The sequence below is a fragment of the Stegostoma tigrinum genome, chromosome 21 (assembly GCF_030684315.1).
Source record: "Stegostoma tigrinum isolate sSteTig4 chromosome 21, sSteTig4.hap1, whole genome shotgun sequence".
NCBI lineage: Eukaryota > Metazoa > Chordata > Chondrichthyes > Orectolobiformes > Stegostomatidae > Stegostoma > Stegostoma tigrinum.
In genome coordinates this window covers 39,105,998-39,178,086 of record NC_081374.1, presented here as the reverse complement: position 1 = coordinate 39,178,086, position 72,089 = coordinate 39,105,998, and the positions used below count along the sequence as shown (strand labels likewise).

Sequence of the window (72,089 nt, the reverse complement as noted above, 5' to 3'; positions counted from 1 at the left end):
TTCCAGTCATTGAAGTCTTCAAACTTACATCAGTTTTTCTAAGTCTCCCTTTCATGGATGTGTGAATAACTGAGTGGTTCTGATAGAGTTCAAACTGAGGGCCAATAATTGGTTGTTGGTGGCACTTGGTCCCTCCATTGGTTACCCCTTCCACCATTTTGCTGATCATTGTGAGCTGGCTAATAGGTCTGAGTAGTTTTATGCTTTTAGTTGTAAAAGAACTTTTTCCACAATGGGTGAGTAATGACTAGCGTTACCTGGAAACCTTGATAATGGAGATGTTTAGTTAAATAACTCATCAGCACTACAGCTAGTTGATGTCAAGACCCATAGTCTTCATTGTCACTGGTTTTAGGACCAAGGTCAAAGATGCCCATCTGCTCTAGCAGCAGATCCCTAATTCACTTTCCCCTTGCTTTGTAAGTATCATAACTGATTGAGGTCAATGCTCCGATCTTCCCAGTCTCTCATTTGTGGTTTTGAATTACTATAATTCATTGATATTTTCCAATACTCATCAATGCCTTGTCTCTCAATTTGGGGATACAATGATTAAAATGTGCCCAGAGTTGATATGTTTTCATTAGTGCTTCCTCTGTGCATTAGGTATTGCAATGATGAGGGCATTGTTTTGCCTTTGGAACACCTAGGCTGTACTGATAAACAATTTGCTTTAAGTGGAAGTTTCTATCAGCCCACTCACTCTACGTGTCATTAGTCAATGGTGTGCGTAGGTGTTCGATTCTCAGTGGTTTTATCTACTGCTCTCTGAGGATTTAAACAGTAATGTTATAATTTACGGAGAGATTGAGGACAGTTAACCTTTCAATTAGCCATTGTTTTCACGGCAGGTAATTGGAAACTGTTGGTGAGAAACAATTGAAAAGCAGAAATCCCATCTCAGCTTTAACCCAGTGCAGGAATTAGGAGCAAACAAAGGGGTTTGGGTTCAAGCATTTTCATAAAGCAGGATATTTTGCCATCTGAAGTTGGCAGGAGCATAGAACATAGAACCGTACAGCAGGTGAAAGTCTTGTAAGAGGATAATTTTGAATGGCAGGAGATTGCTAAATGGTACCAAAAAAATGGTCACAGACGCAATGTAAATACCCCCACAGGGAAAGACATTGGAGCCCAGGACTTAGGTGGCAAAAACTTTCCTTGTGGGAGTCTGGAGAAGCATTTCATCTTCTGGTTCCCACAAAGGAAGTTTAATTAAAAATAAAACACCCTCTTGAGCTTCTTCTGGCCTTCAGCAATCTTCCTGCTCCCCTCACCTGCCTGCTCAGACTGCCATTCAGGGCTCCTCATTCAGAGATGGCACTCCATTGACAGCAGGATCCCTGGCTGCTCAAAAACCCGGGTTAAAATTCAAGATAACGCGATTTCCTTCCTTTACATATAAATAGGGTGGTTCTCCAGTGAAATTGTGGAGGAAGAAACCACTCACAGTGTGCCTGTGACATTTAACTCAGTTCATACCACTGTTACCTCTGAACCTATAAACTGTGATTTATGGACTACATAAAGATTGGGCTTTAAAGGCTAAATTAATGCTTTAATACAAAACTGCAGTAGTGGCGCATTGCCTGAGATGATGCCCTTCAGCTAAAATATCAACCTAACATCATACATGCCTGGTCCATTAGATCAAGTGAAAATTATGAATGCTGTATTAACAACAGCAGGAAGGCTTCCTCCCCAGACCATTATCACCACTAAACAGATTACCTTCTGATTCACTTTATTACAGCTATGAGCCATCAATGTGCACGAGAAAATGTCTTATCATCATCAGTGCATTTCCAAGGAACTCATCGTATCTGTGGGATGCAATGAGATGCTCCATTTAGCCCAAACTTTCTTACTATTTATCTCACTGGTACACGGGCAAAGGCCAAGCAGGAGATCAAAGTTGCAGTTCATCAAACCTCAGATTCGGGCCATGAGTTGTGCCTTGGTAGATTCGCAGATCTCACCCTGTCTTCAAGTACCTCACTGTAAATCGATCAACTCCCCATGCTGCCTCTTCAAGACAGCAGCCAACCCCCTCACTCATACAAACCTCACACATAGCCTGCCTATTTACTATTCCTACCCAAGAATTGCTCCCAAGCTTCTCCTGACAATCAGATCTTTGATATGGCAGATCACCCGAGTGGTTTTGAATGTAAGATTACAAAGCGTGAAGCTGGATGAACACAGCAGGCCAAGCAGCATCTCAGGAGCACAAAAGCTGACGTTTCAGGCCTAGAAGGGTCTAGGCCCGAAAAGTCAGCTTTTGTGCTCCTGAGACATCAGTTTGTAGCTGCTCAGACTTTGTCAAATGCTTTCCTTTTTCTTTTGACTACCCTTACAATTTCCCTTGCCATCCATGGTCCCTGAATCCTGCTGCTTGGCCTGCTGTGTTCATCCAGCTTCACACTTTGTTATCTTGGATTCTCCAGCATCTGCAATTCCCATTATCTCTGGTTTTGGATGTAGTCTTGTTTCTTGATATTGAAAAGAGGATCATACTCAAGGTTCTGTTTGACCAGAGCATTGACACTTAGATCGCGTTTCCTCTGTTCTGTGTTCTGGTGTCTTGGCCATACTGTTTGATGCTTCTTTCTTTATAAACGCTGCTGTGCAGTGACTGAGCATCTTGTTCGTCAAATCTGCTAAAACACCTCGGTTTCTTGTAGCTTCATTCTGAGATATTGGAAAAAATATGCAAAAACATTTGATGGTAGAGGGATAATGGCTCATATTTACAGAAATACTACACTGTCTGCAAAAGAAATGCATTATCCTTGGGCACAAACATCCAAAGGAAAAGGTAAATCAGCCAGGATTAGCAAAGACATTAGAGTGCATTAGTCCAGAAGTAGTGGTTCACAAGGATTCCAAAAAAGTGGAAAGCCGAAGGCTTGGGAGTAATTTAGAAACCAGTCAAGGAGGATCAAGGAACTGATAAAAAAAAAGTGGGAGCAGAGAATGTAAATGCAAACAGACCAGCAGTAAAAAAAACTTCTCCAGGTGTTGAAAAAAGAGAATATTAATTAAGACAAATGTTGATCCATGGCAGATGGAGGCAGGAGAATCCTAAATGGAGATTGGCAAAATTGCTGAAAATCTAACAAGTTGCTTTGTGTCTGTCCTCACAGAGGAAGATATAGAAAATATCCTGGAATTATTTGATGTCCAAGGGGCTTGTGAAATTAAACATCTAAAAATATTAATAAAGAGGGGTACTTAACAATTATTTAAATTAACAATTAATAGATCTCCCGGACTGGATCAGATTCACCTCACAGCGTTTAAGGAGGTTAGAGAGATTATGGATCCACTGGTGGCTATCATAGAACATGGAACATAGAACAATACAGCGCAGAATAGGCCCTTCGACCCTCAATATTGCGCTGACCGGTGAACTAATCTAAGCCCCTCCCCTACACTATCCCATCATTATCCATATGCTTATCCAATGGCAGAAGTAACACATTTTTACTGTACTTATTTGTTTAATACAAGTGACAATAAATCATACAATTTAATTCTAAAAAGTATAGATGAAAAGGGGGAAAGGAGAACTAAGGACCTGTTAGTTTGTTGTCAGCATTACAGAAAATGCAAGAATCTATTATTAAGGTTGTGGTAACTGGATATTTAGAAGGAAATCTCAAAACTGGGCAGCATCAACATGGATTTATGAAAAGGAAATCATATTTTACAAACTTGCTTGCTTTCTTTTGAGGATATTACTCATAACATTGACAAGGGAGAGCCAGTTGATGTGGTATATTTAGATTTTTAGATGATTTTATTAAAGCCCCACACAGAGGTTCACAAATGACATTTGAGAATGTGGGACTGAGGGAAATTTACCAGTATGGATTGAGAATTGGGAAGCAGACAGAAAGGAATAAACAAGCTATTTCAGGTTTGCAGGCTATTTCTAATGGGGAACAGCAAAGAACAGTGTTTGGTCTGTAACTATTCACAGTATTTAAAAATGATCCCAATGTGGAGATTATTTATATATATTTCCAAATTTACTGATGACACCAAACTAAGTAGATTTAGAAATGTTGAGGGTGATTGAAGAAGGCTTGACCAGGAAAAGTGGATGGACTAGAACACTGTGGGTGCAAGATAATATATCCTAGAATCCCTACAGTGTAGAAACAGGCCTCTCAGCCCAGCAAGTCCACACCAACCATCAGAAATCCCTTCCAGACCCATTCCCCTACTTTGCCACTTTGTTTGCATCTTTTCCTGTGCTTAATTTTTCCAATATCTCCAAACCCTTAGCTTCAGCATTCACCTGCACTTCTGAACAACAATGTCGCTATTTTATCTTGGTCCTCAGCATCTCTGTTGCTGGCCTGTAGCATTAATCTAGCCTTCTAACTGATTTGCAATTGCATAGTATTGAGTCAAATACTATCCTCTGAGCTTCATAAATCTTCTCACTTTTCTCTGCCTTAGTTAATATCCCATACCGTGCTCACACTTTTTTTTTGCGTAAATTACTGGTCTCTTCATCTCTCCACACTCTTTAAGCATCAAAGCCACACTTTTGAGCTAATGGGAACTGCAGATGCTGGAGAGTCCGATATAGAGCCCTAGACCCTTCATCAGAGAGGGGGATGGGGTGAGGGTTCTGGAATAAATAGGGAGAGAGGGGGAGGCGGACCGAAGATGGAGAGAAAAGAAGATAGGTTTCGGTCCAAAAACTTGAATGTGTGCTGTGTCTGAGTCCATTTTACACTATGACACACTGAATAAAATACTGCAGTCACAGAATCCCTACAGTGTGGAACCAGGCCATTCAGTCCATTATAACAGAGTGTGAAGCTGGATGAACACAGCAGGCCAAGCAGCATCTCAGGAGCACAAAAGCTGACGTTTTGGGCCTAGACCTTTCATCCTTTTCTGATGAAGGGTCTAGGCCCGAAACGTCAGCTTTTGTGCTCCTTTGATGCTGTTTGGCCTGCTGTGTTCATCCAGCCTCACACTTTGTTATCTTACACTTCTGAGCTGCCAGCTTAATTTTACTTTTCTTCAATTCTAGTCCTTTACACTTAGTCCTCCCATGTGTGTTCTTTTCAACTCTTTATTATTTCAGTTGCGCTTTGTTTTTATTTTACTGCTTCCTGACATCCCCTTGTAGCAGTTTGACTCTCTTTATCTGCTTTTTGTTTTTTAATTTACCTTGTTTTGACTGTTTTCCCTGCACTACCTGTTTTACACAGATGTTCTCTTGAATTTCCTCAGCACCGCCTCCCTTTAGTCTCAACCACATTCTTTGCAAAGTTATTTCTACGTTGCCAACTTGAGTACAAAAATACCTGTAGGCTTAACCCTTTAATTCTCTCAAGCGCCTTCCTTCTATCTGCCTTGAATCTCCAGACGACATCTGGCATTTTGAACAATGCAGCCTCTCAAGGTGAAACATTTTACCATTTTGCACCAGTTGCACCATTCTTCTAGTTAGATATTGGTGGGTCCCATGGGGTCTGTGATTCACTATAATCATTTCTTGGCAATGGTGAATTAACAGGAAAGTGGCTTTGGAATAATCGTTGGAAGAGAGCGACCATCCAACTCTTCAACTTTGTTCCAACATTCAGTTAGACAATGGCTGGTCAGCAACATAACTCCATGAAGCTGCCTTCAGTTATATCATTGAATCCCTATAGAGTGGAAGCAGGCCATTCAGCCCATCAAATCTTCTGGCCCTCTGAAAAGCATCCCACCCAGATCCATCCTGTCCCCTTAACCCTGCTTTCCCATAACTAATCCACCTAACCTACACACCCCGAGCAATTTAGCACAGCCAATCCAATGAACCTGCACATCTTTAGAATGGAAGAAGCCGGAGCACGCAGAGGAAACCCACACAGACATGCGGACAATGTGCAAACTCCTCACACATAGTTGGCTGAGGGTGGAATTGAACCCAGGATCCTGACGCTGTGAGGCAGCATTGCGAACCAATGAGTTGCCATGCTGCCTGCGTTTAACTGTATAATTACAGTGATACACTTCAATTGCCTCTGTTACAAAAATCTGCCCAGTCCAGTTTTGAAAGTTTCAACTAACCTTGTTTTAATAGTTTATTTGCAGGGAATGTTTCAGATTGTCCCCTGTCAATCAATCATGATATTGTTTGCACTAACGTTAACAACACTGAGGTATGACACGCTAATGTGTGATATCCCGATATGTGATAGCCTGATGCGTGATATCCTAGCTGTGACATACAGAGGTCGGATATCCAGAAGTGTGATATCCAGAACTGTGATATGCAGAGGTGTGATGCCCTAATGTGTGATAGCTAGATGTATCATATCCTGATGTGTGACAGCCAGCTGTGTGATATCCTGAAATGGTGATATCATGATGTGTTATACCCTGGTGTGTGATATTCTGGTGTATGATATCCTGAGGTGTAATATCCTGAGGTGTAATATCCTGAGGGGTGGCAGCTAAATGGGTGATATCTCTGAGGCCATACTTTCAGTTGTGCCCACGTGCTAAAGTACTGATTCTGTGTGGGCGTTAGGGATATGACTTCAATTCCATGGATTGCAAACACAGGATAACACTTGGTCATAAACCCCTATCTTTATTCCACTGAAAAGATAGCCATGTTGCTGAAATATTTCATCTTGCAGTAATCAGGACAAATGTGAGAAAAACAAATTTCAATCAGTCAAACCAACTTATACAATTAGAGGTAAGGGCACTGATTGTCTGAGAAGATCAATGTGGCTTGTTTACCTTTCCTGGAAACAATATCCATAAACAGGGATAGTAGGGACTGCAGATGCTGGAGAATCTGAGATAACAAGGTGTAGAGCTGGACGGACACAGCCGGCCAAGCAGCATCAAAGGAACAGGAAAGGTGACGTTTCAGGCCTAGACCCGTCTTCAGAAATTTTCCTGCTCCTCTGATGCTGCTCAGCCTGCTGTGTTCATCCAGCTCTACAGCTTGTTATCCCCAGAAACAGGGATCTGCTTTCTACAAAAAGAAGGAATGCAGTCAACCCTTGAAGTTTTTATGAATTAACCAGAACCTTGGAGATCCTTTGGCCTCCTGTGGTTTTCTCCATGGCAATGCTTGGGCCAATCAAAGTTCAATTACCAAAGAACCAGCATCTTTTTTTCCCTGCAGTATAAATTGTTTGAATTGTTTAAAATTTGGTATTCTTGAATATTGAGCTGATGAGCACAAGGGAAAAAGAGTTGGCGCCAGGTCTCTCCTTTCAGGAATATTCGAGTTTTGTGCATCCAAAGGACTATGGTCATTTCAGAAAGTAATAGTGCCTTCACTGGTCATTGAGTATAAAAGTTGGGATGTCATGTTCCAGCTGTACAGGACATTGGCGAGGCCACGTTTGGTATACCGTGTACAATTCTGCTCGCAATTCAATAGGAAGGATGTTGTTAAACTCGAGAGGGTGTAGAAAAGATTTACAAAGGTGTTGTAAGGACTGGAGGGTTTGAGTTATAGGGAGGGGTTGAATAGGTATGGCTTTGTTTCTCTTGAGTTTCAGAGACTGGGGTTTGAGAGTAATTAGCGGGTTCTAAAATCATGAGGGGCATGGATAGGTGAATAGCCAAGGTCTTTCTTCTAATCCGAAACTATAGGGCACAGGTTAAGGTGAGAGGGGATAGGTTTAGAAAGGACCTGAAGGGTAACATTTTCACGCAGAGGGTGGTATCTGAATAGAACAAGCTGCAAGAGGAAGTGGTGGAGGCGAGTACAATGACAACATTCACAAAGACATCTGGATGGGTACATGTTAGAGGGATATGGGCTAATTGCTGGTAAATGGGACTAGGTCAGATTGGAATGCCTGGTCAACATGGACGAGGTGGGCTCAAGGATCTGTTCCCGTGCTGCGTGAAACAATGACTCAATGGTGCTGCTGTTAACCTTCATCCTGCCTGGGGCACACCATTTCAGTTCCATTCACTTGTTTTATAGTCCTTGTTTGATTCACCCTGAGTAATGGTTATCATTATCACAGCGCATCACATGTGTGTTTACCATTGTCCAATCAATGATTCCATGTTTACAGAACATGATCCATTTAAATTAATTGTCAACTCAAAACAAAGGAAACCTTGAATCCACTTACAGTAATGTGGATTTCATGGAGAGGCAGCCCGGATATTAATCTAAGATTACAAACATGAAAAGGACTGATGCCTGTTACAATGGTACACTTATTATACGCCCTTGTTCCTAGGAAACAACTCCGTTTATTTTCTTTATTTTAATAGGCTTCACTTGTTATTAATTCAGTGGAAGTTAAAACGAGTCCACCTTGCCCTTTCGAATCATGGACCTGGGAACCTAATGCCAAAATCTTTCCACAATCACCCCATCAAAAAGAAAGCAATAAATTTACTTTGCTTGACAAGTCAATATTTTAGATGAGTGCAAGGGTATGGTACCTGAAACATTATCTTGAAGTCATCATCACAGTCTGTTTCATAAGTAGTGCCCCAAGGTAGATTAACATTAATGCTTCAAAAAGATCGTCAATACTTCCATGAAACTTATTAAAAACGATTATCATCTCTCTGAAGACAATTTGACTAGCCTCACTCCAATGTAACTGAGGCCAATCTAGGTAAAGTAACACAGTCAAAGCACCTGGCTGAAGCTTGACAGTAAATCAAAGATATTGTCTAGTGAAATAAAAACAGAAGTTGGAAATCTGAAAAAAAAACAGTCCTGCTGAGTTTCTCCAAAAATTTCTGTTTTCGATATCGTTTAGTGAAGTAAGCTTTAAAATGGGCAACACATGCTGCTTTTACATGTTGGATAGTGATCATCGCTTCCCAATATGTGATCAAAGACTTTATTCATGATGGTCCGTGAGTGGGTTAGTCAAAATCTACTTTTAGGGCAGCAATAGTCCCCCTCCCATTCTCCAAACATGTGGCATCTGTTAGAGGTCAGTGATTTCTACCTGCGCCATGCTGTGCTACATGTGATGTATTCAAATTCTTGAATGAAAAACCATTGTAATCATTTAAGCCGATTTATTCCACCGTAAAACAAAACATAAAACCACGCACAGGTTCTGACCACTGAACTGCAGAAGGAAGTGCCTCAAATATCCTCTGAAACAGCACCACCCCCACTGTTTTCTTTAGGCTCAGGTAGATTATGGAGCAGTTACGCTGGATGCCTGAATGGGAACACAGTCTATGGGCCATTTCTCTGTAGGAAGTTTTTCTGTTTTATCATGTGACATTTAGCGTACTAGGACTTCTCAGGGCAGGTCCATTTGTCCCTCCTTACAGCAGGTAAGATTCAGGGGCTGTAATAAGGGATATTCAAATTCATAAAGTGTTTGACAGAGAAAATAAGGAGAAAGTATTTCCTGTGGCAGAATGATTGGTCATTTGAGGACACAGATTTAAAGCAATTGGCAAAAGAACCAGACGTGACATGAGGTAAAAAATTTGATTCTGTGGTTGCCGTCTTCAGGAATGGCCTGCCATGGGTAGAATTGGAATTTCCAAATATCAGCCAGATTAATACTGGGAGAGAAAATGAAATAACTGCATAGAGGCCATTTTCCCATCGCCAAGCTATCCTTTATGTACTCCTGCACAGTACACTCATTGTAACCAGCCAGCTCGGAGTCAGTTCCCTGAGCTGAGAAGATTCTAAAACCCCTGTTAAAATTGGTCAGACAGGGCTTCCCAATTGGCCCGGATTAACAGCCCCAATCAAGGACCTCATAGTCAATGAGATCTGCCTGGTCCCAATCACCACAGAAAACATTGCAGGAATATTGGAAAAGACTTGGGACTCCTTTTGGGGGTCACTGTTTACAAGAGCTGACACAGATACAGTGGGCTGAATGCCTCTGACTGTGCTGTCGAGTAAAATTACACCAGACTCAGAACACGCATGGGAATCACAATGTGGGATTACCCCATGACCATAATCTGTAATACCGGACTGTGTGCTTCCTGCTTATGTAGATGTTTGTGGTGCGCCGTCAAGATTGAATGCACTGACGAATGGTTTCACACCTCAGCAATGGACAGAAAATCCAATGTGAATTGGAACTTGCATCCCCACCATTCCCACTGGAGAAGGTAGCGCTCGCCATCAATGGAAGACAATGATTTAAGGCTTCGCTCTTGCATCCCAAACCCCAATCAAGCCTTGTACCTTTCTCTCTGCAAATACACAGGGACTGAAAACTGGGAGCAGGCAATGGTGGAAGAAGAAGAACAGCTTGGAAACATAGGAGCACAATGAGAAATGCAGAACAATTCACTCTCACACTCTCTGCTGCTGGTATAGACAGTTTAGCTAATTTAGAGTGTAATTTTGAACCTTGATCTGCATGAAGATACTTGGTACAAAGGCCTGAGGCCGGGCAGGGGAACAAGGTTAGCACTGGTAAGAACTTGGGCAAGGCCACACATCAGTCTGCTGGAGACAACTCAGACAATGGGGCTGTGTACTGAAGAAGGCTTTTCGATATGAACAACAAAGTGTTTGGTGCTTTCACAGGACTACAAAAAGCTGGCAGTCATTCTCAAAGAGCAAGGAGGAGTCTTGGTAACACTTTGGAACTGGGAATTGTACAGAGTTTGAAGCCAGTATGGGGAAAGAAAGCCCACACCAGAAGCTAATTTGATGACCCCTAAAACAATGAGGAATTCTGTTGTAAGATAATAAAATGTGAGGCTGGATAAACACAGCAGGCCCAGCAGCATCTCAGGAGCACAAAAGCTGACGTTTCGGGCCGAGACCCTTCATCAGAGAGAGGGATGGGGCGAGGGTTCTGGAATAAATAGGGAGAGAGGGGGAGGCGGACCGAAGATGGAGAGAAAAGAAGGTAGGTGGAGAGAGTATAGGTGGGGAGGTAGGGAGGGGATAGGTCAGTCCAGGGAAGACGGACAGGTCAAGGAGGTGGGATGAGGTTAGTAGGTAGGAGATGGAGGTGCGGCTTGGGGTGGGAGGAAGGGATGGGTGAGAGGAAGAACAGGTTAGGGAGGCAGAGACAGGTTGGACTGGTTTTGAGATGCAGTGGGTAGAGGGGAAGAGCTGGGCTGGTTGTGTGGTGCAGTGGGGGGAGGGGACGAACTGGGCTGGTTTAGGGATGCGGTGGGGGAAGGGGAGATTTTGAAGCTGGTGAGGTCCACATTGATACCATTGGGCTGCAGGGTTCCCAAGCGGAATATGAGTTGCTGTTCCTGCAACCTTCGGGTGGCATCATTGTGGCAGTGCAGGAGGCCCATGATGGGCATGTCATCTAAACAATGGGAGGGGGAGTGGAAATGGTTTGCGACTGGGAGGTGCAGTTGTTTATTGCGAACCGAGCGGAGGTGTTCTGCAAAGCGGTCCCCAAGCCTCCGCTTGGTTTCCCCAATGTAGAGGAAGCCACACCGGGTACAGTGGATGCAGTATACCACATTGGCAGATGTGCAGGTGAACCTCTGCTTAATGTGGAAAGTCATCTTGGGGCCTGGGATAGGGGTGAGGGAGGAGGTGTGGGGGCAAGTGCGAATTCTGTTGTGTTTACTTGTATCACAGTCAGATAAACTAGTCACAGACAGTCCATTCAGAAAGTGTTGCTTTCTTCCTCCCTAACTAATCACCACAAAACTGGATAAAAAGGAGAGATAGTACAGCAAACCACCAGAAATCTTGATTGATACCAGGTCACTTATTTCAGAGTTTCTCTAGTGTCAACCTTCAATGGAAATTAAAATCCAGAGAGATTTGCCATTTTGTCAGACTTGTCTTGATGTCTGCTTCTATGTTCCTGACATGTCCATCCTGGGCCTCCTGCATTGCCACAATGATGCCACCTGTAAGATGCAGGAACAGCATCTCATATTTTGCTTAGTTACCCTGCAGCCCAAGGGTATCAATGTGGACTTGACAAGCTTCAAAATCTTCCCTCCCCAGACCACATTCCAAAACCAGCCCAGCTAATCTCCGCCTCCCTAACCATTCCTCCCACCTCAAGCCCCACCCCCATCTCCTACCCACCAACCTCATCCTGCCTCCTTGACCTATCTGTCCTCCCTGGACCAACCTATCTCCTCCCTAACTCCCCACCTATGTTCACATTTACTGGCTCCATCCCCTCCTCTTTGACCTGTCTATCTCATCTCCACCTATCTTCTACTTTACCCATCTTCTATCCGCTTCCCCCTCTCTCCCTATTTATTTCAAAATCCCATTCCCCTCCTCCATTTCTGAGGAAGGGTCTAGGCCTGAAACGTCAGATTTCCTGCTCCTCTGATGCTGCTTGGCCTGCTGTCTTCATCCAGCTCTACACCTTGTTATCTACGTTCCTAACTGTTTATTTTATATATACCACTATATCCACTCCACTTGTGGAGCCTAACCTATCAGATGCCATTCTGACAGCCCATTCCTAATTGCATTCAAATCGACCTTTTCTCTTCACTGATGGAAACTGACAAATGCCTGAAGCCTGAATGGATGTTCATAGATTTTTTTTAAACTAATCCAAGGTCAAACGCAAATTTTCTGCTAAGAATAAGTCATTTTTGCTAACTACTGGCAAAATGTGGACCACAGGCATGAGTTCCTGTGACAGAATTTCGTATGTATCCCAGCTGGTATGCTAACTTGCTCACCTTTCATTAAGGTCTATCTGCGGACTGTGTTCTGTCCTTGGGATTGGCCTGAACTCAGTCTCTTACCTGAACTCAGCAACGTAGTAACCCTCAAGGCTGTTCTGACATTCAATGAGATCATAACTGATCTGTGTCCCTTATCCCTTCATATCTTTAATTGACATAAATCTATCAATCTCAGGTATATAATAAGCTATTGATCTAACTCACTTTTTGTTTACAAATGTTTCAAATTTCAATCCTGAAATATCTTGTTCCAATTTTTAGATTGTGTTTCCTCATCCTGGACACCCTTTGTGATTGCAGAGATCATGTATTAAAGTACCCAACACTAACTATTTTCATCAAAGGTTCTTCATCCTGACTAACGTCTTGGTAAATCTCTGCTTTGCCTTAGCAATTTATTCGCATCATTCCTGAACTGTGTCACCCAGAATTGTCCACAATGCTCAATTGATGTCAAACCAGTGATTCATGAACAGCATAATCTCTTAACTTTTATTTTCAACTCCTCTATTTTTATGAAAAAAAGTAACTCACATGCTATGGTAGCCAGGTTGTCAAAATGCTCTGCCAGCATTGTATACTAAGGTTTCTTGGTGTTTATGTACACAGGTCAAACAAACCAGATTTTAAATTCTGTTTCTGCTTAGTTAAATTATCTCACACTAGTTAGCAATGGAGGTGCTATGCCCAAGGAGAACCGTACGGCTGGAGGAAAGCTGAATTAAAACCAAAAATGGAGTAATTATCCATTCCAAGATGGCCACCGCGGGGACTCGGAGAGGCCTGTGATGTCACCTGCAGCGTCAGGACAGGCCGCAGTTTTCAGTGCGTGTGCCAGAAAACTTTGGATATATTTAGCAGGTCATGCAAACAGACAGAGTTCACAGGCTGGATTTTATTCATCAGGTGCAAATGGTTGGGAGGCAGCAAGGCTCAGAAAATGCTGGCAGACATCATCAGAAGAACCAGAGATCACTCCCTGGCCAGCTGGCATGTTTTGGGGCTGTCCGTTAGGAAGACCACTAGGTAAACCATGGCAGCATTACATTACCCTACCTGGAGGCCATACGTTACAGCTATGCTTTGGCCCACTGAGGGGTCCTCTGGAAGTAATGGCCACACCCACCTTTTGGTGCCATTACTGGAGTGTTCACTCACCCCATCACGGATGACACCTTGCCTGATTGTGGCACCATAAGGAAACATCATGCCAATTCTTCCATGGTGGCTCAACATGCAGCCTTCATTAGCTCTCACCTCCATTGGTGGTGTGGCCAAGGATACCAAGCAGCTGGCCCTCTGATTGGGCAGCCAGGTCTGATCACTACCTTCATTTGAGTAGCCTTGCCAGGGTTAGGGCATGAGCTGACGCAACATAGTTCAGAGAACCAGGTAATGTTCTGGAATCCAGTGTTCGAATTTTATTACAGCAGATGGTAGAATTGAATTCAGTAAAATCTGGAATTAAAATTCTAATGTCGATCATGAACATATTGTATATTGTCAGCAAACTCCATTTGAATCTGTAGCCCAACTTACAAGTGACTCCAGGTCCACAATAATCTTATTGGCCCATAACTGGACCAGCAAGTCACTCAGTTGTATCAACCACTGAAAAGTCTCAAAAACAGAGTAAAACTGGATTGATGATCTGATTGCACAACATTCAGCATCATTCACAACTTCTCATATACTGAAGCAATCCATGTCCAAATACAGTAAGCTGAAAAATGGCATGTAACAGTCATGCCACACAGATGCCAGGCATTTCCGATAAGAGACAATCTAACCACAACCCCTTGACATTCAATAGTGCTACCATCACTGAATCCCTCACTATCAATATCCTGGGGTTTGATATTAACCAGAAACTCAGTGACTACTAGACCAAGTCAGACTCTAGGATTATTGTGGCAAGCAACTCACGTTCTGACTCCCCAAAGCTGTCTCCAACGTACAAGTCAGGAATGTGATGGAATACTCCCCACTTGCCTGGATGGGTGCAGCACCTGCAACACTCTAGGGCAAAGAAGCCTGATTCATTGGTACCACTTCCACAAATATCCCACTCGCTCCAACACCAATGCTTAGTAGCAGCAGTGAGTACTATCTACAAGATGCACTGCAGAAATTCACCAAATATCCTTGGACAGCATCTTCCAAACTCATGGCTGTTTCCAACTACAAGGACAAGGGGGCCAGATACATGGAAACACCATCACCTTCAAGTTCCTCTCCTAACCACTCATCATCCTGACTTAAATATATCACCGTTCCTTCTCTGTCACTGGAATTCCCTCCCTAAAGGATTGTGGGTCAACTTTCAACATTTGGACTGTAGCGGTTCAAGAAAGCAATTCACCATCACCTTCTCAAGGGAAACTAGGGATGTGCAATGAATACTGGCCCATGTCCACATTTCCATGAGTGAATCAAGGAAAAGACAGATGATCCAAAAGTTGGTAACAAGGAGAAGAATCTTAAAGGAAGAGAAAGAGAGTGCTGAGAGATGCAGTTGGGTTTAGGAAAGGAATTTCATGGCTTAAGGTCTTAGCACCTGAAGGTACTAATGTCAATGGTGATTTTGAATTTGGAGCTGTGCAGAGGTTGGATGGTCATAGGTTCAGTGCAGGAGGAAATGTTAAAATAACTGATCCCTTCTTCAATTTCTATCTCTTGGAGTGAGAATGGTGGCTAATGGGTAAATGGCTGCTTTATTAGTCAGATTAGCCACCCTCAGATTTGCTTTCCTCTTCAGCCTGACCCACTGGTGTTGGGCTTTGCAGATTTGGGAGAACAGAGTCACAGAAACATTTTTACCTTACTTGATTTTCACGGGAGTTTGAGCCTACTGGCGCTTAGCAAAGGCAATTGATCCACAATGTTAATTTATGCTCTGACAGCTCGTTATAATCTATTCCAAAAAAATCCCAGAGAATGATTGAGAAAGCTAGTTGCATTTTATACATGCCTTATAAAGTGGTAAGTATGGAGTGTTACAAATATTATAAGCGCCAGGCCTGTATCAATTAAGGTACAGTGTATTCTTTAAGAACAGACATGCAACATATTTGTTATACCATCTCGATGAGTGGACCTATGCCACATACTGCATTGATGCAGGTGAAAATCAGAAATTGCATTTGAGCTGTGAGCAATCCACGATTTCCAGTAGCTCTCCATAAAATGGGTAGCTATGCTTTCTTGTCCCAGGATGTAAACTGTCAGAACATTTTTGTAATTCTAACAGTAATCAATGATTCAAGCAAACATGCTTCAATCTATATTTTATGTTTAGTTAGAGTGAGAGTGTCTAAGATTTCTTTTCTTCCCCTTGTTGCTGATCTCTATATGCCATGGGCCAGCACTGGCTCATAAATTATATTTATTCTCATGCTCATAACAAACTTAAACACTGGAGTTGCGGCAGCTTTCTTTGGAAATAACATGAGTCATACAGGCTCCAAAACCTCTAGAGACTTCTCACGTCACATTTATTTGTTCAAAGTTATGAAAGACTGTGATGTATTAAAAAGGGATGTGTGGGGGGTAGAAAACTGTTTTCATTGCCAGGAGGATAAATAATTAACCAAAAAAGTGCTCAAGGGGAAAGGAGAAGAAATTATTTTTATGGAATGAATTGTATGTTCTGGAATGCACTGCCTGAGAAGGGGATAGAAGTAAATTAAACAACACCTTTCCAAAAGGAAATGGATAAATACTTGAAAGGGGAATTTTTCAGGGCTCTCAAAAAGAAGGGGGCAGGGATATGGGATAAAATAGCTCCATCAAAGAGGCTGAAGGGGCAAGAGAGAGAAATTGTCCCCTCCTAAGTTACTCAATTTTATGATTCTATGATTCATAGAAATAAAGAAACATGAAAATAGGTGCAGGAGTTGAACATTCAGCCTTTTGATCCTGCACCACCATTCAGTATGATCATGGCTGATCATGGAATTTAAGTATCCCACTCCCACTTTCTGTCTATACACCTCAATTGCTTCAGCTGTATGGGCCATGTCCAGCTCCCCCGTGAATGTATCTCACAAACTGGCCCCAGTAGTTTCCTCTGGGAGAGAATTCCACAGATTCATAACCCTCTGGGTGAAGAAATTCTTCCCCATCTCAGTCCTGAATGGCTGACCCCTTATTCTTAGACCGTGGCCCCTAGTTCTGGACTTCCACAGTATTGGAAACAGACTTCCTGCATCTAGCCTGTCCAGTTCCATCAGGATTTTGTATGTTCCTATGAGACTTCCCCCATCATTCTTGTAAATTTCAGTGAGTATAAGCCCAGTCAATCCAGCCTTTCCTCATATGTCAGTCCTGCCATCCTGGGAATCAGTCTGGTGAACCTTTGCTTGACTCCCTCAATAGCAAGAATGTCCTTCCTCAGACTAGGAGACTAAAACTGCACACAATACTCAAGGTGTGGCCTTGCCAAGGCCCTGTATAACTGCAGCATGATTCTATTAGAACTGATTCTTCCACATTTTTTATTCTGGTATGTAGCTGCAATTGCTGTCTACTGGAAAAATCATCCTGCATCCAGCATCCTTTCACGGTTGTCATGGGCCACAATAAAGTTTTTTTTCTGAAAGCAACTTCTGTATTATCTACTACTTTAACCGTATTCACTAGTTGAATAGTAATCACATCATTTAAAATATTCCACTGTGATCTCTTAAATTTGAGACTGCAATTTATTGTCTAGGACATGAAATACATTTAAGAAAGATTACTTACAGAATACTCCAGTGGTTGATTTGCAGATGACTTTAAAAAAGACAGAACCAATATGAGTTATTTCCCATTCCTCTGAGCCATCCTTTATCCATGAACATCGTAGAATTTCTTTCTTTCTGTACTTATTTATTTTTAAAGCACTCAAAAACATTTAATCTCATCCTGGTGCTTTGAAATCACACCAAGTCATAAGTAAAATGAAGGTCAACATTCCCCACCCTAGTTCATTCAGGCAAAACAGAAAAAGAACAAATGCCATCTTTCAACAGCAGTGAGAGGGAGTGCATGCTGGAGGTTTGTTGAAGCATTATTCCTACTGAACGCCTACATACCTCTCTGTCCTCCTCCCTCTCACTGTTGCCGGGGTAAGGGCGCAGGGAAATTGCTCCTTAGTTCTCGTGGCAGAGCCTATGGCTGTTTCTGAAACATTTCCAAGCTTTCTTGCCTTCCCACGGTTGAGCCAACTACTCTCTCCACAGTGGCATCACCCCTTTTGTATGTTATAATAACTTCCAAAAATTAATGCCAACTGTTCAAGGTTTTGCAACATTGCCACCTCCCACTCTACCTCACGATTTTTACCTTCAAAATCTCACCTGCATGCTAATATTCAGGGATCTATGGAAACTTCCTGAGAATCCCTTTTGTTTAGCTAGAATGTGATTATTCTACTCTTGTCACCTCTTCTGTTTGCCCCTCTGGTTGCCCTCTCTGATTTCATGTTGTATTGAAGTGAGCACAGAGACTATTTGTAAGGTATAGAGCTGCCACTGAACCCAATGCCTTGGATTTTCCATTTGTTAAATTAGGCTGGAATTACGCATGTATATTAAGTGAGTGGGGAAGAAAACAATGAAAGAGGCTTTGGCTAATTGCAAACAATATGCTTTCTGTTTGCACTTTCTCTAACTAGAAGGTGATTGTACTGCATTCTTTCTGGTAATAGCTCAGCTCCGCTCGACCCCAAGAGCTGAGGCTCAGTTTGGCAAAGCTACTCTAGTATATTTGTGATTATTGCTTGGCAGACAGGTGTGTCTGGGTCAATGCCAGAGGTCAATTCATTCACGCAACTTCTGTAACTGGACCTGCTCTCAACTGTAAACACAGCAGTGGAGATAGGAGAATACAATGAGCTCATAGGTAAACAGCTTGGGAGCTCATTTCCAGCAACATTTCACATGAGTTCACCCAGGCTAAATATATCTGTTCATTTCATAAGTGATTTATTTGAAGTTGCTGCTCCTTTTAAATTGCTGTTTGATCAGTGAGGCAGCATTAAGTATTCAAATGATGTGGGCTTCATTGTTAGGAATTCAGATGATTAAAATATTATTTACCTTGAGTGGTACACAATGGTATTATTTCTTCCTTTATTTCATTAAATAAAAGCCTTTATTTCTGCTTTTCTCTCCTTTTTTTGTGAAGAATTTTGCCAAAAGGAGATAGGTTCGTCCTGAGAGAATGAAAATTTTCCATTTAAGGTTAATCAACTTCAAACAGATCCAGGACAATTATTCCCGTTATTAGCTGCAGATTAAAGCTTCCTCTCCCATGCCTGAGCCTTAGATCTATGTCACTCACGTCACTGATGCGAGCATTTCCATGTTCTGGTGATCTGAGGTTACAAGTTCCATGCTAGATAATGGTGAGCCAGGATGGGTTTTTACTTCACTGAGGCCAAAGCCCAGAGGAAATATTAAGACTGATTTTCACCCCATTGTTCCAGGCTGGTTTTGAAAAATGATTGGAAGTGTGACCGTGCCTGTGCTGATCAACTGATTATTGTTTCCCAGCCTTATATTGCCTATGTCTGATGTGACCATCACCCAGTTCCCATTGAACCCCAGAATATGAAATTCCTCTTCTTGGAAATCAAAACAGCTAGATCATGGGTTAAAAGTCATAGAATTGGATTCTGCCTATGAAAAACAAATCAGATCGATCAAAAATTCAACAATTCACAACTTGGTTTTCAAATGCTACAAGCTACAGCGAGCGTGGGCCAGGGCTCCTAGTTCAGGAGGGCAGTGAGGAAGGGGCTGGGGAAGGCCTTTGCAGGTCATGGAAGCATCCTCCATCCTCTCCTAGAACAAGGTCATGAAACTTAACCTTTGGCCTGGCCAAGTGTTTGAGCTTCCCCTGCCACTGATAAAATACCAGGTACGACAAGAGAAGGCCCTAATTGGTCATTAACTAGACACAAAAGGGCCTCAATTTGGAATAGTAGACAACCCAAAGTGTTCTGCCTCTGTTGGGTTTCCGTCATTGCCTTCAGCTGTTCTACAGGACAGCGGAAGAGGTTTCCTTTGGAGTTTACCATTCTACTTTTCCTGAGCACGATAACCTGAGGTTATGGTACTGGGCTAATCCAGAGGTTGAGTTCAGTGCTCGTGCTAGTCATTTGTTGATTAGCACCAGAGTCAGTGAGTGTGAAAGCTGATGAATTGTTGTCAAAAAGCAAACTGGCTCATTAATATCTTATGGGAAGAGAACCTGTCATCCTTAACTTATGTGACGGAAATTATACATTAAGTGTTTGACACTCTTTATGATTTGGCTGAGCCAACAATTCAGTTTTAAAACTAGCCTCCAGATGCTGGCACTAGGTGAGCTAGCCGGACTTTATCAACCAGAAATCAAATTTACTGCCTCTATCCTCCTTTTAAATTGTTACAAAGACAATGAGGAGAATGAACCGGTCGACCCATTTCCTACGAGATACAGAGGTGCTCTAACTGTCCCACCCAATTCCTTATGAAATCATCAAATTTTGTGAAACTTAGAGCTGGCTTCAGCAATAGCTGTTTCAGAACCATTACCTTATTAAACAGTGTATAGTACAAGGATGAAAAGCACTTGGGCTTTCAATTGATCAAGTTTTGAAAAAGCTTAGGGACAAAGCCAATCTCTAAGCACAGCTAAAATAAGGGCTCTACAATTTGACCATTTCTCCGGTATGACAACTCATATTTGCAAATTTTGTGTGAGCTTCTGATCATCCCAGAATGAATTTTCGGCACCCAAATAAATAATATTCAAGCTCTGAAGGTACCATCATAAATGTTAATGCTAACACCAATTTTAAAAAGTGATATCTTAGCAACATCTGAATTTAGGAAAGCTTTGTATTTGTAACCACATTTTTCAGAGCCTCAGAATGTTGCCAATTGTGTTGAAGACAATGAAGGCATTTTGAAATGTTTGATCATTGATTTGATTTATTGTCATGTGTACCTAAGTACAGTAAAAAGCTTTGTTTATGAGCAGTAGGGGCGGATCATAGTAAGCAAGGACATACAGATCATAGAGTGAAAAATAAAACTAGACAGAGGCGCACAGGTTACTTTGCACAGGGCGTTCACTTGGCAAAATCAACATTAGCCAGATCAGTGTAATTTGAAGTTAGAGAGTCAATTTATCAGTCTGGTAACAGTGGGGAAGAAGCTGCTCTTGAACCTGCTGGTGTGTATGTTCAAGCTTCTGTACCTCCTGCCTGATGGAAGAGGTTGTAGGAGATCATTACCATGGTGTGATGTGTCATTGATGGTGTTGGCTGCCTTTCCATGGCAATGGGCCGTGGATTGGAGTCCATGGATGAAAAGATGGCCTCCATGATGGTCTGGGCTGTACACACCACCTACTGTGGTTTCTTACGGTCCTGGGCAGAGCAGTTGCCATAGCAGGCCGCTATGCACCCGGACAGTATACTTTCAATGGTGCATCTGTACATTAGTTGGTGAGGGACCTTACGGACATGCCAAATTTCCTGAGCCGCCTGAGGAAGAAGAGGCGCTGTTGTACCTTCTTGACTGTTGCATCTATGTGACAAGTCCAGGGCAGGTCATTGGTTATCGTCGTTCGGAGGAACTTGATGCTCTTCACCCTCACAACCCCTGTTCCGTTGATGTCAATCAGGGCATGTTCTCTTCCTTTCTTTCTGAAGTTAATGAGCAGTTCTTTATTTTTGCTGACGTTGAGAGAGAACAATTGCTCTCATTGCTGAACATCATGAGCCAAAACTCTCCTTCCTGTATTCTGACTGATCTCTGTCCTGCCATGGTGGTGTTGTTTGCAAATTTGTAGATGGCATTTGTTCTGAATTTGCCAACACAGTCTTGGGTGTACAGGGAGTACAGTACAGTAGGGGGCTGACAATGTATCCGGGGGTGGGGTGGGGGGGCAGGGGGAATGGTTTGCGGATTCAGTGTTGAGTGTTGTTACGGAGGAGGCGCAATTGCCTGTTTTTGAAATCATCTTTGAAATGTTGGAAATGCAGCAGCCAGTTTGTACACAGCTAACTTCCACGGGCAGCATTGTAATGTCGATCAGGTTACATATTTATAAGTGTTTATTAGAGGAGACATAATGTCCAGCACATGGGACAGAACACCATTTGAACAGTACCATGGGACCTATTTACATACAGCAGAGAGGTTATACCAGACATTCGTCTAATTCCTCATCCAAAATCAAGGAGCTGAGTAATTTTGTGATTTCTCTTAGTGAGTGTCAGTAGTTCTTCAGCCTTGCTTAAGTGGTTGTCCTGGATGTACCATCTTATTTGAGTGCTGAAAACTGTTGGACAAAGGGTAGTACCTTAAACCAGCCTGATTCAGATCCCGATTATCTGCGGGAGGCTTGGGGACCGCTTTGCAGAACACCTCCGCTCAGTTCGCAACAAACAACTGCACCTCCCAGTCGCAAACCATTTCCACTCCCCCTCCCATTCTCTTGATGACATGTCCATCATGGGCCTCCTGCACTGCCACAATGATGCCACCCGAAGGTTGCAGGAACAGCAACTCATATTCCGCCTGGGAACCCTGCAGCCCAATGGTATCAATGTGGACTTCACCAGTTTCAAAATCTCCCCTTCCCCCACTGCATCCCTCAACCAGCCCAGTTCATCCCCTCCCCCCACTGCACCACACAACCAGCCCAGCTCTTCCCCCCCACCCACTGCATCCCAAAACCAGTCCAACCTGTCTCTGCCTCCCTAACCGGTTCTTCCTCTCACCCATCCCTTCCTCCCACCCCAAGCCGCACCCCCAGCTACCTACTAACCTCATCCCACCTCCTTGACCTGTCCGTCTTCCCTGGACTGACCTATCCCCTCCCTACCTCCCCACCTACACCCTCTCCACCTATCTTCTTTACTCTCCATCTTCGGTCCGCCTCCCCCTCTCTCCCTATTTATTCCAGTTCCCTCCCCCCATCCCCCTCTCTGATGAAGGGTCTAGGCCCGAAACGTCAGCTTTTGTGCTCCTGAGATGCTGCTTGGCCTGCTGTGTTCATCCAGCCTCACATTTTATTATCTGCGGGAGTTTTCCTGATTTCTTGGTGCAACGTGTGGGGAGAATTGATGTGACCCAGGGAAAAATTGGAAATGAATGTTGGTAGATGAGTTTTGGGTGGCATGCTGATCCACTGCTGATGTTATAGAGGAGCTCTGTTTTCTCTCGAAATCCATCCGCAATGCAAAGCCAAGTCACCAAATGGGAATTGTGAGCAGGAAACTGCTGCTTCTATGTTTGCAGCTCAGAGACCCTGAAGTTAAAGCAAATGTCCTGGTGAATGGTCAGTCAAGCGAACAGCTTTGCCCTGGATGATGTCATGCCTAAGTGTTATTGGAGCTGCACCCTTCCAGGCAAGTGAGCAATATTCCATCACACTCCAGGCTTGAGCCTTGGGGATGGTAAGCAGACTTTATAGAGTCAGGAGGTGAGTTGCTTGTCACAATATTCCTAGCCTCTGCCCTGTTCTTGTGCTAATAGGGTTAATCCTGTTGAATTTATGGTTGATATTAAACCCCAGGATATTGATAGTGGGGGATTCAGTGATGGTAACATAATGGAATGTCAAGGGGCAGTGATTAGATCATCGCTTATTGGAAATGCCTGGCATTTACGTGGCAAGACTGTTACCTGATATTTTTCAGCCCAGGCATGGATATTGAACAGGTCATGCTGTATTTTTGTGATTGGACTGCTTCAGTATCTGAGGAGTCGAGAATGATGCTGAATATTGTGCAATCAGATCATCAACCCAGTTTCACCCTGTTTTTGCAACTTTTCAGCACTTGATACAAATTGCTGGGCCAATAATAGGTCAATAAGGTTATTGTGGTCCTGGAGTTATGGTGCGAGTATCAGTCAGGAAGCTGTCAATAATGTAGGGATTGAACACGCCAACAATGGCACTAGGGGATGGGGGGGCTGGACACGCCACCAGGGGGCCTCTCTATGGGCCAAGACATGGCTGTAAAGTGTGGGTCTCATGTAAGGACCTGCTGTGATGGTGCCATGGTTTCCCGAGGTGATCTTCCTAATGGATGGAGCCCATCCCAAGGGCATAAAAATACCAGCTGGCCAGGGAATGGTCTCGGGTTCTTCTGACAGCTTCTGCCAACATTGTCTGAGTCCTGCTGCCTCACTTGCATTTGCACATGGGTGATAAATGCACCCATCTGCATGACCTGCTAAGTATTTCCAGCGTTTCTGTTTACATCATGTTTACAGTGATGACATCCTTGGCAAGCACTCTGACAGCTACAGTCTGTCCTGACAGTACAGGTGACATCACATGCCTCTCTATGTAACTGCGGCAGCCATATTGGTAATAGATAATCGCCCCAGTTTTTGGTTTCACCTCAGCCTTCCTCCAGCTGTATGTATTTCCTTTGGTTACAGCATCCCATTTGCTGCCCTTTGTGAGATAACTTAATCAAGTAGAAGCAGAATCTAAAATATGGATAAAAGCTGAAAGAACTGCAAATATTGTAAAAACAGAAATTGTTGGAAAACTGACGTCATAACTGAGGAAGGATCACTCAACCTAAAATATTAACTCCGATTTCTCTCTCAGACACTGTCAGACATGTTGAACTTTTCCAGCAATTTCTGTTTTTGGTTAAAATCTGGTTTGTTTGACCTGAGTTCATAATTACAAAGAAGGCTTAGTGTGCAAATCCTCAATGTAGATAATGTGGTTACATTAGCATATGGGTTACTTGGGTTTATGAAAATAGAGGAATTGAAAATAAAAGTAAATAGATAATGCCGTTCATGAATCACTGGTTAGACTTCAGTTGGGCGTTGTGCGCAATTCTGGGTGACACACTTCAGGGGTGGTGTGAATACTCTGGAAAGGGAAAGAGGAGATTTGCCAGGAGTTTAATAGGGATGGTCTTGTTGCATTTTAACGTGGATTGCTTCATCTGAGGAATCATGCATGGTGCTGAAGATGGCATGATCAATAGCAAACATCCCCAATTCTGTCCTTATGATGGAGGGAAGGTCATTGATGAAGCAGCTGAAGACGGTTGGGCCTCAGGAACTCTGCAGAGATGCCCTGGAGTTGAGGTGACTGACCTCCAACAACCATAACCATCTTCCTTAGTACCAGCTATGACTCCAGTTAGTGAAGAGCTTTCCCCCGGTTCCCATTGATTCTAGTTTTGCTTGGGCTCCTAGATGCTATTCTCAGTCAACCACAGCCTTGATGTCAAAGTCTGTCACTCTCACCCCACCTCTGGAATTCAGCTCTTTTGTCCATGTTTGAACCAAGGCTGTAATGGGATCAGGAGCTGAGTGGCCCTGGCGGAACCCAAACTGGGCGTCACTGAGCAGGTTATTGCTGAGCAGGTGCTGCTTGATAGCGCTGTTACTGACACCTTCCATCACTTTACTGATGCTCAAGAGCAGACTGCTGGGGCGATGACTGGTGGGTTGGATTAATCCTGCTTTTTGTGTACAGGACATACTTGGAGAATTTTCCACATTGTCAGGTATATGTCAGGAAGGATGAGACATCAGTGGCTGACAGGAGAAATCAGGGACAGTATACAAGCAAATGAAAAAGCATGCAAGGTGGTCAAGATTAATCAGCAGCCACAGGATTGGGAAGCCTTTAAGAACCAACAGAGGATAACTCAAAAACTAATAAAGGGGAGTGAAGATGAAAGGTGAGGTTAAGCTATCCAGTAATAGAGAAGAAGATTATAAGAGTTTTTTGGAAATTTAAGGACAAGAGAGAAGCAAGGGTGGACATTGGACAACTGGAAAATGATGCTAGAAAAGTAGTTATGGGAAACAAAGTCAAAACAAATGAACTGAATATATATTTCGCATCAGTTTTCACTGTGGAAAGCAATAGCAGCATGTCAGATCTTTAAGAGAGTCAAGGGGCAGAGGTGAGTGTAGTGGCCGTCACTAAGGAGAAGGCACTAGTGAGGCTGAAAAGTCTGAGGGTTGACAAATAACCTGGGCCAGATGGACTACATCCCAGAATTCTGAAGGAGGTGGCTACAGAGATTGTCGAGATATTGGTGGTGATTTTTCAGGAATCACTGCAGTCAGAGAAGAGTTCCAAAGGACAGGAGAATGGCAAATGTAAGAAGTCTGGGAAGGTTTAAGAAGGGAAGGAAGCAGAAGATAGGAAACTATAAGTTTATTAGCTTGACCTCAGTAGTTGAGAAGATTTTAAAGCCCATTTTTAAGGATGAAATTGTGGGCTACGTGAAAGTGCATGGTAAAATAGGGCTGAGACTGCTCATCTTCGTCAAGAGGAAGCTCTGCCTGACAAACCTGTTAGAATTCTTTAAGTTGGTAATGAGCCAGTTAGAGAACGCAGAGCCAGTGGATGTGATCTATTTAGATTTCCAGAAGGCCTTTGGCAAGGTAATGCACAACAGGCTTCCCAATAAGACAACAGCCCATGGTGTTTGGGGAAAGGTACTGGCATGGATAAAGGACTGGCTAACTGGCAGAAGGCAGAGAGTGGGGATAAAGAGGTCATTTTCAAAATGGCATTGAGTGACTAATGGAGTTCTGCAGGGGTCCATGTTGGGGCCATAATTATTCACATTATACATTAACGATATAGATGAATGAATTGAGGATGTTGTTGCATAGTTTGCAGATGACATAAAAATAGTTGGAGGGTCAGGTCATGTTAAAGGAAGCAAGGAGTCTGCAGAAGGACCAAGACAGACAGGAAGTGGGCAAAGAAGTGGCAGATAGAGTACAATGACGTTACGCACTTTGGTAGGACGAATAGAAGTGTTCACAACTTTCTAAATGGGGAAAGGCTTTGGAAATCTGAAGCACCAAGGGATGTGGGAGTCCTAGTTCAGGTTCTCTTAAGGATAACATGCAGGTTTAGTTGGCAGTTAGGAAGGCAAATGCAGCGTCAGTGTTCATTTCAAGCGGACTAGAATACAAGAGCACAGATACACTGCTGAGGTTGTATAAGGCTCTGGTCAGACCACATTTAGAATATTATGAGCATTTTGGACCATGTGTTTAAGGAAGGATATGCCAGGTATTGGAAGAACTCCAGAGGAGGTCTACAAGAATGAATCCAGGGATGAAAGGTTTGTCATTTGAGGGGCAGTTGAAGACTCTGGGTCTGTACTCAATGGAGTTTAGAAGGATGACGGTGGGTTTTGATTGAAACTTACAGAATATTGAGAGGCCTGGATAGACTGGACATGGATAATATGATTCCACTAGTAGGAGAGACCAGTACTCAAGGACACAGCCTCGGAAAGAAGTGACGACCCTTTAGAACTGAGATGAAGAGGGGTTTCATCAGCCGGAAGGTGGTTAATCTGTGGAACTCATTGCAGCAGTGGGCTGTGCGGGCCAAGTATTTGAGTATATTTAAGGAAAAAATAAATAGGTTCTTGATTAGAAAGGGATCAAAGGTTATAGGGAGAAGACAGGAGAATGTGGTTGCAAAATATATTAGCTATGATTGATTGGTGGAACAAACTTGATGGTCTGAATGGCTTAATTCTGCTGTTTATCTTCTCGCTTTATGGCCTTGTGGACACATCCAAGGATGGTGATGGTGGTGACTGGGACACCGTCAGGTTTGACCTGGTGACTATGACCTGGTTTTTGTTTGACCAGTCTGTGAGACAGCTCTCCCAATTTTGGCCCCAGCCTCCAGTTGTTGGTAAGAAGGACTTTGCAGGGTCAACAGGCCTGTTTCTGCCGTTGTCTTTTCAGTTGTCTGGGTCAATGCCCGAAAGTCCGTCCAGTTTAATTTCTCTGTTGAAACTTCATTGCAGTTGACACTTCTGAGTGGCTTGCTAGGCCATTTCAGAGGGCTGCAGAGAGTCAAACACATTGCTGTGAGTTGGAGTCACATGTAAGCAAGACCAGGTGAGGAAGGATGTTAGTGAACCTAATGGGTTTTTCTGACAATTAACAATGGTTTCATGGTCATCAGTGGATTCGTAATTCCAGATATTTCTTATTGAATTCAAATTCCACCATCTACCATGACGGGATTCAAACCCAGATCCCCAGGACATTTGCTAAATCTCTGGATTAATAGTTTACCGATAATGCTACGAGACCATCACCTCACCCAACTTTACATTTTTTCTGTAGCATCTTTGAGAAGTTTTAAAATATTTTGTTAAAAATGCCAACTATTGTTAATGTAATGCTGAATACCTGGTGATAAACTACTGTTTCTGCTTAAAATTTCACAGCGGTTTTCTTTCTGCGAACAATCATTCATGTCTGAAAAATGCAATGAAGGCTCCACTTGTATCAAGCGTATTTGTAACATCATGGCATCACTCCTTGTGTGTTGTGATTTATTTTGTTTAACTTGAAGATGTAATTCTTTTCTGTCTCCTGTCTCTTCCCATACCCTAACCCATAGACCGTGTGGTCTCTCTTTGTCTCTGTGAGGTAAACTGTGACTTCATCAGGGAACTTCCTGACTGTGATTTGCCTGAGACTGTGGTGGATTCTCGTTATGAAGCCATGTTTGATGTGGCCAGGTTATTTGATAAATTTGGTCAAGCTAGCACTGAAGCTAACTGTTTGGGCAGAAGTGAAATGAAAACAAATTTTATTTCAGCAACAGTAAATAGATTTCCCCTTGACAAAGTGTCAGCATAATATTTTATAAATGCAAATATTAACAAGTGACAAATTATAGCTAAAATAACTTTAAGACAATTAAGAATGTGTAATTGATAGCCCATACATAAATAAAGGACATAAGCTAATTCTTACCAGACAATAAGGCTGCACTCTTATTATGAGGAGACAACTAGTGGGTGGTTTAACCTGAAGGCCACCAAGCCTCAAGTCAGGGGAAAGGTTGAGAAGGAGAGCCCTTCCCAGAAACTTCTGCAAATGCAGGAACTGAGCCCACACTGTTGGCACCGTTTAACATTGCAAACCAGCCAGCCAAATGAACTACCCAACACCTAACATAAATAGCATCAGTGTTGAGACCACCATCTGCAATTAGACTAATTTTAAATAATTGAAAGCAACTCACCAAAACTAGTTATGGACAAAGAGTAGTCAGTTCCTTAACACATTTTATTTTTAAGTGACAGATGTAAGGCTTTTCAAACAGACCTAATGCCCAAACAAAGCAATTTAATTTTAAACGTGTAACTTGAACCCACAGCCTTCTTATTCTAAAGCCTGATGCAACTCACTGAGCTAAGCGTAAACAAATCCACTCAAAAAGAAAGGTGCAGAAATTGCAGGAAGGAGAGAATGCAGGATCCTGGGCTAAATGAAATGCTGGAAAGCAATGGCTACCTCAGCCTTAGAAGGCAATAACAAAGGCCAGAAGCACTCAACATTAGAAATGCATTCTGATAAAGGCCTACATGTCTTCTAGCACAGCCCAGAATAAGGGCAGAATCTGACAAGTCCTGAGCAACATGGGCTATGGTGAGATGAGTGATAGAATAGAGTGAGATGCTTAGCAAGTTCCAACTTGATGTCAAAATCATGTCACCACATCCTGTTTGCTCTTCTCAAGCAGTGTGGCAAGATTCTCACGATGCAACACCAAGTTCCCAATTAATACTCACCATTGCTTGTTAAACACCTTGCTAACAGCCCAACCCATCATTGCTTGTGATCTTGCAAAACTCACCATATGAACTAGCTTTGGGAAAGCTTGACGTGGTTGTGCTGATGGGTGCAACTCACCACTTTCTGCAGAACACCTCCATGTGGGACACCAGATACTAACATCTCAGGATGTGGCCCGTGGACACCCCACATCCACAAATTTTAGCATTTGACTTGTGCCAGCCTCTATGAACTCTTAGATTAACAGGACGCTGCTGTAGTTGAATGTTGCACCTTGACTGCACGATTATCTATCATTGTAAGGCAACATTTGCATAGTCTCAGAGGGCCACGTCATTGATTCTCAGAGAGAGATAGCAGCTGGTGAAATTTCAATATGTCAAAGGAGCATCCAATACCAGGACAGGCCCTGTTTATAAAGGTGGGGAGAAATATGACAGACAGAACACCACACATCAATCCTGACGTTTTCTACGCTATTCCTCCTGGAATGCGAGGGAGGCAGATGTTAAAGATGAAGATTGTCAATGGTACACAACTGCTAGTACAGCTGGCGAGATGTCCTGAGAGAGAGAATAGGCAGCGCAGAGTGCATGTTCATAGTGACATCAGTGTTGAGGTGGGTGAGAGTGAGAGGGAGAAGATGTTGTGGCTAATGCGCCTTGCTGGAAGGTGGAGTGTAATAGCAGAGGTAGAGTGAGTCTGAGGTATTGGAGAAAATGGTGGTGTTTTTGTCAATATGGGGAAGGACATTGACCTTATTTCTCCATTGCTGAGCATTTCTCCAGGCAGCTGAGACTGCACTGACCTGGGTGGCAAACTCAGATTGGCAAGCCTACCATGCTCGGGTCAAATGTTAGGAACCACGCAGGCAGCTCCAAAAAGGCAGTGTTTGTCAAGTAGTACAAGAAGCTTTTGAATATGGCGCTGGTGCCAGGGACATCAGTCAGCTCCGGCATCTCCAGTGAGTGTCAAGTTGATCTGTGGACGGCAGGTGGAAATCAGGCGTGATACTCACCACTGGGGCTGAAATATCAAGTAGTGCAGAATTTCGGTAAGATAGGCAGGAAAACATGCTCACCCTAACAGCGGGAATCACTCCATTAAGCTCAACATGACATGCACATGGCCAAAAAAAGTAAGATTCCTGTCCAGATGACCAAATCCCAATGCCAGTCATTGTAAAAATAAATTAATGCTTAAAATCAAGTCTGAAATTGATGAACTAATGAATGAATGAAGGAGTGAATGAATTACTGAATCAATGAAAGAATGAATGAATGAATGATTGAATGAATGAATGAATGATGAATGAATCAAATTAATGAGAGCAAAGGACTATCTAGGTCCTAGAGTAGAGGGGAGATACTGACTTTATATCTTGTTGAGCTTAATTGCCACAGGGCAGAAAACCAAAGACAGTGTTGGAATTGTAAGTTAGTTAAAGCCATACTTTGAAGCAAAACAGAAGTCTTCATTAATCAAAAAAGTGGTGCTTTTATTTGGTATTATTTTTATCCTGTTTCTGAAACTCTTTATGCCCTTGAATTTATTCGATCTTACATAGCTGGTAACATTCAGAACAAGCTTAAATTCCTTTTATTGGTTAGGATACTAATTATTAATGTCACTAAAACTCCCCCCAGGCAACTGGCAAGCCGTTTGAAGAGATACCTCTTAAATCATGCAGCCAGATTTTCAACTTGATACCCAGGTGGAAAACCAGTGATGAGATCTGTTTCAGGGTCTTTGATATGTGGCTAATTTTAAAGCCACTCTAGCTGTGATAAAAACAGAAAGTGCCAAAACACTCATCAGGTGAGACAGTTTCTTTGGAGAGAGAAACAGGAATAATGTTCCAAGTCAAGTATGGCCAAATGTTGGAACTTTTCTAAGTATAATCCATCTTGCACCTGTCATGTGGCCATTTCCATCAATTTTCAGCTACTGTCCCCCCTTTGTGATGCCACACATTCTTATAGATTCAAAACCATCTCACAAATCAAATGAGAAACAATGTCAACATTTCCTGCTGGATTTAGATGGGGATGAGCCAGGGAATTAGTGGGGTTTGTCAACTAACAGAGAAATAGTTATATCAGACATCAATTGCTATACCATCCCTATTGCCGGAAAATAGTATAAGCCCCTGAGCTAATGTAAGCAAATGCCAGACCAGATCCACAGCTATTTCTGGATGTTGGCCATGGTTCAGAAGTAGAACTCTTGCTTGTGAGTCAGAACTTGAGCTTTGAAAGTTCACACCAGATGCACAGGCACTGTAGGCTGTCAAATTGTACATTCCTAAGGAAGTGTTAGAATATGATAGGCTTTGGATGAGATATTAAACCGAGTTTTAATCGGCCATAATGGGTTGGGCACGTCCTCTGCACGATCAGCACGAGCCTCCTGAAGCAGTTGCTGTACTCCCAGCTTTGAAACAGCAGTGAGACCCAGGTGGACAGAAGTGTTTCAGTGATAACCCAAGACCTCACTGGTGAAGTGCGACATACTCACTTAGACCTGGGAATCACTGGCCCAAGACCATCCAAAGTGGGGGAGGAGAATCCGGGAAGGTGTAGAGCATCTCGAGACTTGCCTTTGAGAGTAAGCGGAAGCCGGGCAAAAACAGTGTAAGGACGGCACAGCTGCTCCAATGTGTCACCCACCCCTTTCCCATGACCACTTCGGCCTAAGTGTAACAGAGCCTGCGGAGCTGCATTGGGGTGTACAGCCACTTATGGACTCACCCTGAGAATGGAAGAGAGTCATCCTCATCTGTGAGGGACAGGCGATGAGTGATGAGATTAAACAAAGACCCTGACTGGGAGGGGATTAAAGAATTATGCTCTTTCAACAAAGAAGTGGAGGTGCACAGAGTACAAGACAGCAATTATTGTTAAAACAACAACACCAGAAAATAGATTCTCTGGTTATATATCTTATTGCTCTTTCTGGGACCGGCTGTTTTGTCATTACAATATAATGGTGGCTATAAATTATTTTTAAAAAATCATTAGTTATAAAGGACTTCAGGATGTCTTGAAAGTGGGAAAGGTAATATATAAATGCAATTTCGCTGAACCTCCAATTGAATCGAAATTGTGATTATCCTGTAATAAATTTCAGCATATACCTATTTATGTTGGTGACACATTGCGGTCTTAATAGCCACATTTACACATATGTGTTTTAGCAGCAGAATACTGTATTGTATATTTCCAGATATAATCCATCAATGCTTGTTACATAATCAATCCCTTCAAATTAGCAATGTCACAGAATGTCTACAAGTATTCTCAACAAACCGAAAAGAGATCTTTACGAGATGTAACATTCTTACCCGGATAAGAAAATGTCATTGAAGACCAAGTGAAAGCCGAGGCCAGAATTGATACTGGTTCAATTGTCTTGAATTCACCTTTGTAGCGCAAGGTGCTTGTTGTATGCTCCAGCTAGAGATTGAGAAGCTCTTAGAAAGCTTTGGCCCACTTGGGCGGCACGGTGGCTCAGTGGTTAGCACTGCAGCTTCACAGTGTCAGGGATCCAGGTTCGATTCCAGCCTCAGGCTGTGTGGAGTTGCACATTCTCCCTGTGTCTGCATGTGTTTTCTCTGGGCGCTCCAGTTTCCTCCCACAGCCCAAAGATGTGCAGGCTAGGTGGATCGGCCATGCTAAATTGCTTGTAGTGTTCAGAGCTGTGTGGGTTATAGGGGGATGGGTCTGAGTGGGATGCTCCAAGGGGCAGTGTGGACTTGATGGGCTGAAGGGCCTGTTTCCACACTGTAGGGAATCTAATCTAATCATTTCAGTAAATTGATGTGAAATCCCATGGAGATATACAACAGTAAGTCTGGTGGACCTTTAAGACAAGCTGGAACAGTGTACAAATTTAAAGAGAAGATAGATAAATTTTTAGAGTAAAGGGTTATGGAGAGTGGGCATGAAAGTGGAGTTGATACCGAGATGAGGTCAGACATTGTCATGTCAAATGATAGAGCAGGCTCAAGAGGTTGAATTACCTACTCATGCTCCAAGTTCTTATGTTCTCAAAAATCATTCCACATTTGGGTAGAACGTGAAGTTATTTAGGATTCTTTATAAAGTTCTAGCTACTAAATTTGAGCCATTGTAAAAGCTGATCATTGTTACCTGGTGATGCTAGGATAACTATCTTGCAGTTTGCACTCAGCTAGTAAGATAGAAAGAAATCAGTTAAGCTTGGCCTGACTTAGAACTGCCACCCTTCTTTATTCCAACTATTAATATTCATTTTATTTCCCTTGGAACCGATCTTCAAATGATGAGTGTATTTATTTACAGCATACTCGTTCATTTCTGTGATTTATTTGCTGAATTGATCTTTCTGGGTTCCTCATTCCAACTGTATTTGTACATATTGATGGTTTTGGTGATCTCACTCTCATATTATCCTTCTCTCCTAAAATCTGGTTCTCTCACACTCTCCTCAAAACTGCCACTTCTGACACCTCCATCTTTTCAATCTAACCTTTTTTCTAATTTCTTCCGTCCCTCTTTAATTCTTGAAACGATTATCATCATGGAAATCAATGCCCATTTTTTCCAGGATCCTATTTTTGACACATCCCCAACTCTAAACACACTCGAGTACAAAGTGGCCATCATCAAAGGTTCAAATGACACTCTATATGACAATACAAAATGGCAAACCATCCCTCCTCCTTCTTCTCAGTCTGTCTGAAGGCTTCATTATGATTGAGCTCTTTCCTTAACTGTTGGTCAACTAGGTGGGGCTGCACAGTGAACAAATTACATGCAATGACCTCTCTTTCGACTCCTGCACCATAATCTCTGCCACGCCCACAGCTCTACCCTGCAGTACCTCCTAATTCTCCTTGACCCACAATGTTGTCTGAAAACACATCAGCTTTCAGGTGTATGCTGAAAACACTCATCGCCATTGTTGTGATATTTCCATCTCCTCTGATTTGTTTACCAATTTGGTAGCCAATTTGGTGATCTATGCGTCTGACTCCACATCCCAAATATCACCAATAACATTCTATACTGTCACACCCAAATCCTGGGCAAAGTTCCCCAGTTTGTTACAGTTCCAGATGACATATCCACCCAAACTGTTAAACTCCCAGGTGAGTAGGAATAAATTAGTTCCCCTTTTTATTCATCCACACCTTGCAATATCTTAAGAACACATCTTTCTCTTGTGGATAATAAAATATGGGGCTGGATGAACACAGCAGGCCCAGCAGCACCTCAGGAGCACAAAAGCTGACGTTTCGGGTCTAGACCCATCATCAGAGAGGGGGATGGGGTGAGGGTTCTGGAATAAATAGGGAGAGAGGGGGAGGCGGACCGAAGATGGAGAGAAAAGAAGGTAGGTGGAGAGAGTATAGGTGGGGAGGTAGGGAGGGGATAGGTCAGTCCAGGGAAGACGGACAGGTCAAGGAGGTGGGATGAGGTTAGTAGGCAGGAGATGGAGGTGCGGCTTGGGGTGGGAGGAAGGGATGGGTGAGAGGAAGAACAGGTTAGGGAGGCAGAGACAGGTTGGACTGGTTTTGGGATGCAGTGGGTAGAGGGGAAGAGCTGGGCTGGTTGTGTGGTGCAGTGGGGGAAGGGGACGAACTGGGCTGGTTTAGGGATGCGGTGGGGGAAGGGGAGATTTTGAAGCTGGTGAAGTCCACATTGATACCATTAGGCTGCAGGGTTCCCAAGCGGAATATGAGTTGCTGTTCCTGCAACCTACGGGTGGCATCATTGTGGCAGTGCAGGAGGCCCATGATGGACATGTCATCTAAAGAATGGGAGGGGGAGTGGAAATGGTTTGCGACTGGGGGGTGCAGTTGTTTGTTGCGAACCGAGCGGAGGTGTTCTGCAAAGCGGTCCCCAAGCCTCCGCTTGGTTTCCCCGATGTAGAGGAAGCCACACCGGGTACAGTGGATGCAGTATACCACATTGACAGATGTGCAGGTGAACCTCTGCTTAATGTGGAAAGTCATCTTGGGGCCTGGGATAGGGGTGAGGGAGGAGGTGTGGGGGCAAGTGTAGCATTTCCTGCGGTTGCAGGGGAAGGTGCCGGGTATGGTGGGTTTGGAGGGCAGTGTGGAGTGAACAAGGGAGTCGCGGAGAGAGTGGTCTCTCCGGAAAGCAGACAGGGGTGGGGATGGAAAAATGCCTTGGGTGGTGGGGTCGGATTGTAGATGGCGGAAGTGTCGGAGGATGCTGCGTTGTATCTGGAGGTTGGTGGGGTGGTGTGTGAGAACGAGGGGGATCCTCTTTGGGCGGTTGTGGCGGGGCCGGGGTGTGAGGGATGTGTTGCGGGAAATGCGGGAGATGCGGTCAAGGGCGTTCTCGAACACTGCGGGGGGAAAGTTGCGGTCCTTGAAGAACTTGGACATCTGGGATGTACGGGAGTGGAATGCCTTATCATGGGAGCAGATGCGGCGGAGGCGGAGGAATTGGGAATAGGGGATGGAATTTTTGCAGGAGGGTGGGTGGGAGGAGGTGTATTCTAGGTGCACTTTCACTTGTGGATATTTCTCCCAGGTCCAAATGAATTTGTATTTTAAAAGGTGCTAATTTAACCAGGCTTTTTTTAATTAACAAAGAATGAGTCTACTAATTACTGAATGCAAGAAATGTTTTTAAGTGTATAGACATCAGTCTATGAATTGTTTCATGGGAGAAAAATTAAATGTTGCAGCCATTACAGTGGAGGTTACTGAACTGTCAGTTTCACAATCCTTAGTTTTACGGATTGGTTAAGACTTCTGATTCCTTGCAAGCATAATTGAACTCCAGAAGTCCATGTTAGAGAGAATCTTTTTGTTGTTCTGGTTCCTTTAGTCTGGCTGCTAAGTTGGTGACCTCTAGCACTTAGAGTGAGAGAATCCCTTTATCTGCAATACAGGGGTAAGAAGGAGATATTTCTCCTTCTGTGTGCTTGTTAGTACGCTAATGCTTGAATCCAGTCTGCTCAAACCAGAATGTTCACTCCCACTCAGGTTTGAAGCTGCCTTTTTAACCCCTATCATATTGTATTCTTCAAAAACAAACACGAAATATATCTGCAGTTTGGCACATAATTCTCCAGGAGCTGTTTGCTGTTAAACAAGGAGTCTCAGCTCCTCATTCTTTTTGTAGTCGTAAGAGCTTACAATCTAATTTGTTTTGATTTATTCTTCTCACTGTTGCTTGAAGTTCCCTTTGCATTGCAACTGTAACATTTTGTGGGTCTCTCTCTTTCTCTCTAGGTGGCCACTTAATTTACATCTGCAGGTTCTTTTTGACTATGTCAGCTTTCTTTGAAAAAAAACTTTTTAATATTAAAATATTAAAAATGTCCACAATATTACAGGATTCTGGTCTATAGTTGCAGTATTATCTCCATTTCTAGTATACCAAATGAAATGTTTCTGTGTTTCTCTCCTATAGGATCATTTATTGGAGTTGCTGTATTTTGAATTATATCTTGAAACCTATTCCCTGTCATTGTTGAAGGAAAAGTATATGATTTCTCTTTTTTTTTCTGGCCAAAAGCAATTCTCGACTATGAGCTGCTCATTAAGTTTGCTGTTTCTGGATTTGGAAAGAGTGGAAACTAAATGAGCAGCATTCATTACATTAAATCTGTATCTACATTTTTAAAAATTACTGTCAGAGCTGTTTTAGATCATCTTGATGTCATGAGATGCACTATACAAATGAAGCCTCCTTTTGAATTTGATTTATTATTGTCACATGTCCCGGGTATAGTGAAAGGTTGTTTTTGTGTGCAATGCAGGCAGATTATACCATACAAAGTGCACTAGGCTAGTAGAATAGAGCGAGGAACACAATGTTACAGCTGCAGAGAAGGTGCACAGAGAGCAATACCAACATTAACTTTAAAATTTAAGAGGCCCATTCAGAAGTCTAATCACAATGGGGAAAACACTGTTCTTGAATCTGTTGGTAGGTGTGTTTAAGCGGTTGTAACTTCTGCCCAACGGAAGAGATTATAACTGGGGTAGGAGGGGCTTTTGATTGTGTTGGCTCCTTTCCTCATAATCTTTGTCATTTGCGTGTTCCTTTGATATTTTTAACGTCATTCGTTGTCTTACTTTGATGATCTTTGCTTTAATTTACCAAACCCTCGCATTGGAGGCTGTTATAGCAGGATGGTAGTGTCCTTATCCCTGAGCCAGGAGGGCCAGGTTTAAATCTCACCTTCTCCAGAGCTGTGACATGACAACTGTGAATAGGTCTTTCTTCGAAATAACATCACTTCATTGAACCAGATTGCAATTCATTCAAAGCATTACTCACACTCCCTTGTCTTTTTGCTGCTTCCTGTTCTTAATCAAAGTTACTACTATATTTTTATTTCAGCTTTCAGTTCTAAAGAAGGATTCTGCATAAAATATTACGGTACCTTCCCTCTTCACAGCTTCTGACCGTTATGTTGTTTTCTGCTGTTGTTACATACTACTTGCATTTACACATTTTATTTCATTGTTTAATGGTTTTCGCCATTCCTTATGCATTCATGAATGTCATTAAAATAAAGTAACTGTTGAGAATGTTACTTTCCTATAATCAAGTTTTAGCAATGATTTAATAACTGTATCGCAGTTATATTGTAAGTATTACTCCTACAATGGTCATCAATGGTCAATTGCTGTAGATTTCAAGTGTTACACAGTGATGTGAGAGATATGTTACAAATCCAAAACTGAATTTAGCCACTTACATGATTACGTATCAAGAATCATAGACAATTAGGCAGAGGAGGAGGCTATTTGGATCATTGTGACCATGCTTGCTCTATGAAAGAGTTCTTAAAATTGTCCCAGTCACCTGTTCTTTCCCTAAAGCTCTTCATAGAATCACTGCAGTGTGGAAAGAGGCCATTTGGCCCATGGAGTCTGCACCAACCTTCCAACACACACCCTACTCTATCCTCAAAACCCTGTATTTGCTAATTATCCCACCTAGCCCTCACATCCTTGGACACTGCAGGGCAATTTCCCATGGCCAATCCACCTAACCTGCACACCTTCAGACTGTGGGAGGAAACTGATTCACCTGGTGGAATCTGCAGAGGCACAGGGAGAATGTGTAGACCCCACACAGGTAGTTACTCAAGGTTGGAATCAAACCTGGATGCTGGTGCTGTGAGGCCGCTGGGGCATCTTTCAATTTCATCCAATTTTCTTTTGCACCTTACAATTGAATTTGCTACCACAAGGCCATGCAATTTGGATCATAACAATATACTACGCAAAACGTAGCGCCTCCTCATCTCAGTTTTTGGATTTTTGCCAATCACCATAAATCACTATCCTCTGTTTAGTGACACTCTTTGCTTCTCTATTCTCTAAAGTGAATAATCTTGTCTAATCAGTTACTGTAACAGAATCCTTCATCCATAGCACCATTCTAGTAAAATATATTTCATATGAAAGTATTTGACTCTCTGGCTTAAGTTCTCTTTTGCTTTTACTGCGATAATGCCAAGTCTCTGCACCTTCTGAAACCAGGTAGAGGTGGTCTATGTCATCCAATTGATACTAAGCAATAGGTGGGACTTGGACATGTCTGAAATCTAAACTGTGTCAGTCTATAAACAACCGAATCCGGAGGGAAGGCCAAACCTAGAGTTTTTGTTTTTTGTTAACACAACTTTACAGTAGACAATGAGTCCTGGGAGATAGAGGGAGAGACATAAATGATCCTTCAAACATGGACAATAGAGAAAAAAAACCAAACCAGAAATAAAATGATAAAAAGAGAAAAGGCACAAGAAGCCGCCATTTTTGTTGCTATTTACTATTATTTAAATAGCTTAATTAAGTAAATCATAATTAGGTAAAGATGAAGTCACCAATGTTTTATCAGACTATAGGGCTGTTTGCTGACTGGTGGTGGTTTAACCTGAGGGTCACGACACTCCAGGTGAAGGGAGAGATTGAGAAGGAGAGCGTTCTATGAGTAATACAAGTATTTCAGGAATAAAGGTGCTTCATTATACAAGAACATTGCTATTGTTTCATCACTAACCAGGGAGTTTTGAATATGCCAAGATTTACCGGCAGTCCAAAGGCTAAACCACAGAAGAGTTTATGATGACAGTTGTAAACAATTTGTGCTTCTTTCTCCTGGTTTAGATTACCTGACTCCCTGGAGGAGATTGTTAACCTAGCAACCCCTCATAAGTATTCATTAGTCTCATAGTAATCCATGCATCTATGTTATTACCAGATAAGAAATCTGGTGCACTATTGTGCTCAAAATGGGATCGTGTTACTTAATGTCTTTGTACTCTTTCATTTACATCGGTGTCTCCATGGGATCTACTTCAATATTAAACTCAAAACTGACATGAAGTTCAAGTTCACCTTATCAACTACCTAGGGTTAGTTTGAGCTATCAAGACTCTGCTGATACTCATTATTCACTTATAGTAGGTGATCGCAACTAAGTCATTCTAATGTGGTAACATGGTGTGAAGCTGGATGAACACAACAGGCTAATCAGCATCAGAGGAGCAGGGAAGCTGATGTTTTGGGGGTTGAGACCCTTCATCAGAAAATGAGGTATTGCCCTTAATTCGCAGCTCATTTTTACTGCAATAATGTGATGCCTATTACTGTTCCCTTAATCCCTACCACGATTTGTATCTAGACTGATTCCTAAATCAAGAATGAGTTGGTGGACATTTTTTTTAAAAAAAAAAAAAACTTTATTTGAATAAAGTGTCATCCATAAATTAATCTTGTTAACCCACTACATCTGAGAAATGGCGATTTAAGAAATCATTCAAAGTTTTGCTTTTCTCTTCATCCAACGTGGTTATTCCTTAAGTGGGAAACTTGGAGACACAGTATTGAGCAACATACTTGCAACACCAACAAAATTCCCATTCCAAGTAGAAACATTGCTCAGCACAGAAGAATTGATGTACATTCCCATGATAATACATAGGTCAGTGTATCACTCAAGTTGATAATTCAGACAGGTTGGAATTTTAAAATTTGTTTTTATTTGCAAAATATCAATGTATTTCATAGGAAAATATAGTACATACAGATCCATAATTATAATGTTTAGAGACTTAAAATTTCTTACAAAATCTGTTCAACCTATTTAGGGCATTTAACCCTTGTCTTCACAACTCATATGTACAATCATATTGCAGTGGAAATTGCACCAGTCCAGCTGAATAAGTTTCCAACATTTCAAATGGCCAAGAAGGAACATCAACAGACATTTATATACAGACTTAGATTGATAGCCTTATTGCAAAACACACTTCCATGCATAAGCAAGAGAACAAAGTCATGCAAATGCAGCCACATTGTCCATATGTACACACCACTGAAGTATCGAACAATGCCAGAACAGAGTAATTTGCTTCTTGGAGTTGTTCATAGTCACTCACTGCATCGGAAACATTTGCTGTACATGCCGTGAGTTTCATCAAATAGCTTGTAGCATATCCAGAACAGTATAAAATTGGTTTAATAACCTACTTTGGCCCAAATATAGGCTTACTATTTCAAGTGCCACCTTTGTGACACACACTTTTGGCCCTGAAAGGCTGGAGTCTGATAAATGACTTGAACTGAAAATTAAACAAAATGCTTCCACCTCCTCAAAAATTCATCACTTAATGCCCATGGAGCACATCCCCCAAATGGAGCAAGTCATAAGTCCATTGCAGGCTTGGTCATCTCACTCCAACTGATGGAATTTGTTTGCCAGCAAACATCTGTACTGTTAGCAATTTTTTTTTTTAAATATCAGAAGAAAGTAGTCTGATCATGCATCTCCAATTCTCCAGCCGCTCGAATTCTTTCCAAATTTGTAGACCAGCCTCCGCCCATCCACTCGCTCCAGGATTTCACGTTTGTAATAGTATCTGTAACAGAATGGGAACAATTTGAGTGGATTATATTCCTGTTTTTCTCTTAACAACTATTAAGGATGTTGCTCAGCAACAGAACTTTTACCTCACCCTTAAAATCTTCTGTCAAACCAAAACTGACAATTAAATTGCATACCATATAATTACCAGCAAAGTGGGTTCTCTCCTGTTACAGATTGGGCTCCATTGCAAAATCTCATCTCCTCAAAATCATTCATCAACCAAGAGGGCAGATAGTGGTTGGACAATGGTGCAAGCAGCAGGAGAGATATCAGTCCCTCCAAGTAGCATAATGCTGGCACTGGATATACATTCACCATTTTGTCATGGCCACTGAGGAAATGACTGGAACTTGCCACTTGATAACACTGCAAGAGTGCCTTCTTCATATGAAGGAAAAAGGTGTTAAAGGTAGCCACTATGCTGGAGGAAAACTGAATCTATGCAATAGGTGCCTGTGACACTCAGACCGAAGCTAAACTGACAAAAAGTGCTCACCGCATGGCTCTGCTGAGCTTTTCATAGGTCATGCTGCTGTTCTTTTTCTTTTCACCCCAAAGTTGTGCAACAGCCTCAGACTTTAGAAACTTAAAGATTCCTTCTGAGCGGTCTTCCCATTTCAAAAGGCCATTGTTTATCTCTGGATGAAGGAGGATATCCCTGATAAACTCCCAGAGGTGAGTGCCACGTGGGGCTGTAAAACACAATATACAGAGCTGAAAACAGAAACAGGTTAAATGTGTAGGCACAACAAATCTAAAACAGCTCCTGGAAGGAGTCCATTTCTCTAGGGTATTGAGAAGAGAGATTAAATATCAAACAGTTTGCTCTAGTCACCAATGGACAAGAACAAAATGCATGTCTTTTCATCAAAAAAAAACTCCATCACCATGTGAAATCTTGTTAACAGCACCTCCGATTTGAAATAGTATAGAGGCTCAAAGTCAGATTGAAGGTCATTGACCTCAAACAACAATATTTTTCTATTCACAGCTAATGTTGGAAATACTAAGTAAATCTGACGCAGAATCTGGATTACTCTTATCTCCAGTAGTGTTTTGCTTTTGAACCAGGATTCAAGTCCTTATCAGCTTAACCAATATATCAATTTCCATTCAAAAACTAAATTGTCAGTCACTATGTGCGCTGAATTATCTTGAAGGACATTAGCTGCAATTAGACATGTCCTTCTGCATCAGCTGTGTCACGCAAACAGAATAACTAGTTCATCTGGTTTATCGGTGACAATGAAGTGAGTCAATGATAAGAACAAATGTGATGCAAATCAAAAAAATAACAGAAGGGACGGTGTCTGTGGGTTTATAACTAAGGTACAGCTTTGATAGGGGTGAATAGCTGCTTAGGTTGAAGTTCAATAGGAGAAGAATCAATAGATCAAAGAAACAACATTTCACTAATTTGAAGAGAATCTAATGAAAGATCCCATTTCAAATTGGCTGCCTTTGAATGGGGATATTTAACGTACTTTTATTTCAGAGAATGGCTCGAGTATAAAGGTAGCCACTTGGCTGTGACATTTGCATCAGCAGAGTGGTGACATCATTCTCCCATCCTTTCTCTGTAGCCATGAAAAGTTGTCTCTGTGATGAGAGAGACAGAATCACCTACATTTATAAAAGATACTTGGATAGATACATGAGTAGGAAAGATTTGGAGGGACATGAGCCAAGAGCAGGTAGATGGGACTAGTTTAGCTTGGAGTTGGGTTCAGCATGTACAGGTTGGACCAAAACATCTGTTTCCATGCTGAGTGACTGACTCTATGACCTCTCTTTCGAAGGCCTCAAAATTTGATGAAATAGGTTTTTGAGTTTGGAATCACTTACAGTGCTTGTTTTTCTTGGTTTCTACGAAGTTCTTTTCTTCTTTGCCAAATTTTCTTGGTCTTCCTCTGCCTCGTTTCGGAGGATTGGAATCACCATTTAAAATTTTAGGAAATCCTTCTGAAGAGAAAAGAGAAGAAAAGTGAAATAAATCAGTTCCATAATACTGGATTATCTACTGGTCAAACCAAAACATATGTTAGAATGGTTTCAAATGCAGTATTGAGGGGATCATTTCAGATTAATTATCAAAATAATTAAATGACTCTCAGTCTCAAAAGGATGATGCATTAATAAGAAAAGCAAAGGCTCTGTCAAGGATATTAGTCAACTACTCAAACATAAGCATTGAACATCTTTGTCAGGGCTACTTACCGATGAGTGTGATATAAATTTACATTAATAATGGTTTATTGGGGCAGTGGGTTAGTGCAGAGTATTCCAGAATCTGGAATCAAGGCCAATTCAGAATAGCTGATGAAAGTCAGCTTCATACTTGCAGAGCTCAGCTAAACTAGACATCACTGTATTGGTGAACATAGCCAAAGGATTATGGCTGTCATTAACCTTACAGGACACTTGACAATAATTGTAACAACAATAAAAATTTTGAAAGAGCGAACACCCTTGTAAGTCACTGAGGGTGGGGTGTTCAAACAGACTATTGTCAGACTATTCCTACTAGGGATGTCGTACATTAGAAAGAAAAGCAATTTGAATAGTCAATTGAAAACTTATTCATTATTATCAAATCCCTAAACTCTGCCCCTCTCCCCAAAGATAAGGAAATGAACTGCAAATGTACAAATAGCTGTATTAATTTGTTTCCCTGAAAGCAAACAGCAGAAATGTTTACCATTTTGAGTTGTGTACTGAGTATGTGCTATGGAGGGATCAAAATCTGATTCACTTCCACCGGAGTCCGGAGAGTTAGGAGCTTGGGATCCTGCAATACACCAATAACATAGCACACTACTGTTAAACTGTCCAGCTTTGTTGGCCAAGGGAAAAAAAGCTTAAATTGAAGATCATTTTCAATTAAATGAATTGAATCTTCGGAAGATTCAATTCAGTCTTTAAATGTTACAACCTGAAAAGAAAAGCATTATGGAAATGACTGAGCTTTTAGCCTCTTTCTAAAAATCACAGTTCCTAACACCCCCAAATTCAACTGAGTACCCCATTTTCATGACTGATCAAGGCCACACTAAACAACAATCCGTATGGCAGAAGAATCCTGGTTGTGTAGTCTAACGCGAGGACTCAAGGCGAGAACTCTGGCTGGGATTTAGCGCTCCATGCACCAAGAGTGGAAATTGAGAATCTTCTGGGTCAACTGACTTTCTACCCCCACAAGTGAGGAAACTCTAATTCAGCCACTTAAAAGCTGACTAGCGAGCTTCTCGTCAAATGGAATCTAGTTACTGAAGTCCCACCCCACTAGAAGCTGCGGGCTAGTTCATGGCTGGAGCCTAGACATCCAGGCTTTAGGGTGTCGCAACAAGGCTATTTTCTTTCAGATCCATCAAGTAAAACAAGAGGGTAGCCTTGAGAAACTACCCATTTGCCACCCCACCCCGTGCCCGATTGAGAGAAATGGAGAGACCTCCACTGCCCAACCAGCAGCCAGGTTGTCCTGACTTCCCAGTTGGGAGGCAACCATTTCTTTTGGTGACAAAGCAGCAAGTAAATCAGGCCAACGGCCCTCAAGTGTACGCCAATTCACCAGGGACACCAACTGTTGGCACGTTGAAGAGGTTAAAGGGTATCCATGGACATTCTCACCCAGCACTTTATTGCTGAAGTGGTCAGAATTTCTCTAGGCCAACTCGCCCAAGTTATTAGCTCTTCTTACCAACTTCTGCCCGACTCCAGTTCCAAAAACAAAAACAAAACAATGAAACAAATCAGTTCAAAGTTAATTCCTATATTGATTCATGCAGGTCCACATATTAAAAATAAGTTTAAGTGAATTGAGTATGTGAAGCTGAGATAACAAGGTGTAGAGCTGGATGAACACAGCAGGCCAAGCAGCATCTCAGGAGCAGGAAAGCTGATGTTTCGGGAAGGGTCTAGGCCCGAAGCTTCAGCTCTCCTGCTCCTAAGATGCTGCTTGGCCTGCTGTACTCATCCAGCTCTACACCTTGTTATCTCGGATTCTCCAGCATCTGCAGTTCCTATTATCTCTTAGTATGTGAAGCAATGACTTCTGGCAGTTTATTCTAAATTAGATTTCAGTGAATTAGATGTTCTTTTGGGTGGTGAGATTGCTGTACTGCAAAGTGCTTTCAATGAAGGTACAGAGTTTAATTTAAATATTTAGTTATCAATCATTTGCCCACCTAGCAACCATAAGTACCTTAGTGTTTGTAGGTGGCTCGGATTACCATATACTAGTGTTGAAACTCTGTCATAGGACACTCACCTGGATTGGAATCATCAACGCTGTATGGAGAGGTGGGTGCAGATTCATACCCAGGGTCACTGGGCGGGAAACCAGTCAAGGGTTTCCAATGGTCTGGTGCCTCCAATTCGCTCCAGGCTAGTAGCAAAAACACAAGAGTTGGTCAAGGTGGAACTTGCTTACACAAACAGCAGAGTAAATGTTTTTGGAGAGGTGGCTTTTAATCATTCACCTTAAGATTAAAAAGAGAGTGTGGAAATTCCTCCACATTTATTCAGCCATTGACACAGCAGTTGGCAGATAAGAGAGGGGTCAAACATCACTAGCTCTCAATTGGTGGTTAAATTTTATTGCCAGAGAAAAACAAATCTCTAGCAAAAGGTGCCACTCATTCCTAAATGAATCTCTCCCGCTGGCAACCCAATGCAAATGAATTAGACTTGATCAATTTATACTGAAGACAGCAGTACTGTGACTGTGCTCCCTAGCACATTTTATGAAAAACTGGCAGGATTTAGGCTTCAAAAAAACTGCCAAAAGGTTCTTTGCACCCTCCAAATGTCCCAACCTTCAGTGGACTTTTAAAGCTCAAGACTTTCATCACTTGCTCATGAGTACATTTCACTTCTGATCACTAATGCCAGAAAAGCAGAAGAAAGCTAGTGTGCCCAAAAGGCTTCCAGACTTATAGTCATTATTTTTGTTTGTGTAATAATTAGGAACTATAAGCTCCATCTCTTCCTCAGCTCAATCTCTTCTTCAGCTCATATTTCCTACAGCACCATGAATCTTTGTCCTACAAGAACCGCACATTATGCTCTTTAAGTGACCAAAGGGCTTGGTCTCTTTTATACAAACCCTGGCACCACAGGATGAAGCCTCAGGACAAAAGATTCCCCACTTACATTAGCTCAGAGTCCCATGCAGCCAGTAATACACATGCAATACTGAACTGAAGACAATGGAGGTTGGGAGCATTCTTTAAGAAAAAAAGCTTCATAAGTAACTTACAAATTGTAGAGTCCAGAAACTTGTAGTCACTAGGGTCTTCTGGCAGGATGCTTGGCAAAAGAATGTCACTGAAGTCATCAGGCAGCATCAAATCAAAACCTGGCACCAATGGAAAAGTTAATCCATATTTTAATCTTGGAAATTGTGCATCAAAAAAAGTTGTAACACTTGTAGCTCAGAATGTTACTATATTGAAAAAAAAAAGTGTTTCAGAGATCGTAAGAACTGCAGATGCTGGACAATCTGAGATAACAAGGTGTAGGGCTGCATGAACACAGCAGGCCAAGCAGCATCAGAGGAGCAGGAAGGCTGACATTTCGGGCCTAGACCCTTCTTCAGAAACCTTCTTTTTAAGGTTTCTAAAGAAGGGTCTAGGCCCGAAACGTCAGCCTTCCTGCTCCTCTGATGCTGCTTGGCCTGCTGTGTTCATCCAGCTCTGCACCTTGTTATCTCAGGCACCTAAAAAGTATCTTACTGGCATTGATTTCATAAGTTTTAAAAACAAGATCAACAACCAGAATGTTCATTCAAGTTGATAAAATTAACTGTCAAAGTGGCTCACTAAAGCCAGTCCTTGTAGATCAAAAATGGTCAACTGCAGGCTCCCATTTCTCTCAGGTGGTAAACCCGTACCAGTCACTGAGTGAAGTTTAGCAGTTGCATCATAGTTATTACTGTCGTCCCCTGTCCCAGCTTATTTCAAGTGTTTGCACTGAGCATTTCCCCATGAGGACAGAGACTATTTCCAGTGGATAAACACACACTTTCCCTCGCAGATAGTCATTGTAGAATGATTGCTTTACTTACTGTTTTTACTTAAATCTTGGTGGCTTTTGTACAGTTCTTCACCCAACGGACCAAAGATAGCTACCAGCTGGCTCTTGGACAGTGCCCGAAGAGTGCTTCCATCCATGTCACAGAAAGACAGGTCAATATTGTTGGCATCATATTTGTGCTTCTCAACGTGGTAACTGATCCACTCCAGGACATGCTGCTTGCTCCACAACAGAGGATCCAGTTGAAACCAAGAGGTGGAATCTAGAGATATTAATTTTTAAAATTAAAAAAGGATAGTCCAGTGACTAGCCCACAGTTCAACAGGTGTGTAGCCTTGCAAAACACTTCTCCAGAGTCAAGCTGTGAGCAACGAACAGACATTGTTCATATTTATATCAGCATCCAATCTAAACAAACACGCACTTTGAACGGTTTATTTCCTGAATGCCAACATCTGGTCAGTGATAGCTTTCCATGAAACCAGGGGCAGGGTTACACATGTGCAAGCCAGCAGGAAATTTTCAAACAAAAAAAACTGACATTGGGGGGGGGGGGGAAAGAGAGAGAGAGAGAGAGAGAGTTTCCACAGCTGCTGTCAGACCTGCTAAGTTTCTCCAGCAATTTCAGCTTTCATTTCAAATCTCCAGCACCCACGATTGATTTTTTTTGTAAAAGAAACTAATAACTAATTACTGCTAAAATCATCCCAGTTTTGAAATTAGTTTTAGTTAAATTTTGAAACAGCTGATCAAATAAATAGCAGCAGTCAAAAGGACTATCTTGTTCTCTGGGAGATACTCGAGCTGTTAATGGTATGATTTAGCTCACACTTTTAACTAAGAGACTTTTTATATAAATTAGAAAAAAGAAGTAATTGGTCTCAAGCACTTTATTTCAAGATGCATTTCTCTCACGTTCCCCATCCCCGCCATTTCTCACTCAGTTGGCTCTCAGTCTCTTACCGAGCAGGTCTGTTGGTAGCACTGGACTGGGAAACTGTTCCTTAGCTCCTGTGGAGAGAAGCTGATTCTCCTCTGTTTGGTACATGGAGCGCATCACATCCGTCAGAATATTCCCAATCCCATAGGTTGAAGCCATAACAACTCCTGAAGACAGGGAAGATGTATTAAAATCCGGAGTAGTACGCATCACTGTTGTAGACCTCAAACACCATTCAGAGAAAGAGCAAAACTTCTGCAAGCTGAAATTGAGTGAATTCAATCAATTTCATAACTGCAGCCTGCTTTTGCATTCTCGCCGTTTGCACGGTCATACCTACCTTGAAGAGCCGCTCAAAAGGAGGAATTGTAATCCGTACTTTAGGTCACTTCAGAATAGTTAAGGTTTTTCTTTAATTTCTGCACCCTGATGAATTGCAGACTCTCACATCCACACGTTCACTATCTTTCACCCGAACTGTTTCTGTTACCTCGTTGCCACTTTATATAGAAATCGCTTGGCATCACGAGGTGAACTCTTCAACCAGAAACTCCACCTTCAGGGGAATTCCTACCTGAGCCGGGGCCATGGTCATTGAGGATAGATTTGCATAAAGAGGGTGAGGAGGGAGATAGAGAGAATGCATTACATTATACACCTGGAAATTGGCCAACTCGCCAAGCTAGTGCCGGGAAACCAGATCCCTCCCATTAATCATTGCCAGAAAGCTCTAACCCACAGGTTTTGTAATGATTGCAGATAATGTGCCAAATATTATGGCTTTATTATCGCGGGGAAAGTTGCAGGGTTGCGATTTAAAACATGAGTTGGGTGTGTTTTCCATTTCTTTTGAACTGAAAACTTGCAAAATGGTAAACACTGCAGACCCGTGAGGGCAAGTTCAGAGTGAGGCTCGCCCCGCTGACACCAGCGCAGCTTTTTGGCTCCTGTGTGTGTGTGTTTGCGTGCGGAGACTCTGACTCAGCGCGGACGCTCCGTGTTGCAATCGAGCCAAGTTGAGGTTACACCTGCTGCAGTGCCGGGGAACAGGTGAATGGTGCTACAAGTTGTTTTCTGCTGCCCCCGTCTGATCGCTCTGCAAGAAGCGCCTCTGTGTGCTGACTGCCAGTGCTGTTCGTTATGAATCGAGAGTTGGCCATTGCCCCACATAATCATGATAGTCGTTGATCTGTACTTCACCCTCATTTAGCTGCCTTGCATTTGTAAACAAAAATCTTCCTATTGAATAGCCAAGACACGGTACCTGCAGATTTTGTGCTTCAAGGAATTCCAGAGTTCCATTGTCCTTCATGTGAAAATCCATTTTCTAATTTCACTCCAAAATGGCAATGGTCTAGTTTTAAGATTGTTCTTGAGTCAATTATCAGATGAATTTTTTTTCCAAATCTACGTATCAAAAATACACCATGATCAGACTGTCCCTCAATCCCACAAGCCTAGTTCTTGCAACCCATTCTCTGAACTTAGGAGTCCTCAACATTTGGTTCCAGAGGTCATGACAGACTAACAGTGATGCCCTTTGGCTGATCAAAGGGCTCATTTTGTTTTGTTTCGTTTTAAGCTTTTAGTAACATTCTACTTGTGAGAAAGTATCATTCAATTAATTTTAGCCTTTAAAATATTATTGAAACAGGTCTCTTTTATTTGCCATTATTATTGGTGTTCAAGTAAAAAGAAGCTAATCATTTGAGTTTGGATACCCTTCCACATCTCAAAATGCTTTAACAGCCTATTAAATACATTTTGAAACATAGTCACTGTTGTAAACACAGCAGCCATTTTGTGCTCAGCAAACACCAATGAAGACAAATTTCTTAATGACAGACTTTTTGCATGATACAGATTGAGGGATAATATCAGTCAAGACACTGAGGACAACTTCTGACTAACAGCATTGTGGCTGTTGAACTGTTGTACTTTGATTAACTTTTTTTTAAAGAAAAGGCTCTTCTTATTAGTAATTTTGCCAACTCATGTCCTATCTGAATCTTTGGAGCTGTCCTATTATTCTGATGAACCTATGCTGCTGCACCTATGTCTGTTCAGAATTTCCAGTTTGCTATTTAAGTTTGTTTTATTCCAATACCTTAGTTATCATTCCAATGTCTCTGTATAATAACAGTACTGCAGTCTGAACTTCAGCGTCATGGAGTGACACAGTGACACTCCCAAATGGGTGAGGTTACATCTTATCTAGGTTGAGAGTGAGGCCTTCCTACCTGATTTAATTTTCACACCTAGTGTCAATGCAACCCACTTTCTGCTTTTGATTGGTATTAATTAAACTTATAAAATATGAAAACCCAATAACCAACTAGCTGAAGCATTTTCGGATCTGTTTTATTTCTGAAATTGAGAATTATTTTGTGGATTTTTAAGAAGTGTTTTGAGGTTTTGTGTTACTTTTTATTTAAAAATATCCTTCATTTATAAAAATATTTTTATTTACATACATAGTCACTAAAGCCACATGGTTCTTTACGGCAGCATCTGAAGATAAATAAACAAACACTGGAGTTTGACTCTGTCCAGAAAACAAACCAAAGGCACTTCTTACTTCTACAAGGTTATATTTACAGAAATTTGGGGCATTGGGAGCCTCTGATAACTGAACGGACCCCTATTTAACTTTTCTGATGGTCTTCCCCACTGCATCTTGCTGGCAACTGCCCCAAGCTAACGCGAATCTTTCAGCGCAAAGTCCTGGACATTGGAATGTGCTAGTCTGCAATGCTCAATTGGGGTAAACTCCCCTGCAACCGCAGGATTCCCGCAACACATCCATCACACCCCGCCCCCGCCACAACCGCCCAAAGAGGATCCCCCTCGTTCTCACACACCACCCTACCAACCTCCGGATACAACGCATCATCCTCCGACACTTCCGCCATCTACAATCCGACCCCACCACCCAAGACATTTTTCCATCCCCACCCCTGTCCGCTTTCCGGAGAGACCACTCTCTCCGTGACTCCCTTGTTCGCTCCACACTGCCCTCCAACCCCATCACACCCGGCACCTTCCCCTGCAACCGCAGGAAATGCTACACTTGCCCCCACACCTCCTCCCTCACCCCTATCCCAGGCCCCAAGATGACATTCCACATTAAGCAGAGGTTCACCTGCACATCTACCAATGTGGTATACTGCATCCACTGTACCTCTACATTGGGGAAATCAAGCGGAGGGTTGGAGACCGCTTTGCAGAACACCTCCGCTCGGTTCGCAACAAACAACTGCACCTCCCAGTCGCAAACCATTTCCACTCCCCCTCCCATTCTTTAGATGACATGTCCATCATGGGCCTCCTGCACTGCCACAATGATGCCACCCGAAGGTTGCAGGAACAGCAACTCATATTCCGCCTGGGAACCCTGCAGCCTAATGGTATCAATGTGGACTTCACCAGTTTCAAAATCTCCCCTTCCCCAACTGCATCCCTAAACCAGCCCAGTTCGTCCCCTCCCCCCACTGCACCACACAACCAGCCCAGCTCTTCCCCCCCACCCACTGCATCCCAAAACCAGTCCAACCTGTCTCTGCCTCCCTAACCGGTTCTTCCTCTCACCCATCCCTTCTTCCCACGCCAAGCCGCACCCCCATCTACCTACTAACCTCATCCCACCTCCTTGACCTGTCCGTCTTCCCTGGACTGACCTATCCCCTCCCTACCTCCCCACCTATACTCTCTCCACCTATCTTCTTTACTCTCCATCTTCGGTCCGCCTCCCCCTCTCTCCCTATTTATTCCAGTTCCCTCTCCCCATCCCCCTCTCTGATGAAGGGTCTAGGCCCGAAACGTCAGCTTTTGTGCTCCTGAGATGCTGCTTGGCCTGCTGTGTTCATCCAGCCTCACATTTTATTATCTTGGAATTCTCCAGCATTTGCAGTTCCCATTATCTCTGACACAGTCAATGTTTATCTCTGTGTGCATTCTAGGGAACAGACTGTAGAGCACAGAGTCCTTTCTCACAGCGCTGGCTGGACCTTTATTCATGTTGCACCTTTAGTGCCTCAAAATGTCCCAAGAATGGTGATGGATAAATTCAGGAATTCCCTGTGTAGTTTTTGGTCTCGGTGCACAAATGTCTGCAACCTTTGGTTTCCTGCTGAAAGTAAAGAATAATTTGCATTTCTCTAGCAGCCTTCATCATGTTTGGATGTCCCAAAGTACTTTACGGCCAATTAAGTATCCTTGAGTGTAGTGACTGTTGTAGGAAACAAATTTGTACACACCACATGCCCACGAATAGTAAAATGATGATGACCAGATTATCTGTATTTAGGTATGTGAAATGAGAGATAAATATTGCCCAGGACATTCCCAGAACGTCTCTGATCATCGTTAAAATAGCAGCATGGGATATTTTCAAAGTCACCTGAGAGGACAGATATGGCTGCAGATTAACAGCACAAGAGAAAGACATCACTTTTCACTCTGTTCACTCCCTTCCTTCAGTAAAATGTTAGTACAGATTATGTGCTCCAATATCTGGAGTGGGTCATTACTCCTGAGATACACTGGCACCTAGTAACATACAGCATTTTGTGAAGTGTCATTTGACATGATAACTATTACCAACTGGAAAAACAATTAAGATGGAACTTCCCAAACCTTTGACCTATTTGCTCAGCAATAGGATGGTCATTTCCTTGCTCACGTGCACAGGTCAATGTAAGCACACAATCCTGTCTTAATTATTATCATGTTACCTTGAAACTTAAAAAGAGAAGCATTTACATACTTTTCAGTCCAAGGTTATGCATGAAGCTATTTCATTGTGAGCTATGTTGACTAAATGTTTAAAAGAAGCAAGCAAGATAATTATGCTACAAAACACAACAAGACTTTGATATATATGTTGTATTGTGGCTTCTGTGTAGCTCTTCCAGACAGAATAACAGAAGAACAAAATAATTGCAAGTACACACGACAGGCTGGTCATTTAAAAGAAAAAATAGTTGATTTTCAGGTTAGGTGTCATTTCTTAGGTTAGAGGCACATAGGCCTCTGAATTAGAAGGTTAAGTTAGGCCATTCCAGAGACCTGAGCTGACACCCCCGCCCTGTGCCAGCTGGGTGTTGTGCCATCAGAAGAGCTATTTTTCAGATGAGACCCTAAGCCAAGGACTACCTGCCCTCTCAGGTGGATGCAAAATAATCGTAGTGCACTATTTTGAAGTGCAAGATGGAATTTCAACCTGCCTATGTTTACTTGTGCTGCAACACCAGGGGGAGCACGTCTGGAACGTGTGCAGTTTGAGATCTTTGGGATGGGTTACGTTTTGCCAGTACTTTCATGAGAGAATGACTGCGGGCATTCAGTTCCTTTATGGTGTGTTAGGAACAGTTCTGAGGCAGGTGTATTTACCTCTGCCTGAGTATCGTCTCTCAAAGGATTTCTCTTGTAAGGCACTTCCTTGATAAGAGCATCATTTGATAGCTTTAATCAACAGTAAAAGAAAGGAAAACACAGCAGGCTGAACATAATTTTCTGCAACCACATTTACCTGTTGGCAGACTTTCCTCTCCATTTGTATTCATATTTATCATTTACTCATACCTCACTAAACAACCTGTACCTACTGCGTGGTGAACTTTGGTTAACAATAAAAATCAATAAAACTTTTATCTTTTGCATTCAAGCAAATCATTTAGGAGTGCCATGATCTTTGAAGAAAGGACTCATTTGAAATCATGAGTTTGTCAAAATATTTTTCTTTATAAGTGAATGAAGAACTGAAAGAATCATTTCCATCATGACTTATGCATCATCAAGCTTTTGTACTTGCCAAGTCAACAAAGATTGAAGACTGTCCCTATACAATATTCTTCAAAGTACTGTAAAGAATGAAGGAATCTATATTTTAACAGAGCTTGTATTGTTATTTGTATATTCCACATTTGTTAAGGAAATGCCATGAGTTTTTCTTCATGAGTTGTAAATGCACTATTATTGCAACTCAAATGACCAAAATTCAAGAAAATCATGATTCATTTATAAAGCCTAAATAATATTTACATTATTTGAAATAAAAACAGAAGGTGCTCTTAGTTATCGTTTGCTTAGAGACAGGATGAGTTTTGATGATCTCGATGTGACCCACTTATCAGATCTGTCTTGTTTGTTTTTCAAACAGCAAACAGATGTATACCATACCCTTTCAAAGTGTTAGTGTTCACATTGACACTGGTAGAAGTTAATATGGAATTCAAGCTCATCCAGAGCCTGGTAATATATAAAGCTGAACCAGAGCGAAGTGGGAATTGTGGAAAACGTGAGTTTTCTCAAACAACCTGACAGAAACTGAGATTGTCCTCCTTAAATCAAAGAACATTGTAGGTTTAACAGGTGTTCAAAATCATGAAGGTATGAGGTGGAGTGGTTAAGGAGAGTTTGTTTCCTCTGGGAGATGAGCTTGTAACCTGTATTCACAGAAGTAGGATAGTTGGCAAAATGAAGAGAAGTCATTTTGTTGTTCTGAGGAAGGGTCGCTGGACCTGAAATATTAACTGATTTCTCTTCACAGATGCTGCCAGACCTGCTGAGTTTTACCAGCAATTTCTGATTTTTTTTGTATTTCTAGCATTTTCAGTTCTTTTGGTTCTCATAGTCTATGTAATAGTCTGTGCTTGTTGTTATAGAATATGAGGGCAGTTTCTGTCAGATGTAACATGCACTACTTGCACATTCATCACCTGTGGGACCTTCTGTAAGGCGTGCAAGAGCTGCAACAATACAAGAAGAATTATCTGTATTGTCATGTACTCACATGAGTGCAGTGAAAAGTTCACAAGTCGCCACCGATGGTGCCAGTTTAGGTATCAATGTGCCTTAGTACAGATTCTTAAGTATAAATTTTTAGGGAAAAAAGTTAGAAAAATAAATAAATAAAAATCCCAGCAATAAATTAGAAAAATAGGGAAGTAAGGTTCAGAATAACAGTCGTTCCAACTCAGGCCGCGCCAGACTTCACCTTGAGGCTGGGAGTTGGGAGTTCAGTCCACACTGAGGCCAGGAGTTGAAGTGGGAGATGCATTCCATTAGTTCCCAACTAATCCACAGGGGATGGGATCGTTTTGCTGCATTGATTTAATCACAGAGAAAGCTTTTTGTCTGCTTACTTCTGATATTTAGCGTGCACATTAGAGCGCAGTTCATATGCTTGCTCACAGTATAGCCCCAAAAGGGACTAGTAAGCCAGGCTGCATTCCTCCTGGAACGTGTGAATAGGTTGTGCTACACGATAACAAGGTACCAGCATGTTTGTATCAAAAAGGATAAAATATTTAACACCAAAACAATAGAGATCAAATTTATGAATTATTAATACAGGTATAAAAGAAGTATAATAATAATAGTGAAGTTTAGGGCATCCCAGATATTGGGCCCCAGATCACAATCCATCTCACAGATCGACTGAAGACAAGGGAAAAATGAGGCCATTGTCAGTGAGAGAGGAAGCATTGCCAGGAGGTCAGCAAATGGGAAGATTTTTGTTGATGTAAGAAATAGGAGAGGAACTGAATAGGTACTTTGAAAACAGTAGAATACCAGAACTTTGAGCATACCAAGTGAGGGTAGTGGCTATCACTAAGGACAAGGTGCTGTGATACTGAAAGGTTCTGACATCTGGACCAGATGGACTACACCTTTGAATTCTGAAGGAGATAGCTGAGGAGATTGAGATATTGGTGGTGATCCTTCAGAAATCAATGCAGCCAAAGAAAGTTATAGCAGATTGGAAAATGGCTAATGTAATACCCCTGTTTAAGGAGGCAGTCAGGCAGAAGTCAGGGAACTTATAGAACAATTAGCCTGACCTCAGTTATTGCTAAGCTTTTAGAATCTTTTAAAGATGAGGTTGCAGAGTACTTGGAAGCGCATGATATAATAGGGCTGAATTAGCATGGCCTCATCAAGAGGAGGTAATGCCTAACAAATCTGTTAGAATTCTTTGAAGTGGTAACGAATAAGTTAGACAAAGGAGAGCCAGTGGACATGATCTGTTTGGATTTCTAGAAGGTCCCTGACATGGTGCCACACACGAGGCTGCTAAATAAGAGGAAAACCCACGGTGTTAGTGGCAAGGCACTGGCATGGATAGAGGAACAAAAACAGAAGTTGCTGGAAAAGCTCTGGCAGCATCTGTGAAGAAAAAAATCAGAGTAAACGTTTCAGGTCCAGAGACCCTTCCACAAAACAGATGCTACTAGACCTGCTGAGCTTTCCAGCGAGTTCTATTTTTGTTCCTAATTTACAGCATCCGACATGGATAGAGATTGGCTGACTGGCAGAAAACACAGAAAGGGACTTCGGAGTGTTAGTTCATGGTTTTCTTAAGGTTAACATGCACAGTCAGTCACCAGTTAGGAAGGCAATTGCAATGTTAGCTTTCAGTTTGAGAAAGCTAAAATACAAGAGCAGGGATATACTGCTAAGACTGCATAAGGGTCTGGTACCTAAGGTAGAATGTGCTGGCATTGCAGGGAGTCTGGCGGAAGTCTGCAAGAAAGCCCCCGAGAATGTTGTCATATTGAGGAGCAATTGAGGTCTCTAGGTCTATACCTAGAAGGATGAGGAGAGGGAATCTAATTGAAATTTACAGAATACTGAGAGGTCTGGATAGAGTGGATGTGGAGAAGATATTTTCATTAGTTGGAGAGACTGGGACTCAGGGCTCAGTCTCAGAGTAAAGAACTGACCCTTTAGAACTGAGATGAGAAGGAATTTCTTCAGCCAGATAGTGGTTGAAACCCAATGGAACCCATTGTGACAGAGGGCTGTGGAGACCAAGCAATTGAGTGCATTTGAGACAGAGATAGATAGGTTCTTGATTAGTAAGGAAATCAAGGGTAAAAAGAAGAAGGCAGGAAAATGGGGTTGAGAAATATATCAGCCATGATTGAATGGTGGAGCAGAATTGATGGGTTGAGTGGCCTAATTCTGCTCCTGCATCTTATGGTCTTATTATGGTTGCATGGTAATTTATGTAAATACTCTGTTTCTTCAGCCTTGAAACACAGTAGTCTCGTGGTTATACCACTTGGCTGGGAGGTATGTAGTAACATCCCAGCATTGTGATTGCACCCTTCCTATTCCTGAGCTCTACCCATACCTTGCTGCAAGCTCTCTCCAGGGTGTCCTCCCTCAATACAGCTGTGACATCCTCCCTAGCCTGTCATGCAACTACCCCACCTCTTTTGCTTCTTCCTCTGACTTATGTAAACATCAACAACTCAGAATGTTAAACTATCAATCTTGTCCCTCTTTCAACTATTCAATTAGTCCAGGCTCTAAATTCATCCTTCTTACCTGTTATGGCTCTTGCTTTGAAGCAAATACAGTCTAAGCCCCCAGTTCCACTGAGCTCAGCAATCTAACCCTGACTGCTCTTCCTCTTAGCTATATTTGCCTTAGACTAAAGTTCTTCCCCAGTCTCTATACTTACTGACCTGCTGCTCTGGTCCCCACCACTCCTGCCACACTAGTTTAAACCCGCCCAAGTGGCACTATCAAACCTCCCTGCTGGGATACTGGTGGCCTCCAGTTTGGGTGCAACCTGATTTTCTTGTACAGGTCTCACCTTCCCTGGCAGAGATCCCAATGATTCACATACCTGAAGCCTTCCACCTTACATAAGCTCTTTAGCCAGGTGTTTAATGTGCTCTGTCTCCTCGGGTAGCAACAGAACATAGAACATAGAACTGTACCACAAAGTATAGGCCCTTTGGCCCATGATGTTGTGCTGACCTATTATCCTACTAAGATCAAAGTACCCTGCATTCCCTACATTTTACTGTCCTCCATGTGCCGATCCAAGAGTTGGTCAAAAGTCTCTAAAGTACCTGACTCCACTAGCACTGCCAGCAGCACATTCCACATGCCCACCACTCTCTATGTAAAGCACCTACCTCTGACATCTCCCCTAGGCCTTCATCCAATCACCTTAAAATTATGCCTCCTCATAATAGTCATTTCCGCCCTGGGAAAAAGTCTCTGACTATCCACCCTATCTATGTCTCTCACCATCTTGTACACTTGTACACCTCTATCAGGCCACCTCTCATCCTTCTTTGCTCCAATGAAAAATGTCCTAGCTCCCTCAACCTTTCCTGGCATTGCAGGACCTTGTCACTCTTCCTACCTATATCATTTGCGCCAATATAGACAACGACTTCTGCCTGTTTGCCCTCCTGATTCAGGATACTCTGTACCCATTCAAAGGCATCCATGACCCTGGCATCAGGGAGGCAACATACCATCCTGGAATGTCACTCGTGACCACAGAAACACCTATCTGTGCCCCTGACTATTGAATCTCCAATTGGCACTGGTCTAATTTGCTTTGTCCCTCCTTTCTGTACAGCAGGGCTAGCCATGGTGCCACTGCTCTGGTTGCTGCTGCTGTTATCACCTGAGCACATCAATATCCAAATGGAATACTAGTTGGTTGATGGTGGGGTAGCGGGGACCAGTTTCAGGGGTCTCCTACACTGACTGCCTGCCCCATCTAGCAGTCGCCCATTGATCATTCTGTACTTTGGATGTGACCACATTTCTATAACTTCTACCTATGACGCTCTCTGCTGTTTGTGTCTCCAGCTGCTGCCCAAGTCTATCCGTTTGATCAGTGAGCAGCTGAAGCTGTCACTTCATGAATTGTAGGGGCACCTGATGTAGACCTTTGACAAGTAAGTCAAAAAGGTCTTGGCACCTTAAATATAATAGACTTTGATTAATTATGTATATGATCAATGTAGTGCTTGTCCATTGACCTCCGTCTTTCAAAGATAAGTGACTATCAAGTTGACCAATGCTAAGTGAAAGTTCACATGCTCCACAGTACCTTATCCAATGTGTAAAGTCCTCTTCTAAATTCAAATATATTGAGAATTTGATCTTAAACGGATCATCTAGACACTGTATTTGAGTATTACAATAGGAATCCAGTGATTTTTTTTCACATGTTTAAAAAAATCATAGCTGCCAGACCTCTCTGATTGAAACTCCATTGAGAGTCTATAGAATTGGATTAGATCACTGGGCATCTGGTCAGGCAACTTCAAAGAGCTTACAGTTTGAATCCTTTCAGGGCTGCTTATTCTTCTCTATAATTTAGTCATTATAATTTAGCTTATGAGGTGTTTTATGTAGATGTGGAGAGATTGAAAGTTTTAGAAGAAAATTATTTCTGTTTCAAAGTGTTTTGTATGACTACTTATTTTAACAGATTAATAAGCATTTGAGTGTTTTTCAAGAGGCTTTCAACAGCTAAGACTTTAATTGACAAGTTTATGAGCCTCTGAGCAGGCGTTTATCCAAAAACAGATTTAATTGCTTTTCTGAAAATATGAATTGTGACCATTTCAGTGCCATTGGATGGTTCATGAAATCTGTACATAGTGGGCGCTGGATGAGTTGACATGTAATATGCATAGGAACACAGAACAGAGGTGTAGGGAGTCTGGGAAACTCAGCTCTGGTGACAAAACTTTCAGATGAACAGGCTGACCATCAAAATTGAAGGCTGCAATGTCAGGAAATGGCTTCCCAAACCTAAGGGGAAAACCCTGTCCTTGAATCTGTTTGTCCCCTTGGCAGATAATGAGTGTCTCCAGCATTCTCTGCTTTGTTTTGCATTTCTAGCAACTGTACATTATTATTTTTTGTTAATGATTAGTGTTATGTTGTCAATAAGGACACTCATCCGATCACTTTTTGAGAGAATCCTACACCTCCCCTGTGACATCTGGCCTCAATACATGGCCTTCTGTGCTGCCTTGTAAATTTTGTCTAAAATGGAAATTGATCAAGAGGGAAATGATTTCACGAAGATTCCAAACAAAATCTAGAGGCTGAGGTGAAAATGCAGCTTCTCTGTTTGCAGGGTCTTAGTGGCAACAACTCATCAATCACTAGTCAGGAGGAAAGACAGAAAGATAATAGGAAAAGTGAACAAGAGACAAAGCAGAGACACAAGAGACGAGAGAATGAGAAATGCACATGCATTTATGCCTAATCATTCCATGCACGTCCACAGGCTGAATGGAACCAGTTCATCCACTCGTGGGTCACTGCTCATTATACATTATAATGATGTTGTGAAACATTGAACACTTCTTTGCATTTTACAGTCAGGGAAGCAGGAGACAGTGACCCCTCCAACAGTTCTGTTTGCTTGTCAGCTCCCCCTCCTTCTGAAGTGTTCACAACATTACATTAACTCCCAGACACCTATCATTTGTCTATTTTTCAAATGGAACTATTTTATTATTTTATTTTTAAATTAGTCCAAAACTAATGCTGTTTACTTATTGCTACCTTTTTCTAATGTCCAACTCTGTCACCTCACCGTCCCGTACCCAAACCACAAACGCATGATCTGGGACAAGATGTAAAAGTGGCACTGCCACACACTAGTTGTGTCTTCACAGTTGTCTGTGAACCAAAAGTTTGTATAGGCTCAAATCCAGCTCCCTTTTAGCTGTCGTGCATTTCAATCTAAAAATAACCAGCAGCACAGCTTTACACTTTAAACAAGATCAAATGTTCGCTTATTACACAATGACTGCTGAAAGTTCCGTGAAGTAAAAGGTGGAAAACATATTTGCTAAAATACAGACACAGAAGATTTAAAGTAAGAACGAAAATAAGATCACTCCCCACATTTGTTGCACATCTAGCATGCTTCAGGATTTATTTGGATTGAAACTTGAAGTCTGTTTCAAAGCTGCAATGGTTTTGGTAGTCGAGTGGTTAGAAATTTCTTTTGTAAGTGGACTCAGTAAGAACAGTGGCTTCAGAGAGCGACTGCAGGCCCCTTTTCCTCACCGGTTCTGCCAGCATGGCATTTTTTATATTACCTGGATTCCTTTTCAGCAGAACAAGGAGAACCTTCCTATGTAATTCCTGGTAACAGAGAGGAAACTTAACTCTCACATGCTGTTCCCAATTAGTTTTGAATCATAGAATCTCTAGTGATTGTAATGAGGTCAACCAGGTGGACCTCATAGAATATGAGTTCCCTGGTTGGGGCTATTAACCCGGTCCAATCAGGGAACCCTGGCTGACAGATAAAAACATTAGTGTCAGAGGTTCTGTTCATTCTGAGAGCCAACTGTGAGGAAGCTGGTGCACTGTCAAGTACGATGCATATTTAAATAAAGGTAGACTTGATGATGAGATACAAACCTCTGGAATTATTTCAGAATACAGTGTGGAAAGAGGCCACTTGGCCCTTCAGATCTGCACCAACCCTCTGAACAACATCCTACTCAGACCCAGCCCCCTCCGCGATCCTAGCATCCTCGCATTTACTATGGCCAATCCACCTAACCTGCACATCTTGGACTGTGGGAGGAAACTGGGGTACCCAGTGGAAACTCACATGGTTTAGCTGAAGGTGGGGGCTGGAGCTATCTTCTCCCACAATCTGGGCACAAAACGATTGTTCAGAAGCAGATTATTGTACACTTTAAAATTTTGAAATGGCTGCCATCCCAAATTATCACGTCATGCTTCACATGAGGTATTTGGTTAGCCCAATTCTGGAGCTTGGGGCTATCCATTGTCATTTAGCTGAAGTGATTAACTTTTTGACTGTCTCGATCATTAATTTGAATGGCTCTCATTCTTTCAGGTTTATGGTTAGAAAGGAATGTTATCTTGCTTGTCATTCCTTTATCGAACCAGGAGTCAGTCTGTCTTTCATGGCTTTATTTACAAAATATATAAAATAACACACATTTCTGACAGGAGTCATATTTTTGCTTCCAAAATGTATTTTTAAAATTCCAGTCTCTACCATTGTTAAAACTAGTTGTCTGATCATTATAGTCCTCCTATTTGTCAGATATTGTTGTTTGTAAATTGGCTACATTACATGACTACACCTTAAAAAAAACTTCATCAGAAGCAAACAGTAAATAGTAAACAGTAAACAGTCAATAAAGGGAATTGATTTGCTTTCACAATAATCTTGAAATTGGATAAACATAGCAAACAGCACATCGCTGGAAAAGGGCACTTGCAAAATTCATTTCTTAAACTTGGAATATACCTCTGCATTGGAAATGAGACAGTGTATGAAAGGCCAGATTCATGGGAACAATTCATTGGGAAGGGAAAGGGAGGGTAGTTCTATGGGCAGGAAATGTTGCAGAGGTAGGGAGAGGTGAGGCCATGGTGGTATTGAAGCACAAGGGAATTTTAATTGGTGATTTTAGGTGTGGAGTGCCTACCTCAGGAAGGACAATGGAAGACAGGTAGGGAGAAGATCTGGTTTTAAATCCTACCTTTGAGAGGAAAAAGAAGCCGAATGGATGGAATCTTCCCAACCCCATGTATGGGAGGCTAGAGAGCCAGATTCAGTGTAAAATCTGAAGATGGTGCATCAGATCAGCTCCCTGACACATTTTCACTTCCATGTACAGAGGCTGTGCTGCAGTGGGAAGGTAGCAACCCCATCTCTGGGCAAGAAGCTCTGGCTCCTGTCAAAACTTGTTGGCCACCAAAGGTATGTTCATGACATAGTTCAATGACCAGCTAACAAGGCTGTAAATCCCCCCACTATTTCCCAAACGGAAAGAAAGGTATATATGTGAAGGTATGCTGCAAAAATGTCCAACTGATCTTACACAAAGCAAATTGATCAGGCAGTAGCAGGAAGTCAATAAAGGTCATCCTACAGGACAAAGTCTGAACTGATCAAATTCACCGAAGACTGTATATCACACAAACTCGCATATGGGCCAATAGTTTCTTTATTCGGACCTGAAAATTCCGTTTCACTTCAACTTACTTTGGAAAGGGAAAGTATCTCAAACATTTGAACGTTATGTAAAAGAAGTTGTTTCAAACTGCTACAATACAGTGGCAAGTCAAGCAGTATATTGCACTAACAGGATGTTACCATTAGTTCAAAAAGACATCGTCACATACATAGGTGTGCATTGCCTGAATTTTGATGTTGGTGTCATGACAAATATATACGTAGAGATGTGAGGCTGGAAAAGCACAGCAGGTCAGACAGCATCCAAAGATCAGTAAAGTCAATGTTTCCGGCCGAAACCCTTCGTTGACTTTCCTGTGCTTTTCCAGCCTCACACCTATAGCCTCTGGCTTCCAGCATCTGTAATCCTTATTATCTCCGAGTATATACATAGTATGTTCTAACGGTTGGCTGATCAAATCAAACAATATGTTCTTCTGGCTGGCTCTTATAGATAGCATATGGGTGGAATTTAACCAGCCAACTTGCAAAACCCTAAAGGAAATATCGGCTGTTACATGTGTTTTTGTAATTGAGTATCCTTTGCTGAATAATCCTGAGTGTGTTCATAGCTAACAACCAGCTTAAAATGGTCAGTTGAGTTCATAACACAGCTTATTAATGCTTGTAAAAGCAACATCCATTCATACTTAGGAACCCATCACTGGAAACAAAAGGAAAACATTCAAGCCCTGCACATCTTGAATTACCCAGTAGCTTAGGGAGCCCATAAATATTCAATCAATCAGAGTTGACCTGCCAAAAGATCAGCACCACTTTCTCCTGTAGGTTAAATGGTTGTGGTCTTTTGAAATTTGACATTCTTGCATTGTTCCTGGTGAATGCAAGATGAAACATGGATCATGACTCTCCTTTACAGCAATACTTTTGAAGTATTCTCATCGTCATAACACAGGAAAAGTAGCAGCTAATTTGTGTTCTGTAAAACTCTGACAAACCGCAAAGTAAGAATGACCTATTTCTTGTGATGTTTTTTGAGAGCAAATATTAGACAGGACACCAGGGATAACTCCCTTCTTCCTCCTCGAAACAGTGCTGTGCAATGTTCTAAACCCACCTGAGCAAGAAGATTGGGCTGTAGTCGAACATATCATCCAAATAAATGGCACCTCTAACATCAGATCAAGAGTAGGATGTTCACTGATAATGGTACAATGTTCAGCACTGTTCACAACTCCTTAGTGATTAGTGGGAGTCTGTCTGTGTTCATTTGCAACAAACACTAAACAAGTGACAAGAAACAAATAACGAAAGTGCTCACCGATCACTATCTTTAAAAATAAAAAATATTAACCATCCTAATATTCAACAGAATTAGCATCATTGAATTTACCACTATGTCTGTAATTTGCCCATCAATGCACACAATATCCTGACCTGGAGCTATACTGTTATTCCATAAGACCATAAGATACAGGAGCACCAATAGGCCATTCAGCTCATCGAGTCTTCTCTACCTTTCGATCACGATTGATCATGTTTCTCAACCCCATTCTCTTGCCTTCTCCCCATAAATCTTGATCCCCTTACTCATCAAGAACCTATCTACCTCTGTCTTAAATACACTCAACGTCTTGGCCACCATAACCCACGCATCAGTAAGTTCCACAGAGTTGATACCCTCTTGCTGAAGAAATTCCTCCTCCTCTCAATTCTAACAGGCTGTCCTTCACCCTGAGGCTGTGCTACTGGGTCCTATTCCTTACTGCATCAAAATCCTTGATCTCCCTAAGAGCATTGGGGGTGCACCTACAGCAGACGGACTGCAGCCAGCCACCACCTTCGCAAGAGTAATTATGAGTAAAAAGATGCTGGTCTGGTCAGATCCACGGTAAGATAATCCAACAAAGATCCTAATAATACCCCCTAAACCTGAGACCTGGTTTGACCTTTAGACACTGCTTCTTCCTACATCACAGGCCTGTACCCTCTATGACTTTACCTTTTCCACAATAAAAGCAAAAAAGTCAATACAGCAAGAAGCAAAAAGTAAAATTTAAAAATGCTTTAAGACTTATAAACAGAGGTAAAGGCATAAATTTGTTATGAGAAAGATCCCATGTGAGTTTAAATAAATCAAGCCTGGTGCTGAAAAGGAGGGCGAGAGAGATTAGCAGCCTCAATGTTAGCCTCGCACATAGAGACAGTGACAAGAATTCCAAAATTGCAGCTGCTCTTGCCATATTGGCTAGCTGGAGTGTTATCATCACTTGAAGAGTGAGACAAGGAGCAAAATAAAAATCCATAACAGAAAAAAAAACACACATCACTATTTTAAAATACAAGATCAGGTTCTGCCGTAGAATTTTATCTGCCCGAAAGACTTAACAAAGAACTCCACTAAGGGCCAATCCATGAGAAGCAATGAGATAGCTACTGCATCCCAAAACAAGTCCAGCTCATCCCTGCCTCCCTAACTTGTCCTTCCTCCCACCTATCCCCTCCTCCCACCGCAAGCCCCACCCCCATCTCCTACCTACTAACCTCATCCCGCCCCCTTGACCTGTCCGTCCTCCCTGGACTGACCTATCTCCTCCCTAACTCCCCACCTACGCTCACCTTTGCTGGCTCCATATCCGCCTCTTTGACCTGTCTTGTCTCCTCTTTGACCTGTCTTCTCCTCTATCCATCTTCGATCCGCCTCCCCCCTCTCCCTATTTATTTCAGAACCCTCTTCCACTCCCCCATTTCTGAAGAAGGGTCTAGGCCCGAAACGTCAGCCTTCCTGCTCCTCTGATGCTGCTTGGCCTGCTGTGTTTATCCAGCTCCACACCTTGTTATCTCAGATTCTCCAGCATCTGCAGTTCCTACTATCTAATGAGAAGCAACGTTTGGTTAGCTATTTGATGTTGCATGGGGATAGATGACAGATTTGCAGCATTGTGGAAATTCCATTCCCCTCTAACTGTCGACACCCCCACCCCACACCCAGGTTCTGAGGTTTGCCTGACTATAATTGAAGCTAAATCACTATCAAGAATGAGTGCACAGACAGGGAGTGGGAATTTCCAGCTGTCACTGTCTATGGGCACTCAAAAGAATCTAAGCATGTCCTTTGTATAATCTTTTGCACAGCAACATCCTGAATTTATGGAAAATCCTGGTATCCATTCATTTGATCTTAAGAATAGTAACATTGTTAAATTTTTCAATTTCTGTGATCATTTTGTTTATTAATCTTTCTTATTAAGGTGTTGGGGTTGACAGCCACGCATAATGTTTACTTAAGTATTAGACCGGAATGAAGCGAAACCTGTTTCTGCCTTTATGTAATGGAAACTTCAGCATTACAGTGTTTTCTGGCAGAAGTCAAGACGGGTTAGCATGTCGCACAAAAAGCTATTTCAGGTTCAGAAAAGGACCTTTATTATCATTATTTAACTCCATTTATGCCTCCTGACAGATCGGATTACCAGATAAACAATTGAAATGTGGTTGTTATGAAGGGCCATTTGGAGTAATTACACATTTCCTGTTTGATTTTCAGTGTACAATGCAGCTCACAAACACACGAGATAACTGGCACCGTGCAAGTATACGAGAAGAGGATTTGACCATGAAGATTGATCAACATCGACATTCCCACATTTGTTGGATAGAAATCTGGTTTGGGAAGCATTGATCACCTCTTTACTATGCTTGGCATATCTCTCCTGATAACCGAATGCACCTACTTAAACAGAGCAGATACTCAGCAGGGCACTGCTCAGCCTTACAAAGGTCAATCCCTAACAACTGTAATTCTTTTTATTCATGAAATAAGAATATCACTGACAATAAAGACCCAGCATTTATTGTCAATCCCTCATTGTCATAGCATGGAAACAGACCCTTCAGTCCAACTAGTCCATGCCAACCAAGTTTCCCAAACTGAACTAGACCCATTTGCCTGCATTTAGCCGATATCCCTTTCCTATTAATGTCCAAATGTCTTTTAAATGTTGCAACTGTACCTGCATCTACCACTTCCTCTTGCAGCTCACTCCACCCTCTGCATTAAAATGTTGGCCCTTGGGTCCCATTTAAATGTTTCTCCTCTCACCTTAGAATTATGCCCTTTAGTTTTGAACTTTCCAAGCCTGATGAAAAGACCTTTGCTATTCATCTTATCTAAGTCCCTCATGATTTTATAAACTTCTATAAGGTCGCTCTTTAACTTCATACGCTCCAGTGAAAAAAGTCCCAGCTTGCCCAGCCTATCCCCTTAACTCAAACCATTCAGTCCCTGCAACATCCTGGTAAATCTTTTCCGCACCCTTTCTAATTCAATCATATCCTTCCTATAGCAGTTAATCAACATTGTTGCTTAATATTGCCTACATCAATTTATTTATAACACTGGTTAAGAAAAAACGATAATAAATTAATGAATAATTTTAGTTGAACAGGACGCCTGTGCTTCTAAACCACATATCTGTATTTTCTTTGCATTCTACTATTCTCCTCTCCTCTCTTGAAAGTGCATGTCCAGGTTTATATCCACATCCCTCACCAGTCAGATTGTAGCAAACTTCATCAAATCTCTTTTGGTGATGTGGCTGAACAAACGAATAAAACTCTTGCAGATGGTTGTCCTTGTGAGGGTGGCATTGAACTATTGCAGTCCATGAGTTTGAGGTAAATCCTGAATGCTGCACAGAAGGAAGTTTAAGGAATTTGACCCAGTGATAATGAAGCATTAGCGATAAGTTTCCATGTCAGGATGGTGTGTGATTCGGACGGTAACTGACAGGGTGTGGTGTTTCCATGTGTCTATTGCCCTTGACGTTCTAGGTGGTAGCATTCACAGGTTCAGAAGGTACTACCTGTGAAGTCTTAATGAGTCACTGCAGTGAATATTATAGTGTACATTTCTGCCAATGTTCGTAATACCATAATAAGACACAGGAGCAGAAACAGGTCTTTTGGCCTATCAAGTCCGTTCCACCATTTAAAGAGACTGTGGCTGATCTGATCATCCTCAACTACACTTTCTTGCCTACCCCTCACTGATTAAAAATCTCTGTATCTCAACCTTGAATATACTCAAATGATCCAACGTCCACAGCCTCGGTGGTAAAGAATTGCACGGGTTTACTACCCTCTGAGAGAAGGAATTCCACTTCACCTCTGTCCCAATAGGGTCACGGTTGATCCAACATTCCTAATGTTCGACCCCAGATAGCTTCTACAGTTAGACTCAAAAGTTCAAAAAGAAGGAGAGGACCAAGAGGAGGCCAATCGGCCTCTGCAAGTCTGTAGTTCCACTCAACGTGATCTGTGGCCAAACTCCATGGACTTGCTTTTGCTCCATATCCCTTTATATATTCAGCAAAAAATCATTTTTAATCCCAGCTTTTAAATGAATGACTGGTCTAACACCAACTGCTGTTCACGGAAGAGAATTCCAAATTCTAACCACCCTTTTGTGTGTCAAAGTGTTTCTCAATCTCAGCCCTTGTGTAAATTTTTAAACTCTACCCCCAGTCCCAGGGACACCTTCAGAAATGCTCTATCGACCCTATTGTTTCTTCTTAATCTCTTGAAAGAAATTTGATTAAAATGCATCTTCATCTCCTGAGTTTTAGGGGATAGAATCTTAGTTGGTGTTATCATTCCTGGTAGTTTAACCTTGCAGTCCCAGTAACGTTCTGACGAATTCACAACACACTTCCTCCAAGGTCCTGTATCTTCATGCTGAGATGTGATATCTAGAATCCACTCATGATGTCTCTGGCTGTGGTCCAACCAGGGCTTTAGGTCTCTAAGCCTTGGAGGGAGTCAATGGTTCAGTGACGAATGGAACGCTGATGAAGTGAACGGCTTTTCCAGATAGTGTTGAGCTTCTTGAATGTCTTTGAAGCCGCACTCATCCAGAGAAATGGGAAGTATTCAATCACAATCCTCAGGCCTTGTAAATGGTGGAGTTGAGAAATCCAGAAGTGAGCCATTCGTCATTGAATTCTCAGCTTCTGATCTGTTCTTATGACCAAAAAAAGTGTCCAGTTAAGATTCTGGTCAGTGGTAACCGCAAGATATTGTTGAAGGTGGGGAATTCAGTTATGCAGTTGAATGTCCACTGAAGATAATTAGATCTGTCTTGTTAGAAATGGTCATATCAAGGGAAATTGTTCTGGTTAAAATCTCATCTGGAATATAAAAGCAAGCTCCATTATAATGCATTGTTTTAGGATGAATAAAGCCTGTTTTCTTTTCCTCAGTTACTTAAACTTAACAATAGCCTTCAAAAAGGGTATCAGATAAATACTTGATCAGATAAATACTTGATCAGATAAAATTGCCAGGATATCGGTAAAGGAACAGGGGATGAGACCAACTGAATTGTTCTTTGTGACAGCTGTATTCAGCTGAGCTGTACTAAGATTTTGTGAAATATCCTGGGATTTTACTAGTTTTACTTTTATTGAAAAAGAAATGGAAAAGTTGAAACTAGGAAAATCTGGATAACTTCTGCGTCTTAAATCTATTTTCATTTGGAAACTAATTCAGACTCAGAAAAAAAATGGTTTTAAAGGGCACAGTTCAGATACCTTTCAACTAAGAATGATTTACAGAGTTCACAAATGTCACTTCGACAAGGTTTCAGTTAACCCTTAGATGACTTATAACCAGAAGTCCAATTGATAACTCTTTTGGGGTGGGTTTCTGGCCTAGTGGCAAGGGAGGGCTTTGGGGAAATCAGGATCCAATTCCACTGGCTGTTTGGCACCATTTGAACTGAAAGGAGCCAGGGTATGATATATGGCCCAGCAACTGCTTGGAAGCATTTGCTGACTACCCGAGCCAGGAAATGCCCCTCAGCCCCAATGTCCACTGACAGCAAGTGTACACAGTCATTGCCAGACCTGAGACTCACAACCAAACGGTAAGTTGAAAATTGATCGCTCGGATCAACTGGTGGCGTTGGCTAACCTTCTTTTCAAAGCTGGCAGTCATTGCTTAGAGTTGCCAAACCTCCCAGATTGGCCAGGAACCTCTGGGAATTGGAGACTACTTTCCCAGGTACTACAGCAGACACTCCAGGAGCAAACTCATAGGAGGAGGCATTTTTAAAAAATCAGAGGTCAAAAGGAAAGTATAAGGCTGTTTAACTGATGGTCAAGGATTATCTAGCTGGAGAAGAAGAGTCTGTTAGTTTTCTAGTTGTTATGGAAAGCAGTAGGGTGAGGAATTGATCATGGAGGATGGCAAAACAAGAGTGTAATGACCAGGGTTAAGGACAGGACCCATGACTGTCCCAAGTTGGTAACATTATCCTTCGCCCAACATACATTTGTACTCTTACTGTATTAGCTGGACAGTTCCAACCGATTAGTGAGGTCCTCTTCTGTAAAAGCAGCAGTGTTAAAAAATCAATACCAACTTTGATTTAACAGCATCTTTAACATTGAGAACATAGCAATGTGCTTCAAATAGGAATAAGAACTGAAAAGGGAGAAAAAAATTAAAAGAACGGGATACTGTGTGAGGTAGCTAAAGGTGAGCTTTTGGAATGGAGACCTTGTTGGAGGAGTTACAGAGAAGATTCCAAAGCATAGGTCCTGCATGGCTGAAAGCATGGGCACAAGTTCAGGTGGATTTAGGAAGGTCTGTAGCATAGGCAATATACCATCATCAAGAGGGCCAAAGCAATTGAAAATGTTAAACCTAATTGATCATTTCTATTTAGAGGTGTGGTGGAACTAAGATGGACCACATGATGGGGATCAATAAGGACAATGGTGATGAGGGAAAGGAACATAGTGTGGGTTAAGATTCAGGCAGTGGAGGTTTGAGTAAAGTGAGGTTAGCAGATGATGGTGGTTTGGAGGAGACTGGTTGAGTCTGGAGGTGACCAAGGCATGGATTTTTGTGGGTAGTTTTCAGAGGTACAAATCAACAGTCTTTGTCATGAAGAGAGTTTGAAATTCAAAGCTCAGATTAGTTTTGAATATAGTGGTGAGTTCAGAGATAGCTGAATTCAGCCAAGTGAAATATTTGGCAACAGTAAAAGTTTATGCAAGGATCAATATCCCCAAGGTATAACCAGGGAAACACAAGACTGGATATCAGACCTGTGACTAAAGAGAATCCATACAATGTGGAAATAGGACCTTCAGCCCAACAGGACCACATGGACTCTCATAGCATCCCTATCAGGATCATCCCTCTATAACCCACCTAATCTACACATTCCTGAACACTACAGGCAATTTAGCACCACCTGGCCTGCACATCTTTACACGGTCAGAGGAAACCAGAGCACCCAGAGGAAACTGACAAAGACACGGGGAGAATATGCAAACTCCACACAGGCAGTCACCCAAGGGTGGAATCAAACCCTAGTCCCTGGCACTGTAAGGCAGCATTGCTAACCACTGAGCCACCATGAAATGCTGTGAAGGGGGTGAGATGAAGTGGTGTAGTGGTAGATGTCATCAGCTGACATGTATGTGACAACCTCATGTCTGTAAAAGTGCCACTGTGTCATTGAGGAAGGAAACTGAGGCAAAGAAGGGAGCTGGACGTTTGTGACTTTCAAGAAAGAGATGGATAGAGCTCTTAAAGATAGTGGAATCAGGGGTTATGGGGATAAGGCAAGAATAGGATACTGATTGTGGATGATCAGCCATGATCATAATGAATGATGGTGCTGGCTCGAAGGACCGAATGGCCTACTCCTGCACCTATTGTCTTCTGTCTATTGACTTTGATCACTGATATTCCATGAGCCCCGAAGTCCTCACAGTGCAAAAAGAATTATGTGCCAATATCTCAGCTGTTTAATTGTCTCCAACTTTGACCCTCTTGCATTGAACAAGTCCATTGTGAGTAGAAAGTACTCTGGGATATCTCTACATTGGGGAAACGAGGTGTAGACTTGGTGACTGCTTCGTAGAACATCTATGTTCTGCGCTCAAAGAAGACGCTGAACTACCTGTTGCCTGCCACTTCAATGCACCACCCTGTTCCCTGGCCAATATGTCTGTCTCTGGCTTGCTACAGTGTTCCAGTGAAGCCCAACGCAAGTTGGAGGAACATCACCTCATTTTCTGCTTGGGGACTCTACTGCCCTCAGGACTCAATACTGAGTTCAATAATTTTAGGGCCTAAACTCTCCCATGTCCCAGGCCCCCAACCAATACACCAGG

The 72,089-nt window shown here is 42.2% G+C and overlaps 1 protein-coding gene across 1 annotated transcript; it reads right to left on the bottom strand.

Annotated features, from left to right (window-relative positions):
* Positions 1 to 40,260: 40,260 nt before the first annotated feature.
* On the bottom strand, positions 40,261 to 48,641 carry LOC125463016 (ETS-related transcription factor Elf-3-like). Its single transcript, XM_048553634.2, has 9 exons — positions 48,484 to 48,641; positions 48,167 to 48,310; positions 47,235 to 47,465; positions 46,428 to 46,526; positions 45,438 to 45,554; positions 43,869 to 43,958; positions 43,016 to 43,132; positions 41,667 to 41,862; positions 40,261 to 41,162 (listed from the first exon to the last, which is right to left on the bottom strand). The coding sequence occupies exons 2-9, from the start codon at positions 48,300 to 48,302 to the stop codon at positions 41,063 to 41,065; spliced, it is 1,086 nt and encodes a 361-aa protein (XP_048409591.1). The 5' UTR covers positions 48,303 to 48,310; positions 48,484 to 48,641; the 3' UTR covers positions 40,261 to 41,062.
* Positions 48,642 to 72,089: the final 23,448 nt, after the last annotated feature.

What these genes read in the sequence shown, in the direction of transcription:
- LOC125463016 (XM_048553634.2), bottom strand. Translation starts at nt 48,302, where the DNA reads ATGGCTTCAACCTATGGGATTGGGAATATTCTGACGGATGTGATGCGC. An exon ending in CCAAGATTTAAGTAAAAACA is followed by an intron (nt 46,527 to 47,234) that starts GTAAGTAAAGCA and finishes CATTGGTGCCAG; the next exon opens with GTTTTGATTTGATGCTGCCT. An exon ending in TCAGTACACAACTCAAAATG is followed by an intron (nt 43,133 to 43,868) that starts GTAAACATTTCT and finishes TTTTCTCTTCAG; the next exon opens with AAGGATTTCCTAAAATTTTA.